Genomic DNA, 71,674 nt, shown 5'->3' with positions numbered 1-71,674 from the left:
CAACGAAAACAAAGAAAATGCTAAAGACAATTCCCAAAACTGGTGCAAAGAAGCCATCTGCACCAGCTGCAAAGTCACGCTTGAACACCCTTCTGCCCATCAGCGCCTTCCACACCAGCCATCCCTCACTTGGACCTGCACACCCATCAACATTAAAACAAATGCCAATCAACTCCAGTAGCATCCTTCCAGGCACCAAGCCAGCATCGACCATCGTGCATATCAGATTCCAGCACCATCCCCCAGGCCAGAACCACGCCTTCCTCACCACAACCCCACATTTGTACCTGCAACACATTAAAACTGTGCGAAAACAACTGCAAGTTAATCAAGTTAATCAACCTCAGAACCGGAAGTTCGGTAGGCCTAGTTAATCAAGTCGACACATAGCCTTAACCCGAGGAGGAGTCGAACCCCTGGTGTAGTATGATATCATCCCTGTCTGAGTGCCTATATCAGCAAGATAATCTACTGCCTTATTTCCCTCTCTGAAAATGTGCAAAATTTTCCACTCGCATCCTTCCAGCTCTCTCCTGACTCTAGCCAGGTCGATGCAAACCTCAGCCGGTCCCCACAAATCGGAAGAGAGCCACCGTACTACAACCTCTGCATCTGATTCAATCCAAATTCTACTCCCTTGCTGCTTTGCCTGAGCCACGCCTATCAGCAAGGCCGAGACTTCTGCCTCCAAGCTCGAGCCAGCCGCAAAACCTGCAGAAAAGAGAAGATTGCCTAAAAGCTCCATCCACGTTGAGTTTAATCCACAACGGATCCGGCGGTCTCCACTGGACCCTACCCACCTTCCTCCTACGCACCCCCGGAACCATGTTAATCATCACATCCAGCATCGGCCTGCATTTTCTCCACTGATCAAGACCTAACATTTTATCAAAAACCAGATGTCTCAGCTTTAGATTAATTCTCCGGATTATATTTTCCACCTCAAACTTCTTATCTCTGTGAACATTTTCATTTCAATCTGACCAAATAAACCAGAGAATCAAACACGGGAGGATCATCGCCAAATGCTGACTCGAACTAAGACCAAGGTGTCGTTGCCACCACCTAAATCTTAATTCTAAGTTTTCTCCATCCTCCCCAAACGTTGGCACCTGAGGAAACCATCTTGCAAAATGCTGCCAAACTCTCCTGGCTGCCTCTCCATTGACAAACAAATGGAGCCTCGACTCAACTTGTGGCTTCGCACAACACCTACATTTAGAAGCTAGGGCAATCCCCCTCCATTGCATCTTCATATCCACCGGGATTCTATTAGCAAAGAGGTGCCAGAGGAACAGGGAAATAGGCTGACCAATGCATTTGCCCCAAATCAGTTCATGAATCAAACGTTTTTCCCCTCTGTTTCTCACCAGATCCCAAGCAGATGCTAAAGAAAAATCCCCATTTCTAGTAAGCTTCCATCTTCCTTTATCTCTGCTCCCTCTATCAAAAGGAACTTGCAAAATTTTCTCCATGATCTCCTCCGGCAAACCCGTCCTTTCTGCTATTAGCCACAACTCTCTCTCATTCCACTGATCATTCAACCACAACTCATTGATCTTTAGCGACGGGCTGATCAAACCTGGATTGCACAGATCTACAAGGGGTGTATTTAGCACCCACGAGTCATGCCAAAAATTGATTTCCCCATTCCCAAGAACCCATCTAACCTGTTCCCAACAAATATTTCCTACTTTGAACATCCGTCTCCAGATCGGGCTGAACCGGTTTGAACGATAGCTACCAAAGGGAAGGAAATAGAGCAATACTTCTGAAGCATATAACGAGCCCAGAGGGACCCCTGCTCGCGAAATCTCCACCACATCTTAATACTAAACGCCTCTATCACGTCTGCCATGCCTCAAATCCCCACACCACCCTCTTCTATCGGTAGGCATACTCTCTGCCATTTAACCCAATGCGTTTTCCTTACTGTGTTGCAAGAGCCCCACAAAAAAAGGGCCATTACCTGTTCGATCTGCCTTAGAGCCCCCTTGGTAGGATCCAATACCTGAAAGATGTGGATAGGTAAGGCTCCGAGTACACTTTTAATCAGAGTGAGCCGCCCACCAAAAGAAAGGTGCCTGTGGCCCCAGCTATGGATCCTTGCTGAAATCTTATCCCTAAGAAACATAAATAAGCTTGTCTTCTTCGGACTCCTAAAAATAGGCACTCCAAGATATTGGAAGGGGAGGCCTCCTTGCTGGAATCCACTAGCTTCCTCAACATCTCTTGCCAACGACTGATGTTTTTTGTCAAGAAAAAAGCAACTCTTCCCTACAATTACCTTCTGTCCCGAGACCTTCATATAGTATTTGAGGCATTCCACCAGCTCTAGAACTGTCGAACTCTGAGCCTGCGGGAAGACAATAATGTCATCCGTGTAGGCCAAATGAGAGACCCCCATGGTGTACCTTGCAGTTCTGTACATCATCTCCTTACGCCCAAGAATGAGACGGTCCAGCAACCTTGAGAAGTAGTCTGCAGCAAGAATAAAAAGAGATGGAGAAATAGGGTCCCCTTGTCTGAGGCCCCTAGACGACTTGAAGAAACCAGCAACACTCCCATTAATTAAGATCGAGAACCAGCCTGGGGAGATGCACCCATTTATCGAAGAAACCCATTTTCCTCAAGACCCTAAGTAAAAAAGGCCACTGAACTCTATCATATGCTTTTTCCATATCCAATTTGAGGACCATATTTGGCGACGTCACTCCCTTCCAAAGTTCATGAAATAGCTCTTTCGCTAGGAGTACATTGCGCTTAACAAGCGGCCTCTAATAAAGCCACTTTGATTTAGGGTCGTAACCATTGGCAAGAAAGGGGCCAACCGGGAAGTAAGGAGCTTGGAGATAATCTTATTTATAACGTTGCACAGACTGATTGGCCTGAATTCAGCCCATCTTGTGGGGTTCTTCTTTTTCGGTATAAGCACAATAAGGGTGGCTGCAATGCCTCTCGGTATCTGCGAGCCTGCAAAGAAATCCCGCACTGCATCAACCACATCAGCCTTGATAATTTCCCAGCATTAATGTTAAACACAACCTGTTTTATCTCTTCCTCTGAGGGAATTTCCTCCAACATCTCCATATTCACATGTGCTGGTAGGGACTCAAGTATATCTGAATCTGGTTCCTCAATAGACTCAACATCGTCTGACATAAGGTTTTTGAAGAATTTTTCAGCCGAGTGTCTAATATCCACTTCTTCTGTGAGAGTCTGATCTCCATCTTCGATCATATGGATCCTTGATTTGATTCTCTTTTGCTTCACCCATCCGTGGAAAAACTTCGTGTTCCAACTTTTCCCAACTTTGATATGAACTGATTTCAAAATTGTAGCAACACTGCTGAAAGTGTCTTATGCAGAAAGGCTGCAGAATTAATCAAGAAAACAACATCTCTAGTTCGACTCTTTCGGATCTCACTAACTTGCAACAATTGGTTATGATCATCTCCACGGAGCTTGAAAGAACATAAGATAGATCATGAATATAGGGTGGAATCGAATTAAATCTCAAGTCTCATAGTAGGCTACCAAGGTCAAAGGAAGTTTTGAAAGAAAATCTAGTGGATTGAGTTTGTTAAGGCAAGGTACAAAATGTAGGCCTTAACTTTGTTTTGTAGAAAGAAAAGTTCTGATATGGAAATGATACTATAGTGGAACATAACCAAAGGAATTTCACTCTGTAAGAAAGAACTTTGACGCAGACATGGTTACAAAATGAAAGGCTGAAAAATTAGTTCGAAGAAGAATATCCCATAGAAAGCATGTCTGCGAAATGTGAACGTATTGAAGGGCATAACTGCAAGCAACCGTAGGGATGAAGTTTAATAGCAAAGGCTCACAAGGTCAAAATATTGTTCGTAAATAATAGGACAAGGATCCTTAGATTGGATGGTTATGATAAGCAATATTATTATACTAAAAATCAACATTATTAGCCGAGGTACATTTTTACACTAAAAATCTACATTATTAGCTGAGGTACATTATTAGACTGGAAATCTACATTATTAGACTAAAAGTCTACATTATTTGACTAAAATGTTACATTATTATCCTAGCTACATTATTAGGCTAAAAATCTACATTAGTGGATGACACGTGACATTAATCTAACTGTTAGATCACGAGATCCAATGGACGACAAGTGTTTTGTGTTTTCCAAATACTTAATGTAAGGATATGAATACATATAACCCAATTTTTTTCTATTTGATATTATACTACAATGAATAAGTAATTTTAATTTAATATGTAGAATAAAGTCCCAATTTGGTCCTTAACATATTGCGTTTTTTTTATTTTGGTCCAAAACATTATCTTTTGAATTATTCGGTCTCTCACATTTGAAATCGGATCACATTTGGTCCATTTTGGACGGTTCCGTCAAATTTTTTACGGTTTTAATTACCGGGTCACAAATCCGTCACTAACTGGGAGAAATTGATCCGTCGCTAATCCGTCACAAATCCTTCACTAATCCGTCACTAATTATCATTTTAGTCATTTACGTGTAAGTTACATAAATTAGGAGGAAATTGAGGCATGAAAGTACTATTATTAGAATAATGATAATATATTAACTAACTAAAATATAGAATATTAAGTGGTACCAAAAAGTAGTACTTCTACATTTTGTTGTTGAAAATCGACGGACACGTATTTACATGTTTCTATATGTAGCCTAATAAAATTTGGCTCTTTTTCTATAAGTACACAATTACATACACTTTCATTTAATTATAAAGTCTAATAAAGTAAATACCTATATTTATATACTTTACAAATACTAATTTTATGTATGTGTACGTATTGACGGATTAGTGACGGATTTGTGACCCGGTAATTAAAATCGTCAAAAATTTGACAGAACCGTCCAAAATGGACCAAATGTGATCCGATTTCAAATGTGAGGGACCGAATAATTCAAAAGATAATGTTTTGGACCAAAATCAAAAAAATGTAATATGTTAAGGACCAAATTGAGACTTTAGTCTAATATGTAATATACAAAAGCGTAATGTTTACCTTTGTTGCATAACTATCCTAATAGAGATAATAACAGAAGAATTTCATTTTGAACTGTAAGATATTTTGTGTAACCAACCTTTTATTCTATAAGAATAAATGGAAAAAATTGATGCATGAGAGACATAATTTTTGCTATGTTGAGTTAAGAGAAACATGAGCGCAAATAATTAAGTACCTAACAAAAAGAAAATGTTAGTGTAAAAAAGAAAGTAGGAGCACAAATTCTTAACGGGTTACCACTGGACTCCAATTTTTAATATAAACGAGCACTAAAAATAGTAATATTTTGTTTTTTTATACAGTCGTGTCCCTTTTCCCACTTGTATATGTCGTTCTTAGTTGAGGTTGCAAAAAATTGTTTTATTTTGTAAGAAAAATGTTTAAATACATACTTTATGTGATCATTATGCATAATCATTGCTCTAGTTTAGTCCATGTTATTGTCGTTTCTTTTTTATTTTGCACATTTATTTTCATTCTAATATCTTAAAAGTGTCTTCGCCATCATGTTTATGAGGGTTCATGTTGTGTGGATTCTTCTGCCTTTATAATTGCAATTTTAGTGACCTCTTCTACCTTTTCAATTGCAATTTTAGTGACGCCTCGAGCATCTGTCCTATCCACGGAGGATCAAATCGTAAAAAAATAATGTGCATAACTGAAGGAGGGAGTACTGAAATTAAAGGAAAAACAATAAGAGAAGTAATAAAGTTAAAACAGTTTGCAGTTGTGTCGCACAACTGCATGACACGCTCGTGTACCACGCTCACATTGTGAGCGCAAAAGCGTGATAACACTAATTTTGCATGTATTTAAATGTTGGAGTTCTGGCTTAGTTTTATTATTGTTATGCTATTTGAGCATATTTTTGTATATATTTATATCGATGGCTATAAAATAGTTTTAATTGATTTATACCTTATTGTTTGTAAACTACTGTCAAAAATTCTATTTCAACGATGAAAATCATTATTGTTTGTCCTCTAGTATTTACCGAGTCTCAGGTGATGCACTATTTTTTAGCACTAAATAAACTTGCAAATATACATAGTATGTATAGTATAGCTAAAGGTCAGTACCGAATATCGAACACAGGGAAAACTGACATAAATTGTCAACCTTCTACTAAGCTTCTTTTACTATTTGGAAAACCGAAAGATTTTGAGATTTTTGAAATAAAAACTTTAGAAAACAGATTTAAACAACTAATGCAAATAAAACACAGAGATTAAGCAGATGAGATAAGGGAATTCCAGATATGTGCTTTCACAGTTATGTTTATACAAAATCCAACTACACCACTCTAGCACAGTTCATACTTTGATAGAACAAGTCACAATAAGTTTTGCCCATGCAACACAAGCGTAGATTACATACACTAGGGGCATCAATCCTAGATTTGTAACTCCCTAAAGCTCCTAAGACCCTTGAAAAGTCCTCACTCTCAATGAACAGTGCCGTTTTATAGGAAACTAACTGTAGTGTCAACTAAGCTCTTCTAACTCGCCAACCTACTTTCACGATTATGTAGCAAGTCAATAGATCATCACAAAATGTCTCACTCAAACGTGAAGTAGTTATTCAACACTTAGAATAGAAACAATGTATGAATAAAACGAATATTAAATAAATAGGAATTGTATAACCAAAGTCGTTACTAACACATCCCTAGAATTCTTATGAGTTTAGTTACACATGATGGAATAATCTAAAAACATAGTTTGTAGGAAATCATAAAGAATATAAGAACTAAACCAAATAAAACCCAAAGGTTGAATCCTTGTAGCCTTGATCTTCTCGTGATTCCTTCTTCAAAACCCTTAAACAATAGAGAACTTTCATATTAGAGTTTGTATACTAGAAATCGTCTTTCGAGTGATTGAATACTGTAAAACTCTATATTCTATTTTCCAATGGATGCAACAGATTATTTTTGTCATAATGTTGTTATGTTTTACATTTAATGAATGTTTATTGCATATTTAAATGTATGAGCAACGTAACAAAGTCTAAGTCTTTGTTTTAGTAGACCGGTTGTGAGCGTCGTCCACTTTAAGGTAACACGGTCAGTTCTGAAAAAAGAAAAATAAGAATTTCACAACCTAGATAGGCCTAGACTACATATCGTGAAAGGTTGCAATGTCAGTCCGCATATTTCTAAGCCTTACTAAAATAAGATGACATTGGTGTGGTATAGCACTGAATTGGATCTAACAGCAAGATGAGTCTTTATGCTATCTACTGAAAGACGAGGTCTTAATAATTAATTTCTTAATCAATGTATGTTAGCATTAAGCATACGATATTGATTATGCACTACTTTGACTTACCAAATGGTGCGGATTTTTTGCAACCCAAGAATCCTGGTATATTGGGTAGTGGTGATTAATATCTAGCGGTGCTAGGATTGCTATTATATTGAATCGTGCGCGAGGTGAGTCTCGTTTGATAACGTCCACAAGAGGAGCTCTGATAAGGCTCATTTCATGCATCGGTTTAAGGGTAAAATGTACGTTGCTTGATCGGTTTATCGCGCAAAGCAAGTGTTAAATGTGCAGGAATGCCGCTTGACCAAGGCAGCAAGGCCAAACTGATCAAGCAAGTACAAAAGGCAATAAAAGGCCAAGAATCGGGGGAGTTGATCAAGGGGAGTGATCAAGCAGTTAGGCGGGGACCGTTGGCTTCTAGAAGAAGAACACGTGAGGAAATGAGCTGGATGTGGCGCACCATTCTGTTATCAAGGATGACGTTCTAGAAGGGGGCACGTGCTAGCTTATGAGACGCAAGGACGGAGCTGAGTCACGAATCTGTTACTCAAAAGCGTCGTCATTCTAGAAGAAAGGCACGTAGCAATCAATGAGTCGCTCATTCTCAGCATGAGTGAATATTCTCTGTCAAGATCGTTATCCAGCTGGAGGCCGAATCGAGCTTATAAATAGAGGGTGTGTCATCACAAGAAGGAATCCGATCTTTTACTTTCCGTCTAGTTTAGCTTAGTTTAGTTCTCTAGCTTAGTCCAGTTCTCCAGAATAGCTTAGCTTAGATAAAGTAATGCGTAGTTAGAAAGGGAAATTAAAGAAGCGCGGCAGAATACTTGTTATCTGTTGGCGTATTCCTAAATTACCCGCCGAGATTCTTCTCGGTTTTACTTGCTTTCTTATTTTCCGAAGTATTAGCTTAGTTTTAATTTCACGCTGTACTGCTCTCAGTTTAGTTTAATCAAAGTTATTATGTTTTCATCCTCGCATTTACTGTTACGTTTTCACTAGCAATTCACTTGACCCAATAGTTAAATTTACCTTGATCAAGTTAGCAAGTTTAATTCTGCCTAGAGTAAAAACAGTAGTTAAAAACTCCCAAGTTAAAGCGTGGCAGCAGCCAACCCTTGTTCACTACACACACTCTCGACACACCAACTTCTATGTGGGATCGACCCCGAACTTGCCGTTTTACTGTTAAAGTAGTGCAAAATTGGGAGTTTACAAATTACATTGGTAAGAAACGAGCGAGAGCGAGTTTGAATCAATCAAGTGGCAACGACATTTGCTAACTGATCCAATCGGCTCAGTTATTTTCAATATAACTTGGTCCGAATTCGCGCCCCTCTTGAGGCCTTCCAAAATGGCGCCGTTGCCGGGGAAGCATGGTGTTACTTTATGTTTGTGTGTAGTGCGTAGGTGTATATAGTCTTATTTCCTTGTTTTCTCATTTTGTTTTTCACTGTTGATGAGAAGGTACCAACGCGGTGGACACTGGAATCATCCATTTCTATACAGAGAGACTAACGCTCATTGGAGAGTCCAGGAAACGGCGTGGTCGCCACTCGTTACGGAGCAGCATTAGAAGCCGCGGCAGCCGCTGAACAGAACATACAACCACCACCAGCAGAGATGGCCCTTGTCGCTGACGACTCTGGGATTGGCTCTCTGCACGCTCATAATGAGATGGAGCCTACACATACCATTGCCGCTAATCCTGGGATGCGGACCATCGCGATCAAATCGGGAGTACTGGCCGTCTTATCCCACTTCTACAGTCTTTCGAAGGAGTGTCCGTACGCCTTCCTAGAGGAGTTCTGCCGGTACTGTGATATTCAGCCCGTGCCGGCTGGATCCACATCCGAAGATTACAGGCTCAAAGCTATTCCCTTCATTTTGAAGGCCGATGCCGGTGTCTGGCTGTCAAGGCTGCTAGAAGGATCCATCAGAACCTGGGTTGAATTCCGCATGATATTCCTAGATCACTTTTTCCCAGCATCGAAGACTAGTGCCCTGAAAAATGAGATTACAGAGGCTAGACAGGAGTACGATGAACCCCTTGGCCAGTACTGGGACAAATTCCAAGGTTTGCTTCAAGCATGCCCCTACCACAAGATGGTGTTAGGTTTAGTATACTGGAAAGCATGTTTCGAGCGAGTTCGCACGAATAGAATCTTGCTTGCGTACGGAATAACTCTACAATCCACTTTTGACCCGATTCAGTATCATTCGAGCAGTTTGCACGAATAGAATCAATATATTTTAACATTGTGTTTGCTTGTGTGTTTATAAGATGTTTTATAAATATTTAAATGCATAAGAAGTAAACAAGGCCTAAGTCTTTTACTTAGTAGACTGGTCGTGGGCTGCGCTCACTTTAAGGTACTACAGTCGGTTCTAAGCAATGCTTTACAAAAGAAAAGAAAATTTTCACAACCTAGATAGGCTTTGGCTACCTATCGTGAAAGGTTGCAATGTCAGTCTGATTATTTCTAAGTCTTATTGAAATAAGATGACGTTGGTGTGGTATAGCACTGAATGGATATAACAGCAAGATGAGTCTTTATGCTATCTACTGAAAGAGGAGGTCTTGATAATTAATTTCTTAATATACATACGTTAGCATTGAGCATACGACATTGAGTATCTACTACTTTGACTTACCAAAGGTGCGGGTTTTTCGTCACCCAACGATCTAGGTATATTGGGTAGTGGTGATCATTATCTAGCGGTGCTAGGATTGCTATTATGTTGAATCGCGCACGAGGTGAGTCTCGTTTGATAATGTCCTCAAGAGGAGCTTGAACAAGGTTTTATTATTCGGAAACTAGCCAGTTGGAGTTTTATTACTCTATGAATAATAAATAAGTGTTTCTTGCTAAGTCTACTCTTGGAATTAATAAGATGTTAATTAATAGCGGATTTTAATTAATTAATGGGCATTTATATCTTAAGCGCGGGAAATAAATAATAAACACAATGGAAACTCGGAATACTTATACTTTCAGATTTGAATGGGGAGTTCAACATTACTTCTGTAGTGGCTGCTCGTAATATTCCAATATAAGCTTGTATTAAATTGTGGGTTCAATTTAATTAGTAAAAAGCTAATTGGGGGAGCCCATATCCAAAACCTTCCATAGATCTCTGACTGGGCCCAATATGAACTATTATAAATAAGAGAATAAAAGAGACAGAAAACACAATTTTATTTGATGAAAATTTCGTCCCTCGCATATACAGTGTAGGGGACGAAAATTTCTCAGCTCCTCCTCCGTGAGAAAGTTCTGTCTTCTTTATTCGAGTCCTAGTGTTTCAATAAGATCAGCCCATCCTAATGTCGGAATACAGTTCGGGACACCAGTCAGAAGATCCGTGGTCTAGTATTGAAGATCATCGTGGAGAAGGCGCGAGCAATCGACGATTCTTTGGAGAATCAAATCGGTAACTCTAAACCGTAGAATTCATGTTTAGGATTTATATTCTATGAGCATTAATTATTTACGTTCTAGCATGCAATTCTATGTTAACATGTGAATAGATTAATCTCATAATCGGTCAAATAGATCCTACGTCTGATTTATTTGTTTTGTACAAGTCTTCCGCTGTGCAAGGGGCTCCAAAACCCCAACAATTGTTATCAGAGCCAATTTTTGGCTCTGATTATGTGGATTAATTTAACATGTGAATTGCTTGATTGCATATTGTTCTTCGTTAAATGTTTTAACTAAATATTAGTGCGAATGAACGAATCCTTTCACGACGAGGGAAAGGGCTGTGTGGAGAATTAATTCTCACCATGTACGTAATCAATTCCTGGCTACGTGAATGATGGAATACAATTTATGTTTGCATTCATGATAATGGTAATGATTACATATAAGAAATCTTTCGTAAGAGAGTATGGAGTTGGTAGCGTGATTTGTGGAATTCGCGGCTTGGGGAAGCAGCGCCCTTGCGAACCTTCGCGAGCTGGGCAGGCTGCTGCAGCGGATTTCGGGCAGCATCAGATCAACCAACAGAAGCGATTCCCGTTCGCCTTCGGGCAAGATATCAAGCAGCCCAAGCTCTCGAGCTGGGCACCTTGCGTAACGCAGCACAGCAGCCCCGACGCGGCAGTAACGCAGTAGCAGAAACTCCGGAGGAGCGACGTCGACGCAGCAGCGTCGGAGACGTCAGGCTCGCCGAGCTCGCGAGACGAGTGGGGTACGTGCAGCGGTGAAGAGGACGACGCAGCAGCGGCGAATTTCGAGTGGGAGTACGACGACGCAAGATTAGGGTTTCCCTATGCATGACGTCGTTTTGTCTCGTCTCGTGACTTCGCTTTCCAAATTTTGATTAGGTTTCCAAATCCTTGGATTCAATTTTGGAAATAATTCAAGATAAATATGAAAATAAGATTTGAATATATCTTTTGTGTATTTTATATATTATATGAGATTTAATTATGAATTAAATTATGGATTAATTAGATTCTTTCCTTATTTAATGGATTTATATGGATTTTATTCCTAGATAAATCCTAGTTATATTTGGAAAATATAATCTAATTTTTTATCTATATCTTATGGATTTATATGGATTTATTCCTAGACAAATCCTAGTTGGATTTAGATAATGATAATATTATTTTATTTTTATCCTATGAATTTATATGAATTTATTCATAGATAAATTCTAGATAGATTGGGATAGTGATAATATAATATTTTATTCTTTTCTTATAGATTTATATGGATTTGTTCCTAGATAAATCTCAGATAGATTTGAATAATTATAATATAATGTTATCTTATTCTATGGATTTGTATGGATTTACTCCAAGATAAATCCTAGATGAATTATGATAAAGATTTATATTAATTTATTTTATCCTATAAGTTTAAATAGATTTAATTCTATTAATACAAATCTTAGATGGATTAAAATAAACATTAATCCAAGGTATCCTTATATTTTAGATTTATATCCTTGCTAGATAAGGATAAAGATAATATATAAGAAAATCCTTATTTAATTAGATTTAGATAAGTTTATCGAAGAAATCCTAAGTAATGTATGATATATTCTAGATGTCTATTCTAAATAGAATTAAGATTTGTATAAATCTTGATTGATTGGATTTCATTTATCGTATGGATTTCGATGGAATCGTTTCTATCTAGTAATATCCTAGAACGATTTAAATAATGATAATCAAGTGTCAAGGTTATCTTGAATTGAAGGATTTGATTTTATTGTAATAAAATATAGAATGATCCTAATTGGATTTAGATAGTTAACACTATCTTGATAAATCCTAAATGAATTTGGATAATCATTATCCAAGATAAAATTTTATTATTTAATTAATTCTTCCTTGACTAGATTAAATAATTGTCATTAATTATCCAGTGTGTTTAAATGCCATGCATTAAATGGAATTATCTGTTTATTTGGTGTTAATCTATTTTAAGTGGATTATCTGCCTTATCTGCTTATGTGATAATTATGCAAAAACCATATAAATATCTAAGCGATAATTACAACAAGTGCGTTGTATATGGTCTCCATCAATTAGTCTGCAATTTATGAAGTTTTTTTCTAATATTATCGCCACCTGCTCTGTGGGGACAATAATCCTAAGAAATAACGAGTTCATGAGGGCGGACTTCTCAAAAATAAATAGTATGAATTAGAATGTGGTTTCCAATATTATCGCCACTTGCTCTGTGGGGACAATAATCCTAAGAAACTGCGAGATTCAGAAGTTCACACAGGATTTATGAGATAGTTTGATCTTGTTAGCAGCACATGAGCATTGTTATGGGAGTGTGTTGTAGAAATGAGACTCTGTAATGCTAAATTCGGTGGTCTTGCTTAGGCAACATTAGGCGGCCATGCCACACTTGTGGTCTCTGGACTATTCGTCGATGATTGTGACCAGTAAAAATGTAAGATTTTAATGAGTATTGACCTCCTCTGGAGGATACAAAATTTTAATTTTACAGTTGCAAGATACATAATTATTTTGTGGTTATTTGAGATTATGTATTGATCATAAGTATGTGATAATAAGTTTATTTGCCAAATCTTCATTATGTCATTCAGTATCTTGTCTGTGATCCTTAAAGAAATAAACTCGAATGCCAAAATTATGTAGACTGGAAACGTAAATGGATAAGATTCTCATCGCTAAAACTTGGAGTTTATACTCACTGATTCATGTCCTTCATTTCCTCGACATAATTCCACGAAGATTGATCGAGAACGCATCTTGCTTGTACTTGACAAGTTCTTTGAGGAATAAGGTTAAGGTATTTTCTTTTAAGTAGCACGACAAGTCTTGGTTAGTGACGATGAAAGATGGATGTCAATAGAATTTGTCAAGATGATTCGATTGGAATATCCTAGAGGGACAGAATGTTTTGAGGAATCTTTTGATCACTCAAATAGTTTTCTGACTCAAGTCATCGCCTAAAGTAATAAGAAATGACTATAAGAAGGTTTAACTGAAAAGTAGAAAACCTTCATAATATTAGTCATTATATTACTGTTAGAGGAAAGTAACATGATAGATGACGAATTCATGAAGGCTGCATTTTCCTAAGGCCTAGTTCATTTGAACAAAAGACTAGATATGGAAATGGGAAAGCCTGAATTGTCATCAAAGTTTGTCTGAAGCTAGTGAAGATGTTTTGTAAGTTGGTTTGACTCTTTTAAAGAAGGACAATGACTTACATGGAAATGCAACTTCTAAGTAAGAGATCTTGATCCAGTTAGGTTTTTGTTGCACTGGGAGCTATTTTTGCTCAATTATTGTTTTATGGTTGATGTTTAAGGCATCATAGTATTGAAACGATACAAATGCAACAAGATTGAGTATGAAACAACACATCAACTTCTTAAACAATGAATGATAAAGTATTTATGGCTCTTAGTCTTAAGGCCAAGAAAATACTTAGCTATTGTTGAGACTGATCCAGACCATCAAGAGTTTAATGATTTGTTTGTTAAATAACTTGAAAGTCGAGAATGTCTGTTTGATGCACTATAAGTGAGAATCATTTGATTCAGATCGCTTACAAAAGTGCAACATAGAAAGACTAGCAAGTCTCAATGGTTTACACCATAAGGAGACAAGCAATGGGTTATGATCAGTAGTGGGAGCCTAACCTCCATTGACGAATCCAAGCATTCTTCTGAAGAATGGGATAGTTATGTAAGAAGGAATCGAAGTCTTTCTAAGACAAGTTTGATTAAGTGATGAGTTGTACTCATGAAAATCTTATCATTGATGGGTTAAGCGTTAGATATAACGAGATACACCCTAAAGAAACTACCATCATCAGTACCTTCTACAAAACACGAGTTGTGGACTAGAGCGACCCTAGTCTAGCACATCTCAAGGTGTAATGTTGTTCCAATGCATGTTGGAAAGGTATCCAAGTAATTGGAGTTTAGTACTGATCAGGCATGTTTTAAGGTTGTCCCAAATGATGTAAGATTATAAGTTCTGTTATCTTCAAAGATAGAATTCTTGTATGAAGATAAAGAGAGGAACTAAAAGCCTAACAGCGTGATGACTCTCAGGAAAAAGACAGATATCGGATTTTCTATATTACCAAAGAGTTATACCATTAGAAACTTTTGCACTAATAAAATCAACTTCAACACCTAAGATTGTTAGAACGATGCCGTAGTGGGAGCGTTCCCAGGAACATGACAAGTTCATGGGTCTAAGAGTGTCGAAAGACTCGGTCTTAGATTAACTTGAACATAATCCCTTTAACTACAATGTAGAATTGGTTCATTTGGATATTCATCCTTGAAAAGGTGATAGATTCCAAACTACAATCTTAGATAGACAACATGTTTTACAAGACTTGCAATACTACCTACAAGCTGTGTCAGTCAGTGGGAGCTAGTACATTTGCAAGTGTAAATATGGATCTCAAACGGCTAGACAGTGACAATGGGCTATGCCCAAAGAGAAATATCATCTTCTCGCTGTCGTTGTGCCAAGATTTGTTCGATCATACTGTCTATCAGAAATTACATAAATTAGAATGTATGTATTATGATTGTCAGGACAGCTTTCTATTAATAGAAGTCTTGAGGAAATCATCTACATGGAACATTCTAATGGGTATGTAATAAAGGGCAAGAAACACATGATTGGAAGCTTATGAAGACCTTTGTGGTCTTAGGCAAGCATCTAAATCAGATATAAGTGTTTTGCTGAGATTGTCAAATGTTTCGAATTTGACATGTGCCCTTTAAGTGTGTTTGTAAGCACAAGGAAGTTGAGAGTGCATTGAATATGGTATTATTGGTACTCTACGATGATGAAATCTATAAAAGTTGCAAACAACTAAGATTGGCATCTAGCGTAGGAAACTGGTTGTCTACCCAGTTTAAGATAAAGGATTTAAGAGAAACTAATTACATTCTAAGCATCTAATTCTTTACGATTTCTAGAAAGAATGTTGAGATTCTCTTAGGAATCCTATATCTATACATAGCTTGGAACATTTTTGCATTGGAAATTCCATGAAAAGGTTGTTACCATTCAAGATGGAATTGTCTTGTCTCTAGTCAAGTGTCGTTTGACACTTAGTGAGAACAAGAATTATGAGACTAGTTCTGCAGATAGATGTCTCATTTATGCTATGATGTGTACTAAGTTTGATATTAGTTGTGCTTTTGCATAGCAAGTATATATCATTTTAACCATGGCAAGGGACTTTGATTGAGGTAATGGATATACCATAGTACTTGAGAAAGACTAATCACTATATTCTAGTTTACCAGTCATTCATGTAATGTCCTTGGGGTTACACTGACTAAGTCTCATGACTAATCAGTGATCGAGTAAGTCATCCTCATTATATGTGTTTACATTAGGAGTATACTCCTAGTAGCTTTGATCGTAAGTTTGAGTATGCCTATGAGTAATTTTACTCTAGCAAAGGCTAACTCAAGGGACAAACAAGATCATAAGCTAAGAATTCACATAGAGAGATGAAATTAATTAAAGATCTAGTAGACAGCAAAGACATAGTAGTGGAAAAGATATTATTAGAGAACAACCAAGCAGATTTTTCACAGAAAATGCCTTTGTGGCAACATGTTTCAAACATGATATGAAATGAATGGTAGATCGATATATCAAGCTCCAAGACCTGCTTTGTGTATAAGTGGGAGAGTTTTTGGCAGTGGGTATACTCGAAAGCATGTTTTGGGTACAAGTGGGAGATTGTTAGGTTTAGTATACTGGAAAGCATGTTTCGAGCGAGTTCGCACGAATAGAATCTTGCTTGTGTACGGAAAAACTCTACAATCCACTTTTGACCCGATTCAGTATCATTCGAGCAGTTTGCACGAATAGAATCAATATATTATTACATTGTGTTTGCTTGTGTTTTTATAAGATGTTTTATAAACATTTAAATGCATAAGAAGTAAACAAACATTAAGTCTTTTGCTTAGTAGACTGGTCGTGGACTGCGCACACTTTAAGGTACTACAGTCGGTTCTAAGCAATGCTTTGCAAAAGAAAAGAAGAATTTCACAACATAGATAGGCTTTAGCTACCTATCGTGAAAGGTTGCAATGTTAGTCCGAATATTTCTAAGCCTTATTGAAATAAGATGACGTTGGTGTGGTATAGCACTGAATGGATCTAACAGCAAGACGAGTCTTTATGCTATCTACTGAAAGACGAGGTCTTGATAATTAATTTCTTAATCTACATACGTTAGCATTGAGCATACGACATTGAGTATCTACTACTTTGACTTACTAAAGGTGCGGGTTTTTCGTCACCCAACGATCCAGGTATATTAGGTAGTGGTGATCATTATCTAGCGGTGCTAGGATTGCTATTATGTTGAATCACGCACGTGGTGAGTCTCGTTTGATAATGTCCTCAAGAAGAGCTTGAACAAGGTTTTATTATTCGAAAACTGGCCAGTTGGAGTTTTATTACTCTATGAATAATAAATAAGTGTTTCTAGCTAAGTCTACTCTTGGAATTAATAAGATGTTAATTAATTAAGTCCTTAGCAGACTTTAATTAATTAATGGGCATTTATATCTTAAGCGCGGTAAATAAATAATAAACAAAATGGAAACCCGGAATACTTATAATTTAGGATTTGGATGGGGAGTTCAATATTACTTCTGTAGTGGCTGCTCGTAATATTCCAATATAAGCTTGTATTAAATTGTGGGTTCAATTTAATTAGTAAAAAGCTAATTGGGGGAGCCCATATCCAAAACCTTCCATAGATCCCTGACTGGGCCCAATATGAACTATTATAAATAGGAGAATAAAAGAGATAGAAAACACAATTTTTTTTGATGAAAATTTCGTCCCTCACATATATAGTGTAGGGGACGAAAATTTCTCAGCTCCTCCTCCGTGAGAATGTTCTGTCTTCTTTATTCGAGTCCTAGTGTTTCGATAAGATCAGCCCACCCTGATGTCGGAATACAGTTCGGGACACCAGTCACAAGATCCGTGGTCTAGTATTGAAGATCATCGTGGAGAAGGCGCGAGCAATCGACGATTCTTTGGAGAATCAAATCGGTAACTCTAAACCATAGAATTCATGTTTAGGATTTATATTCTATGAGCATGAATTATTTGCGTTCTAGCTTGCAATTCTGTGTTAACATGTGAATAGATTAATCCTGTAATCGGTCAAATAGATCCCACGTCTGATTTATTAGTTTTGTACAAGTTTTCCGCTGTGCAAGGGGCTCCAAAACCCCAACAGATGGAGGAGAAGGAAATCTACTCTGTTTTCTACAGTGGACTCACTGTGGATAGCAAGAAGGACCTCAACCTCGCAGCTCAAGGGGACTTCTCGAAAACCATATTTAGCCAAGCCAGAAATATCCTGGAGAGGCTTATTGAGGCCAAGAAGTCGTATAAGACATCCCGAGGGCAGTATAGGAGAGGGGCAGTGCAGTAGCAGAGGCGCGTAACGATAAAAAGTTGGAGGCTCGATTTGAGCAGATGGAAAAGAAACTGCTAGAGGCAGTAGAGAAAGCCAGGCCACCTCCACCACCTGCACCAAAAGAAACGCAGTATGTGCCGCAACCGTCCCCACCAGAAGAGCATCACTACTACTATTGCGAGTTCCCCCCTGAGGCAGAACCGCAGGCCCAAGTAAACACCGTCGGCCACTGGACCGCAAATGGCAACTGGATCCAGGGGAAGCAGAGAGATGCTCCATGGAGGGATCACCCAAATTTCAGGTGGACTGATCAGAATCAGAGCCAACCATCGCAACCTTCTGGAGGGCAACCCAACTGGCCAGCTCGAATCCAGAAAAGGCCAAACACTGGAGGGAACATAATGCAGGGAGGTCAGGTAGTATGGTCAAATGGACCTCAAGGGAACTGGTCAAGTGGAGAACAGTCTAACTGGTCAAGTCGACAACAGGAAGGAGAATGGGTGTACCAACACCAAGGCCCTCAGTTTAGGAACCAAGGAAGACAGTTAAATAATCAACTTGTGAACTATGTCCCGCAGTACCAAAGAGGGAACCAATAGAATCATCCCCCCCAGAACCAGCCAGAGCAGTATGGACCTTCCGGTTACAATCAGCAAGGCTATGGAGGAGGTCGATTTAATCAGAGATATAACAAACAGCATTTTGAAGGTCCAGGAGATGTGATGATCTCGCATCTGCCCCAAGATGCAATGCGAGAAATACAAGAGACTCAGAAAGAGCAGAGGGATGCACTCGAGATGCTTACAAAGCAGTTATCTCAGGTAGCCATGTCTTTGGGCGAGCTGAGAGGGAATGAAGGAAAGCTTCCGGCCACAGTGCAGCAACCTACAGGACGAGAGATTGTCAATACAGTCTCTCTGAAATCAGAAACAGTTTGTCAAAGTTCATCTGCGAGTTTTCCAGCACCTAGACTCAATCATAACGGAAGTTTTGAGCCCATCGCCTTTAATCAAGTCGTAAAAGAAGAAGAGTCTAGCACCCGTGAAAAGGTTGCTGAGAAGGGGAGGATGGTCGAAGCAGAAAATGAGACCGGTCTAGAGATCTTCCACCCAAGAAACCTGACCCAGGGGTGTTTATGCTTCCAATCTCCATCAGAGACGTTCTAATGGAGCAAGCATTGTACGACCTAGGGGCTTCCATCAATATTATGCCGTATTCTATAGACGAGAAGCTGGAAGACGCTAAGCTTATCAAAACTGATATGGAGATACAGCTAGCAGACAGGTCTTGCATCTACCCCGAGGCAGTTCTGGAAGATGAAATTGTCAAAGTGAACAAATTCATGTACCCCGCCGACTTCATCCTCATAAAGACGACAGAGTCGGGAGCGGAGGAGTCTGTTGGCATCCTTTTGGGAAGGTCATACTTATCCACAGCCAGCACAGTCATCGACGTCCGCCATGGGACGATGAATCTATAGTTTAATGGAGAACGACTTACAGTTGACATTAATGAAGCTGCAAAGAAGCCACGGGACAGCAGAAGCATACAATCGATAGATACCGTCAGGCCTTTGGAACAAACGAATCTGGAAACTGAACTCTTCAATAAACCATCCTCTTATTCCATTGATAATGAAAGGCTTAAGGATGAAGCAGCTGACTGGTTCGAAGCAACGATGACTGGGAAAATAGATGACAAAGCCATTGGAAAAGCAAATATGGATTTTTGCAAGCCAACACGACCAGCCAAGACAGAAGAAATCACTCAACCAGGAAGAGTCGAAAAACCACCTGACCAAGCCATCCCACTGAGAAGAAAGTTGAAAGCGAGTCCCTCGCCTACGCAGCAACTATTGCCTTTACCTGGGTCGCCAGTTATCCTCAAGGATTTGTCCAATCAGATATATCACAAGCCAGATCTGCAAGAACATGGAGGACAATTGATGGAAAAACTGAACCGAGTGAAGAAGGAATCAAGTGTAAAACAGCAGACCTGATGGAGATGAACCCAATTCGGTGCATGCATCCAGCCACGATGGAGAAGGGAGTGACCGACCTCTCCTCGAGGAAGGAAGAGCCCATCGGTGAATAGGAAGGGTTACCATCCCAGTGTCAAAACAAACTGATATCCAGGAAGCGGAAATCGGAATGGGTGAACCCTAATACCACCATGGCGACATACACACTGGAGGCAAACATGCACAAAGGAGACCCCCCCAATTCACTCTCCTTCGTAGGAAAGGGTCATCAGGTTTAACCCTACAGAGACAAAGCCGAAGCAGGCATGGTGGAAGAAGTTCCACTAGCCCTGCCCAATCTCAGCCAGTGACCAGGTAGAAGGAGTGATCGGGTACTCCTGCGTAGTCCGCTTGATCAAGCAACAAATTCTAAAACTATTAAACCGATCAAGAGACGTCCTAGGGGAACCCGGTCAAATCCTTGTAGTTAGTGTAAATAGTTTTTCGAAGAGTTAGTTCTTTTTTTATATCTTAGAAAATTAAAAGTCGGAAGTAAAGGCATGAAACTGATCAAGTGGAACTATTGAGTTTGCATCTGGATTTAACTCACCACTTGATCAGTGCAACGAAGGCTAACCAATGGCCACAGTGATTTAATTGATCAGGGACAGGTGGTGATAGGACGTATACAGTCATTGGGAAGGTGTCAGGCTGCGCCAACTGTCGCAACGAAGGAACATCCCATGGAGAAGGAGAAAGCGTATCAGAGAAGCTAGGCAAGCTGGCACTCTGAAAAGGCGCGCCAATACGTGAACAGTCGCAGGAATCGTGAATTCAGTATAATAGGCAGATTTCAAAGCCGTATTTCACTTTCAACCAAAAGCGACTACAGTGCATTCCTTTTACTCTCTCCATACCACTCCAAGTTCCTAACCCTTGCCTATAATAATTCTCTCTACCAGCACTCATCACCATTACCCGCACGAATGTTAATCAAACAAATTCCAACTTCATCCTCGTCCTCAGATGTCGGTGCCGACGGAGGCAACCGGGAAACATCATCCCAAGCCCATAAAGAAAGCCCCAGCCATCCTACCCCAACAGCCACTCCACCATAAACTAGCACCGCCGCTCCATCTCTGGTGGTGGACGCAGAAACTCTGCGGCGCCTCGATAAAATCCTCCGAAGTATACCCTCCGAGCTGGATGAAAAACCGCCTACACCGTACTCAAGGCTAGATTTGGGATTTCTGGGTCCAAGGATCTTGCTTCGTCCTCTAAAAAGATCCCACCTAGCTCTCCTATACCACCTTCATCCCCCATCCAGCCAATGCAAACCAGCGAGGACACCTCTGACGACGAAGGTGGGGGGAAGATTATGGGCAGCCTTTTGCTATTCCATCGCCAAGAAGCAATGGCACCTCCACTTCGATCCATGAGCCGCATTTGACTGAGGGCGGCGAAATCAACGAGGCAGAAGTGGAAGAATTCCACCCATTATTCGACTACGGGGAGGCTGAGAAAAAGGAGGAGCCGTCACGCCGCCAGACGCGCTGTATGACAACAGACCGGCTCCTGGAGGAAGCTGAAACACTGAAAACCTGAGGAGAGGAGGAAACGGTAGTACAAAGGCCCCGCACAGTACGGTGGCTAGTTGATGAAGACGAGCCGGAGGAGCCAGAGAGCCAAGAGGCCATTGAGGAGAAGGAGGTTGAGGAGGGTAGCCGACAGAGGGAAGAGAGGAAGAGGAAAGGAAAGGAAAGGGAAGTGTTTTTCCCCTCCAAAGAAGGGGCGTCCCGTCAACGTGGGGGTCGTCATTACAAATGCCTTTGAACCTGCCTTCCCACTGCCAAGAGAGAAAGATGAGGGCAGCGCTTTGGAGGAACAGGAGTTATGCTAGACCCAAACATCCAGGAGGCAACAAGGAAGGCCGGCAACATCTCTTTCCGCCACCTACTCCCCTCAACATGTTGTTTTAATCCCAGCTCTTCTCCAACAAATGTTGGAATTCGACGATCCCAAACTACAGGAGGAAGTTCACCAAAGGGTGACCTCCCAGAAACACTTGAAGGCGGGAAAGATGTTGCACCAGCCGTCCCTGGAGAAGGTTGAGATGAAATAGAGGTTTGCAGCCTACATTGCCGGCGTCGGATTCGAGTGGCTGCTAGAAGTCGATGAGACCCCTGTGCCGGAGAACCTGGCCAAGGAGTTTTTTACATCCTTCCGATTCACCGGAAGCTCAGATCTGAATGACAAAAGTGTCTCATTTAGAGTTTTTGGCCAGGACCAACTGATGAGCCTGAATGAATTCTCCATCGACAGGTGGCTGACGGGGCTTGGGTTGGGCGCGACATCGGTCTCCCTCAAAAGAAACCCGAATTCGACCAGCAGGCCACTTGGAAGGCCATATGCAACGGGAGTGCCCATACCTTTACAGCCTCTGAATCCAGAGGTCATCGCATTGCCGATCCTGCCCTCCGCCTTGCCCAGATATACCTAGCCTCCTCGGACAATGCAATACGCTGTCAATCATTACCATGTCCGAACTCTACTTTATGTGGAGTATGAGGGAGCAGAGAAAGGTCCATTTGGGATTCTGGTTAGCCTACTCCATTAATCAAGTTGTTACCCGCGTTGCCCGCCATCTCAACGTCTGCCACCTCTTCGGAGCTTATTTGAGGAGAAACTGGATTGTGGAGTGTGCCGGACGTCATGTCCTTTGCCCCATTCCTGAGATATTTGACCTTGAATTCTTTGTTAGAACTCAGGTACTAGAGAAGAAGCAAGGAGGGCCCTTCAATTTTATGCAGTTGGCCAGTTGGAGCAACAAAGGAGTCGATCCAGTAGGAAGACGAAGTTGGAGGAGACCGCAACAATCCCTGCCGAAGGAGAGGAGGAGGATGCACATCAGGCACCCACTCCGAGGATGGAGCAAGAGGAGGTTGCAAGTGCTGACAACGCATGGAAGCTCCGCATGGAGCAAACACTGACGCAGCTGGTGGAGAATTCAAATACTCAACTAGTCCTGCTGGCCAGGTTGTTGGGAACCACCTATGACCAGACCCCTGCAAGGCAACCACCACCTCCCTCTACAAGCTCTCCTCCATCTCGACGACCGTCATCCTCCAGGCATACCTCAGCATCTCCCAGTCAACCCCCAGGAAACCCTAGTAAAGCCCCCCATCTCAGCTCACGTTAATTTCAAAAATAATTTTAGTTTTAATTTGTTTTTGGTATGTATAACTGTCATCCTATTCCGCATCACACGTAGACCTGTTTTGGGTCTAAGTGTGAGAAGTATGCATGCTCGTTTTTGCTCTATATGTTGTTTGCCTGCCTTAGGTGCCTATGTGTTATGTTTTTCAATATTTGTTATCATGCGTTGATCGCTGGCACTGTCTCACACTTAGCCCAGTGTCTGGTCTAAGTGTGAGAAGTTTCCCTTGTTTGTTGTTGTGCCGTTGCGTGTGCCTAACCCTTTTTTCCACTGCTTCCAGTCCCTCGAGGACGAGTTCATGTGCAGTGGGGAGGGGGGATGGGTTAGTTACAGTAGAATGAAACATGCTAAAAATTTTTACAAAAAATAACAAATTCCAGTTAGTAATAAAATAGGCAATATGCATGAAATTGGATAATTGGAAGATTTTATTACTTTTTGGAAGAGTTAGAAAAAGGATTCAGTATGCTCACGTGTAAAAACTTGATTGCAAAAACTTGATCAATTTGAACGACGCAAGTATGATGGAAACGCTCCATTTCTAAACCAACTGTGAAGCCTCTCTATATGTGAGTTATAAGCCAAAAGTAGAACACTTTCTACTATTTTTACAAAAGAAAATTTTATGAGAGGCTTACTTTTAATATTGAGATGAAAATTGCACAAGTAGTAAGGACTAAAGGCACTAGGACTTAGCCTTTTGAGCCGTTTTTCTTCCTTCGTTCCGCAAACCCCTCCTCATTAATCAAGGCACCCCTTAGTTAACCACTTTTGAGCCCATACACTCTTACCCATTCTTTGAAGCCTTAAAACCAAATTCAAAGTTTCATATCACATGAGGTAAGAGGGTCAAAGAGATGAAGTTTGTCAAGGGAAACAAAAGGGGATAGCAATAGAATGGTCGAAATAAATAGTAGCCGGGTTGATCAAGTTAGACAATCGGGTTGATCATATTAATATATATATATATAGAGGTGCGTTATAATGATAACCCCAATTTCCGTAATAACCCTATAACTAAATCTGGAACACACATTTTTATAATCACGCGGTCTAGATTCAAACTTAGATTTACTTCATAAAAAAAAGCACGGGGATAAATATGTCATTTTGCTCATGATAAAATTTGCGTATACAAATTTCGCTCATTTAATTTCTGAATTTTGCTCATTTTATCATTTTATCAGTCAAAACTATCATTCTATGAATTAAACCCATCATTTTATCACAAAGCACTAAACGTATCATTTTATCAACTCAGAGTATCATTTTTATAAGCTAACTGTCATTTTATCCGCTTATATTATCATTTTATAAGGTAAAAGTATCATTTTATTAAACCAAAATGTCATTTTATACACCAAAAATACCTATCATTCTATCGGCTGAAAGTATCATTCTATATGGCAAAAGTATCATTTTATCAGTTTTATGTCATTTTGTCACGTTAAAGTATCATTTTATCAGCTTATATACAATTTCTCCAGCTAAACTATCATTTGTATAAGCTAACTATCATTTTATCCGCTTCGATTATCATTTTATAAGGTAAAAGTATCATTTTATTAAACAAAAATGTCATTTTATACACCAAAAATACCTATCATTCTATCGGCTGAAAGTATCATTCTATCCGGCAAAACTATCATTCTATCGGCTGAAAGAATCATTCTATCCGGCAAAACTATCATTTTATCAGTTTAATGTCATTTTGTCACGTTAAAGTATCATTTTATCAGCTTATATGCAATTTCTCCAGCTAAACTATCATTTTTATAAGCTAACTGTCATTTTATCCGCTTAGATTATCATTTTATAAGGTAAAAGTATCATTTTATTAAACAAAAATGTCATTTTATACACCAAAAATACTTATCATTCTATCGGCTGAAAGTATCATTCTATATGGCAAAACTATCATTTTATCAGTTTTATGTCATTTTGTCACGTTAAAGTATAATTTTATCAGCTTATATGCAATTTCTCCAGCTAAACTATCATTTTTATAAGCTTACTGTCATTTTATCCGATAACATTATCATTTTATAAGGTAAAAATATCATTTTATTAAACAAAAATGTCATTTTATACGCAAAAAATAGCTAGCATTCTACCCGGCAAAACTATCATTCTATAGGCTTAAAGTATCATTCTATCGGGCAAAGTTATCATTTTATCAGTTTTATGTCATTTTGTCACGTTAAAGTATCATTTTATCAGCTTATATGTAATTTCTACACCTAAACTATCATTTTTATAAGCTTACTGTCATTTTATCCGCTTAGATTATCATTTTATAAGGTAAAAGTATCATTTTATTAAAAAAAATGTCATTTTATACACCAAAAATACCTATCATTCTATCGGCTGATAGTATCATTCTATCGGCTGAAAGTATCATTCTATAGGCTGAAAGTATCATTCTATCGGGCAAAAGTATCAATTTATCAGTTTTATGTCATTTTGTCACGTTAAAGTATCATTTTATCAGCTTATATGCAATTTCTCCAGCTAAACTATCATTTTTATAAGCTAAATGTCATTTTATCCGCTTAGATTATCAGTTTATAAGGTAAAAGTATCATTTTATTAAACAAAAATGTCATTTTATACACCAAAAATACCTATCATTCTATCGGATGAAAGTATCATTCTATCGGCTGAAAGTATCATTCTATAGGCTGAAAGTATCATTCTATCGGGCAAAAGTAACATTTTATCAGTTTTATGTCATTTTGTCACGTTAAAGTATCATTTTATCAACTTATATGCAATTTCTCCAGCTAAACTATCATTTTTATAAGCTAAATGTCATTTTATCCGCTTAGATTATCATTTTATAAGGTAAAAGTATTATTTTATTGAACAAAAATGTCATTTTATACACCAAAAATACATATCATTCTACCCGACAAAAGTATCATTCTATAGGCTGAAAGTATCATTCTATCGGGTAAAAGTATCATTTTATCAGTTTTATGTCATTTTGTCACGTTAAAGTATCATTTTATCAGCTTATATGCAATTTCTCCAGCTAAACTATCATTTTTATAAGCTAACTGTCATTTTATCCGCTTAGATTATCATTTTTTAAGGAAAAAGTATCATTTTATTAAACAAAAATGTCATTTTATACACCAAAAATACCTATCATTCTATCGGATGAAAGTATCATTCCATCGGCTGAAAGTATCATTCTATAGGCTGAAAGTATCATTCTATCGGGCAAAAGTAACATTTTATCAGTTTTATGTCATTTTGTCACGTTAAAGTATCATTTTATCAACTTATATGCAATTTCTCCAGCTAAACAATCATTTTTATAAGCTAACTGTCATTTTATCCGCTTAGATTATCAGTTTATAAGGTAAAAGTATCATTTTATTAAACAAAAATGTCATTTTATACACCAAAAATATCTATCATTCTATCGGCTGAAAGTATCATTCTATCGGCTGAAAGTATCATTCTATAGGCTGAAAGTATCATTCTATCGGGCAAAAGTATCATTTTATCAGTTTTATGTCATTTTGTCACGTTAAAGTATCATTTTATCAGCTTATATGCAATTTCTTCAGCTAAACTATCATTTTTATAAGCTAACTGTCATTTTATCCGCTTAGATTATCATTTTATAAGGTAAAAGTATTATTTTATTGAACAAAAATGTCATTTTATACACCAAAAATACATATCATTCTACCCGACAAAAGTATCATTCTATAGGCTGAAAGTATCATTCTATCGGGCAAAAGTATCATTTTATCAGTTTTATGTCATTTTGTCACGTTAAAGTATCATTTTATCAACTTATATGCAATTTCTCCAGCTAAACAATCATTTTTATAAGCTAACTGTCATTTTATCCGCTTAGATTATCAGTTTATAAGGTAAAAGTATCATTTTATTAATCAAAAATGTCATTTTATACACCAAAAATATCTATCATTCTATCGGCTGAAAGTATCATTCTATCGGCTGAAAGTATCATTCTATCGGGCAAAAGTAACATTTTATCAGTTTTATGTCATTTTGTCACGTTAAAGTATCATTTTATCAACTTATATGCAATTTCTCCAGCTAAACTATCATTTTTATAAGCTAAATGTCATTTTATCCGCTTAGATTATCATTTTATAAGGTAAAAGTATTATTTTATTGAACAAAAATGTCATTTTATACACCAAAAATACATATCATTCTACCCGACAAAAGTATCATTCTATAGGCTGAAAGTATCATTCTATCTGGTAAAAGTATCATTTTATCAGCTTATATGCAATTTCTCCAGCTAAACTATCATTTTTATAAGCTAACTGTCATTTTATCCGCTTAGATTATCATTTTTTAAAGAAAAAGTATCATTTTATTAAACAAAAATGTCATTTTATACACCAAAAATACCTATCATTCTATCGGATGAAAGTATCATTCCATCGGCTGAAAGTATCATTCTATCGGGCAAAAGTAACATTTTATCAGTTTTATGTCATTTTGTCACGTTAAAGTATCATTTTATCAACTTATATGCAATTTCTCCAGCTAAACAATCATTTTTATAAGCTAACTGTCATTTTATCCGCTTAGATTATCAGTTTATAAGGTAAAAGTATCATTTTATTAAACAAAAATGTCATTTTATACACCAAAAATATCTATCATTCTATCGGCTGAAAGTATCATTCTATCGGCTGAAAGTATCATTCTATAGGCTGAAAGTATCATTCTATCGGGCAAAAGTATCATTTTATCAGTTTTATGTCATTTTGTCACGTTAAAGTATCATTTTATCAGCTTATATGCAATTTCACCAGCTAAACTATCATTTTTATAAGCTAACTGTCATTTTATCCGCTTAGATTATCATTTTATAAGTTAAAAGTATTATTTTATTGAACAAAAATGTCATTTTATACACCAAAAATACATATCATTCTACCCGACAAAAGTATCATTCTATAGGCTGAAAGTATCATTCTATCGGGCAAAAGTATCATTTTATCAGTTTTATGTCATTTTGTCACGTTAAAGTATCATTTTATCAACTTGTATGCAATTTCTCCAGCTAAACTATCATTTTTATAAGCTAACTGTCATTTTATACGCTTAGATTATCATTTTTTAAAGAAAAAGTATCATTTTATTAAACAAAAATGTCATTTTATACACCAAAAATACCTATCATTCTATTGGGTGAAAGTATTATTCTAACCGTCAAAACTATCATTCTATAGTCTGAAAGTATCATTCTATCTGTTGAAAGTATCATTTTATACACCAAAAACTATCAACTTAGAATATCATTGTATCCGCCAAAACTATCATTTTATGATGCAAACCTAAAATTTATAAGCCAAAACTATCATCTTAACACAAAAACGGCAAAATATAATTTAATTAAATAAGAATTTCAGTACATCAGAAACATAAACCAATCGGCAGATAATATTCATCAAAAATCAAATTCAATACATGAATCAAAACAATCAATAAAATAAAATGATTGTTACCTTCGTTATTTGCTACGTTCTCCATCGAAGCAAATTCTGACAGCTATTGAACAGATAATGAATAAAAATCTGGAGATTATTGAATAATGAACCAAATCGGAAGGGAATCTCTGTTGAAATAATCGGAAGGAAATCTCTATTGAAATAATCGGAAGGAAATCTGGAATCTATGGAAATAATCAGAAGGAAATCTGGAGATTATGGAAATCTGGAGATTATGGAAATCTGAAACCAAATCGTGGAGAATAGGAAAGAATCGAACTGAGAGAGAGAAAGAAAGGAGCGAAATTCAGAAATTTAAATGAGCGAAATGACATAATTACCCCCGCGCCTTTTTTTATGAAGTAAATCTAAGTTTGAATCTAGACCGCGTGATTTTAAAAACGTGTGGTCCAGATTTGGTTATAGGGTTATTACGTGATTTAGGGGTTATCATATGATCACAACTCTATATATATATATATAAAGGTTTGAGAAAAAGAAAGGGCAGGAAATCCAAAGTCAGAAAATAAGCCGAAAAGTTATAAGGCTAAAGGTCGAAATTTGACCGAGAAGGAGCATCAAGCAGAGGAAGAAATAAATATACCAAATCTGATCCAGCGAGTTTAGTCAAATCTTTGGCTTTTTTACTCTTGTGATTTTTCTTTTTATAATTTAAAGTTTTTATTTTGAACTTAGAACCCCTAGGACCCTACCCTAATACGTTACTACCCTTAAGCCCCGTTACAACCTAAAACAAAGACCTTAAGGAACTATCTTGTGCAGTCCGATTCATGATATTAAATTTGTGGCAATACCGAGTGAACAGTCCTAACATCTCTGGTGAGAAATGAGTGACTGAGTGAATCCAACAGTGGTTTTTAAATTGAGCAATCTTGACAAGCTGACACCTTGATCAAGCAAAAGCGAAAGAGAAGGTACACAAGCTACTGGAAAATGGATTGACCTCGACCTCGGGTATGATTGTTGGAAAATTATTCGGTCTAATGCATACATGTGAATATGTGTTTTTGTTTCGAGTCCTGTTTTTCCTTTTCGTCTAAAAACTTATGAAATAAGTAAACCATGCCTGAAATTTGCCTTATCTTTTTCTTTTCTGTTTTCTTATACTTTCTGTTTTCTTATACTTGAGGACAAGTAGGTTCTAAGTGTGAGCAGTTTGATAAGGCTCATTTCATGCATCGGTTTAAGGGTAAAACGTATGCTGCTTGATCGGTTTATCGCGCAAAATAAGTGTTAAATGTGCAGGAATGCCGCTTGACCAAGGCAGCAAGGCCGAACTGATCAAGCAAGTACAAAAGGCGATAAAAGGCCAAGAATCGGGGGAGTTGATCAAGGGGGAGTGATCAAGCAGTTAGGCGGGGACCGCTGACTTCTAGAAGAAGAACACGTGAGGAAATGAGCTGGATGTGGTGCACCATTCTGTTATCAAGGACGACGTTCTAGAAGGGGACACGTGCTAGCTTATGAGACGCAAGAACGGAGCTGAGTCACGAATCTGTTACTCAAAAGCGTCGTCATTCTAGAAGAAGGGCACGTAGCAATCAATGAGTCGCTCATTCTCAGCATGAGTGAATATTCCCTGTCAAGATCGTTATCCAGCTGGAGGCCGAATCGAGCTTATAAATAGAGGGTGTGTCATCACAAGAAGGAATCCGATCTTTTACTTTCCGTCTAGTTTAGCTTAGTTTAGTTCTCTAGCTTAGTCCAGTTCTCTAGAATAGCTTAGCTTAGATAAAGTAATGTGTATATAGAAAGGGGAATTAAAGAAGCGCGGCAGAATACTTGTTATCTTTCGGCGTATTCCTAAATTAACCGTCGAGTTCTTCTCGGTTTTACTTGCTTTCTTATTTTCCGAAGTATTAGCTTAGTTTCAATTTCACGTTGTACTGCTCTCAGTTTAGTTTAATCAAAGTTATTACGTTTTCTTCCTCGCACTTACTGTTACGTTTTCACATGCAATTCACTTGACCCAGTAGTTAAATTTACCTTGATCAAGTTAGCAAGTTTAATTCTGCCTAGAGTAAAAACAGTAGTTAAAAACTCCCAAGTTAAAGCGTGGCAGCAGCCAACCCCCTGTTCACTACACACACTCTCGACACACCAACTTCTCTGTGGAATCGACCCCGAACTTGCCGTTTTACTGTTAAAGTAGTGCAAAATTGAGAGTTTACAAATTACATTGGTAGGAAACGAGCGAGAGCGAGTTTGAATCGATCAAGTGGCAACGACATTTGCTAACTGGTCCAATCGGCTTAGTTATTTTCAATATAACTTGGTCTAAATTCGCGCCCCTCTCGAGGCCTTCCAAGCTCGAAACAAGGTTTCATTATTCGGAACCTAGCTAGTTGGAGTTTGATTACTTTATGAATAATGAATAAGCGTTTCTTGCTAAGTCCACTCTTGGAGTTAATAATATGTTAATTAATTAAGTAGATAGCAGGCATTAATTACTTAATGAATGTTTCTATCTTAAGGGCAGGAAATTGATGACAAACAAATGGAAACCCGGAATATTAGTAATTTCGGATTTGGATGGGCAGTGCAATATTACTTCTGTAGTGGCTGCTCGTAATATTCCAATATAAGCTTATATTAAATTATGGGTTCAATTTAATTAGTAAGAAGCTAATTGGGGGAGGTCATATCCAAATTCTTCTATAGATCCCTGACTTGGCCCAATATGTGACTTAATATGAATAGGAGAATAAAGGAGACAGATAATACACATTATTTTCATCAAAATTTTCGTCCCCCTCTCTGTCTTGAAGAGGGACGATTTTCAGCTCCCTCCGTGAGCAGTTTTCATCTTCTTTATTTAAGTCCTAGTATTCTGGTGCAAAAAGAAGATCCTTAATGATGAAGCTTGAGGGGTATATATAGCTGCAAATTCGTCCTCCTTAATTAAGGAAAAAGGCAGCAAAGTATGGTAAATCTTGGGAGGAAAGTAGGTCAAATCTGTGCGTCGCGTTTTCCCAGCGGGCCGCTGCACAATCTTCAGCGGTCGCTGCGAGTGATCCGTAGCTTCTGTCTCTTGATCAGCGGTCATTGCACTTAGGTTTAGCGGTCGCTGGCAATCATCCCGTAGCTACTGGAACTTTTGGAGTGGTCGCTGGGAGTGTTCTTCTTTCCAGCACAACTTTCCCAGAGCGGACCGCTATCTGTTCAGCGGTCAATGTCGGGACATTCAACACGGACCAAATAATGGCCTTAAAATAGTGTAAAATCCGAGCGTATCAACTACCCCAAACTTAAATTTTTGTTTGTCCTCAAACAAAACATAAAAGAAACAATAATAGATGCACAGAATTCACAAGGACTAGACGTCATAATTGCCTCAAAGTACGGAAAAGATGGATCAAGAATGAATTAATGCAATCAAATCAAGCAAGGCTTATTAGTGCACTTTCATTACTAACCCGTATATCACATTGAATTCATGCACTCACAAGTGGGCAAACTTCCAAAGATAGGAAGTGTATTTATCTCTCACTCTCAAAATGTATAAGGCAATGTATATAAGCACTCAAATCATGTATCATGCAAAGTGTACCATATGCTTGCTCAAAGTCTAATCCCTCCTCTACTAGATGTGATTAAGCATCAAAAGTCCGAAAGGTCTTTATTTTTTTTATAATGTAGACTCTTTGGTAGGTGAGTAATGTGTGGTTAAAAAGTAACTAAAAATAAAATCCCATGTAGAGTAAAATAAACTCCAAACTTTTCTTTCAAACCCAAGACACTTTTGACAATTATTCATCCTTCAACTCACTTTCCAATCCTTTGATTTTCATTCTTTTTCCACACAACCTTTCTTTCTTTTCTTTTCTCTTTTTTTTCTTTCTTTTTTATAACATAGGCATCCTTTGTAGATCAAGCACACTTTGAATTTTCTATTTCACAACATGCACTTTTTCATTTAAGCACACTACTTTTCCTCTTTAGATAATTTCCCCTTATCTCTCCAATTCCTTTACAAAAGATAAAAAATAACTATGCTAGCCCAAGGAATTGTCCCCATTATTTTGGCTTCCAAAGAATAGGCTTAAAGGCTCAAAATTGGCTACAAAAAGGATAAAAAAGATATAAAATTTTAAGAGGGGTTCTAAATCTAAGATATAAAAGTAGGTTGAAAAGATTGCCTAACATCCTCTTCAATCAACTTAACACTATGTAGCTTAAAACTCACAAGGTATAAGCATGATTCAAGACGAACAAACAATTCACTAATTGTGCACCTTTTTACCAAACCATCAAATCAAAACGTCACGCCAAGCTTAATCAAAGATAAAAAGAACGTCGCATCATAGGAAACTCTGTCTAATGTGTCCCTATACATGCATGTTTCTAAGTTCTTCATGCTATGTTTATGACATATTATTCACCTTCGGGTTTTTCAAAATAAAAAGAAAACAAAAACAACCTAAACTCACGGTCCACCACGTCATCCCCCCAAACTTATTTACAACAAAGTGTAAAATAAGTTTGTAAAGTCGGTAGGGACGTGAGTAAACTAAGAAAGCGATAAAGATACCTTGAAATTTCGTGCTGAGGCCGGACGGGACAAAAATTCAAAAAATACGAAAAATTGCGGCTGGAAAACTGTAGACGGCCAGCGGTCGCTGGGGAAGAGTCTGAATGTTCCAGTGAGTCGCTAGCGCGCCGCTACGCAAGTGCCAGCGGTCGCTGGGGAATGTCCATAAGCTGCAAAAATTTCAACCAACACAAAAACGAAATTAAAACAAAAATTACTTCAAAAACTTAAAGGAAAAGTATCCAAGCATAAAAATAAAAATAGTCTTCAACAAAACAAAAAAAATAATGATACAATGCTCATTTAAAGTCATGAGTCTTGATCTTCATTCTTGAGGAGGAGGGAAGCGGGTGTTAAGCTCATCGAAGGCACCAATAAAGTAGTTGATGTCGTCACTCATGGTTTGGCATTCCGCTCGTGCCTGGACGACCATCCTTTGGAGCTCCGCGATTTGTTGTCGTTGTTGGACGTCTTGAAGCCGTTGGACTTCTATAAAATTAAGATATTCAGGTACCGGATATGATATTTTTATATAATTTTTTTCTTATACTTTGTGTCTTAAATGATATTTTTCACTTCACTTTTTAAATTACTTTATGTCATATCTTCTTTCTCTCTTTCTTTAAAACTCTTAGAAAGAAAAAATAAATAAAATAAGAAATACCTATGAAACTCTTAAATATATTAATTATAAAAATTAAAATTATAAATTTAACTATCAAAATAATTTGAAGTTAAATTTAATTTTGACTGTGATTCGATTATATTTAGTATTAAAAACAAAAAATTTAAGAATAAATAAAACAAATCTTGGGTTAATTAATTTTTTTCTATTTCTAATATTAAAAAATAATCAACTCACAATTAAAATTAAATTTAGCTACAACATATTTTGATAGTTAAACTTTTAACTTTAATCTTTATTATTAATAGTAATATTTAAGAATTTCAAAGTATTTTATATTTTAATCTTTTTTTACTTTATAGTCCCCCGATCCAATAAAAATATGTGCACTTTCCATTTTCGTCGATCCCTAAAAATATGGTCATTTCCATTTATGGAAAGTTGTCCCCAACACATTGTTGATATACATTAATTTATTTACAACTTATATCACTATAAGCCATCATTACAACTCATCAAATACTAATAATAATATAGGTCCTACATCCACTAACACTACTTGAACCACACTTCTCCTCCCCTCTCTTACTTTACTAATTGTGCATTAATTTCCGCGTCGTTTCAAATGCTCATATTTTTTTGGGACGGAAGGAATAATAGTCTAGAGAAAGAGAAAGAAAAATGATTTGACATAAAATGATTGAAAACAAAAGAAGTAAAAAATACCATTTAAGGCACTCAAACTATAAGAAAATATCATATCCAATACTAGAGAGAGATAGAGAAGATATTATATTCAATACCTAGATATCAATGTCCAAAATGCTCCATGCCTTGGTGTATTTGTTGTGCAAAATTGTGATGAATAGAGAAAAAGTACCATGAATGTGATTACACCTTAATCCAGGGACTACCCATAATATTATTATAATTCAAGGACAGTTTGCGTGCGAAACACATTGTTCAAGGACTAATTGACTGATAAATGGTACTCCCTCCGGATCATTACAAATGAAGCGTGTTCCTTTTTAGACTGCCCCACTATAAGTGAGACATTTCCTTTTATTACAAAGAAACAACACTTTATCATTTCTCCAACTTAATCATCCCTCCAATTTTATTCTCTCTTTATTTAACAAAAACACCACTGCCTAGAAACATGTATCCAAAAGGAATGCGTCATATGTAATGTGAAGGAGGGAGTACTGAAATTAAAGGAAAAACAAGAAAGTCTCTGGTGGGGTGGGCTGCAATCTTGCTAGGGGTGTTTTCTCTAATGTCTTTCTTGGTTATGGGAGCTTTGGCCGTTCCCAAACTCAAGCCTTCTCGGTGGCTGGTGCTTGGTTTGAGCAATGTGGATTGGGGCTTGTATTTGAACACTCACACTCTGTTTTGGAATTTGAACTATTGGGATTCGATTAGTACTCTAGCTGGGGAGGTGGATAACGGCACTTTTCTACGGCCATATCATGGTGGTGTTCTCCCCCTTGTGATTGGGACGGGGGCGACCCCCCTCCACCGCGAATATTGGCAACATTCTTGGTGGGGTGCAGGAGGCTTCTGCTGTGTCGAATATGGGGATGTTTGTCGCTGAAATGAGTAGCGACTCGTTCCAGCTTCTTGGCATGGCAGAAAGCCAAGAGGTCGAGGTATGGAACGCCCCTCGTTGGGATTATGTTCCTCAGCTTTCGTGGAGATTGTTGCTGCTGAAAACTTTCTCTACTGTTTTGGGATCGATCAACCAAGCGCCCCCGGTAAAGTTCCACTCGGGACATTTGGAGTGATCATCACGTGTGTGCCTCCAGATTTGCTCATGTTGTTCTGTTCTGTTCTAATATGGCTCATTCTACAGCCTTGCTTGAAGTACACCGGGAGGAAGCCTAAAACCTTGAAGATTATGTTCTGTTCCACTGATATAGAGCGAAAGACGATGATGCAGAAAGTTGGTTTTCTGATACATGAAGTGTCATCAGGCATTGCCACAACAAGACCTTCTCGTTCGCGTCTTGTCATATGTACTTCACATCTTTCTCCATTGAATTCGCCAATATTTGTAAATTCATCTTATCCGATGTGAAAATATGACTTTGAGCTTCAATCCACCTTTGATGCCTGCCAATGTCTTAGTCCATGTCAAAGAAACCTTAAATAAAATATATGATCATTCCTATGCCACAAATAAGAAAGCTTTTCTTTGTAGTATTTTCGGATTCTCCAATACTTTTGCACATATGTAATATCGATGCTGCTGTCTCTATTTGTTATGTGTTATGTTATTTTTCAGGCGAAGCATCAAACGCTATCTTCTCCGTCTCCGCCAGATAGAGAAGAGGAGAATGGGCGCTCACCGGAATAGCCCAAAGTCGAAGAAGATGAAAGCAAACACTCTGAAATCTCTTCTTGAACTTGATTCCATGTACAGACGTAGAAGCTCAGAGCATTACGGGATTCTCTCTTTAATTTCACACTGCTCTTACACATCCACTTTCGTCGATCCATCAGAATCGCCCTCGTTGCAATGCCTGAAGCGCGATAAGCTCATCAAGCTTCTCTCTCTGCTAAAGCCAATGAGAGACGGTCCATGCCTGCCCGATGAAGTCCTCTCGCCCCTCTTCTCTATGATACAGGACCACCTCTTCCGGCGCCTCCCGCCTCCCAGCACCTCCATCTTGCTAGACGAAGACGACCTCATTGCCACCCCGGCTGCCACCTGGCCCCACCTCCAGCCGGTCTACGACATCCTCCTCTGCCTAGTCACCAACATGGAGCCTAAAACGCTAGGGGAGTATATCAAGGACTCCTTCATTCTCAACCTGCTAGCGCTCTTCAAGTCCGATGACGTGAGGGAACGAGAGAGCTTGAAGAAATTGTACCACCAGATATACTCCAAGTTCCATGGCTCGAGATCTTTCATGAGGAAAGCGATGAACGATGTTTTCTTGCATTATACGTTCGAGGGTGATGAGAAGCATGCGGGGATTGGGGATTTGCTGGAGATATTGGGGACGATCATTAATGGGTTTAGCGTCCCGTTGAAGGAGGAGCATAGGCTTTTGTTGATGAGGGTTCTGATGCCGCTGCACCGGCCTAAAGGGATGCAGGCGTATCACAAGCAGTTGGCTTACTGTGTGCATCAGTTTGTGGAGAAGGAGCCGGTGCTCGGGGTGGCTGTGGTTAGTGGGATTCTGCGATATTGGCCGACGACCAACTGCCACAAAGAAATTGTGCTGATAGGAGAGTTGGGAGATTTGGTTGAGAACATGGAGACTGAGGAGTATAAGGCTATTGCTTTGCCTTTGTGCAAACGGATAACAAAGTGCTTCAACAGTCAAAACTCGCAGGTATCTTCACTTATTATCTAGACTCTGTTTTGTGTATGTATTAGCAATTCCTTCGAAATCAATTTCTTATCAATTACTTCATTTTATCAAACAAAGGATTTTGAATCGAATTCTCCAAACATTTCATAAAATTCTATTTCAATGTACCGAAACAGATTCTTATGGATTATAGCTTAGTTGAGTATTTTTATCTTGGAGGCTTTGGAAAATTCCATCGATAGTAGTTTGCTAATTTCATCTATCTTGGCTAACTCTCACGTTGCAGGTTGCAGAACGAGCGCTCTACATGTGGAACAACGAGCGGTTTGTGAAGATGGCGTTGCAAGCCGAAGCAGTAGAGGAGGTGTTGTCCGTGGTAGTGGAAGGAATGGAGGAGAACGTGAGAGGGCATTGGAGCAAAAGCGTGCGGCAGCTGACACACAGTGTGAAGGAGATGCTGGTGGAGATGGAGCCTGTGCTCTACGCCCGGTGCCTAGTGCAGCTCGATCACAGACACTTGGAGGCGGAGGCGGAGGCGGAGACGAAGCGGAAACAGAGGTGGGAGAGAGTGGAAATGGCAGCGAAACTCAACCAATTCATCCTAGAGTCTCTCAGATCAGGCCTTCCCGATTAAATAAATAGACTCGATGGTGTGTGTTTTTGTATGATAGATTGCATCACTTATATATAATTGGAAGCCTATCTTAACCGAGTTCTCTCATTATTATTATGCGCTTGATAGAAGAGCTAAACAATTTTTGGAAATATGTGAAATCGTTGGTCATAACATATGGCTTTAATGAATGTCAAACATAGGCACATTAAATAAGTTGATAAATAAAGGAAAGCTTAAGAAATTGCACTGCTTATAGTTATAGATGAACGAAAGCATATTCCCACTTATTTATGATGATGATGATGATGATGATGATGATGATGATGATGATGATGATGATGATGATGATGATGATGATGATGATGATGATGATGATGATGATGATGATGATGATGATGATGATGATGATGATGATGATGATGATGATGATGATGATGATGATGATGATGATGATGATGATGATGATGATGATGATGATGATGATGATGATGATGATGATGATGATGATGATGATGATGATGATGATGATGATGATGATGATGATGATGATGATGATGATGATGATGATGATGATGATGATGATGGAGATCAAATTGTCAGTAGCATTTGAAAGTTGAAAGGAAGCCGCCCTTACTTGAGAAAACAATGCAAGCAATTTCTCGAATTTGAAATATAAAAGCAGGCAAATGCTCTTCATTACCGGATCTAACTGCTTCTCTTTACCAATGAATGTAAGTCTTTCGCCTGCCGGAGAGAGTTCGCTTCCGTGGGCCGTCGTCAATGCTTATTCGGAAGGAGCTAGAGGAGGATATAAAACCACCCAACATAATATACACCAAACAATAGATGACAAAGTGTTGGCAGAAACTAAGATTCCAATTTTTCCTCTCTTCCCTCTCAGTTGGACGCATCCCTGCTGTAGTATTGGTCAAGCGTCTTTGCTGGGATACGATGGAGCAGTTCTCGGGGGAAGATCCGGAGAAGTGTCCATGCCAGATCGAGCGACTGAAAGATATTGCGGGTGTCATATGCTCCCTGAGCAACAAACTTCTTCTCGAATTTATCGAGGAACTCCAGATATAGCTGCATGTTTACACAATTTTGGTAAGTGTATTTGTTTTAACTTGTGTTGCTGTGATTGTTTTATGTATAAACGTGGAAATGACAGACCAGATCTTCTGAGGAAAGCGCTTCTTCTCCGACCACGGCTTTCATTGCTTGAACATCCTTTCCGATGGCATAGTTTGCATAGAGCTAAGCATATAAAAATTAAGATTTTTAGCCAGATACAAAAGAAAAAGGTAAATTGCTTGAGCAAATCGTTTTAGCAACCATTAATATTTTATGATGAAATAGAAATCCAACCTGGTTAGACACGTCGGAGTGATCCCTACGAGTCATACCCTCACCAATAGCACTCTGCAAAAGTAATGGAGCGGCATTGTAAAACATGAAAACACTATCTTTCTCCAGCAATAACAAAACCAAATAAACTGCATTTTATTTTTATCAGCTAACCTTCATTAGACGAGACAGTGATGGCAGGACATTGATTGGAGGGTATATCTGACAGATGAGAAAATTTATTCAGCCAAGAAATGCTTTCCTTTGTATCATAAGTAGCCCACTGACTACACATGTTAACAAAGTATAGCATTTTGAGAAGAGTCTGATCATTTAGAAAGTGACAAATTACACAGTAATTCACTAGATTATGCTGACCAACTTTATGAACAAAAAGAATCTCCACAAATTTGAACTAACCCTAAAGTTCAGACTTGAGCAAATTGTGGTGTAATTGCTTGCATATGATCAACCAGAGAAAGACTATCTCCTTGTATTTACCTGCCTATTGTAAAGTTGTCTGTCAATGTATATCTGCCCCTCGGTAATATAACCTGTAAGATCTGGAGTTGGATGTGTAATATCTGAACAATTTCAATGAGCAAATGATCAGGACAAGGTTAACCTGAAAATATACTAATGCTGATAATAAATACACACACATGTATATGTATAAAGAAGATCATCAGGTAGCTAATGTTAAATGTTGGCATATGTGTTACCGTCATTGGGCATGGTCAAAATAGGAATTTGGGTGATGGATCCTTTGCGCCCTTCAATACGTCCAGCTCGTTCATAGATGGTTGCCAGATCAGTGTACATGTAACCGGGATATCCACGTCTTCCAGGCACTTCCTCTCGAGCAGCAGACACCTAAAAAGGGATAATTAATCACTTAATCTGTCACTCATTATTTTTACAAAAACATAAAATTGACATAAATATCAAGTCCAAGCTAGATATAACAGAAATGAGAACAGTTGCACGGCAGCTACCTAATTAGAAATGTTTAAATATAACAGAGACGTGTTAAACTTCAAATCAGCAGTTAAAAATAAGGACAATCACCATTTTTAAAAAAAAAAACATTTTTTCATGAGATGTATCAAAAAATAATGTAATTAAATATTTGAATTTAGATTCTTTTAATCAGATTACAAAAATCAAAATCGGAAAAACATAGGTAAGATTTCTCCTAATCTATCAGATAGACGGAACTGTTGTAACTATTTATAGTTAGTTATAGATATTTTATATCTACTATACTATAACTATGAGACTTGATCATGCATACAAATCTGGCTGTTTTTTTCAGGAGTTACCTCACGAAGAGCATCAGCATAGGAGCTCATATCTGTCAATATGACAAGAACATGCTTTCCGCATTCATATGCTAAATATTCTGCAGTTGTCAGGGCAATACGGGGTGTAATTATGCGTTCTATAGTTGGATCGTTGGCCTGCAGAAACGGTAATATTAGGAAAATATATAAAGAATCTTCATCAAGGATTTTCCTAAAAAACTAACCAATTCCAACCAAGGAGGTCACATTACTCACCAAGTTCAGGAAAAGAGTCACTCTCTCCATAGATCCATTTTCCTCGAAATCACGTTTGAAGAACTGAGCTGTCTCCATGTTCACTCCCATAGCAGCAAAGACAATGGCAAAATTGTCCTCCTCGCCACCCTGCATGACAGAGTAGATCATGAGAACAATGCTGTAACAAAGGAATCACCTGGCGCTTTTTTAATTTTAACAAAGTTAATTATGTTGTAATTTTCTCCAAAGTACGTACCTCAAGAAGATTATCAGATTTCTCCAATCGTTTGACAAGACCAGCCTGGCGACAGATCTGGGCAGCAATTTCATTGTGGGGGAGACCAGCAGCAGAAAAAAGAGGAATTTTCTGTCCACGAGCAATTGAGTTCATGACATCAATAGTGGAAATTCCAGTCTGAATCATTTCTTCAGGATAAGTTCTCTCACTAGGATTGATTGAACTCCCTGCAGTAACAATTTAAAAAATTCATAAACGTATGAGTTATGGCCACCTGGCATATATGCATAGTGGTAACTAGTATTCGATGCACACTTGCCAGATATATCCAAGTAAGCCTCAGGAAGAATAGGAGGGCCATTGTCAATGGGTTTCCCGGAACCATTAAAGATACGTCCAAGCATGTCCAGCGAGACTGGTGTCTTTAGAACCTGCAAATAAGATATAGTAGAGTTTTTATGATACCTGAGTTTAAAACGTCAAAGAAATAAATAATTTAAGGAGTTGGGATTTTTGCACTCTTCGGCCAGAAAAATGACAGGATGCTAATAATTCAAGAAAGGAGACAATAAAAGGCTTTCTGAGAGAGAGTTTTAATAAAAATTGAGAATGACTGTACCTCGCCGGTAAACTGGACTGTTGTATATTTGTTATCAATTCCAGAAGTTCCTTCAAAAACCTAATGAACAAGAAACAAAATAGTATGTGATGAGTGCCTCCTCAAAGGTCAACAACTATAGTGTAAGTATTGATGTTTGTGAACTATAAATGCTAGCAATTCGAATGCAGCTCTTTTAGAAGGAACCATTTTTCATTAATTTATAACACTAAGAAGAAGCCAAAAAGAGAATTTTTTTTCCATAATGAAGCACAAAGTTCAAATATACAGAACTTGTATAGATATAAAAAATATACTATTAATCATCAAATCAAAGAACGAAACCCTAAATTATCGGAACTAGAGGCTATGATCACCTGAACAACAGCCTTCTCTCCATCAACCTCTAACACTTGCCCACGTCGAGTTGTTCCATCTCCTAGGCGAATGTTAACAATTTCCTGGTACTTGGGTCCCTGGCATGGTTTCAGAAAGACATATAAATAAATCCTGTTCCATGACCTAAAATTTTCGACCAAGAGACGCATATGAAAATGATGCCTTATGAGGAAGAAATATGACAAGGAAACACAACATTTACCTTCACTTTGTCGAGGATGACAAGAGGTCCAGCAACTCCAGATACAGTTCTGTATTCTGCACACATGTCGAAAACAGATCCAACAGAACCAAATATCAATGAACTTAAATCTAATAGTTGTAAGGCAAGCTTCCCAAGGTGAACATAACTTGGGTGTATTGAGAAGATTCAGACGGGTGGGTTTGCTAAGAAACCCCAATTATTTCATAAAGAAAATAGTTCAATACTTTGATAGTTGGAAAACTAAAATCTTTCTATCAGCAATGTTTCTTTAGAGTAAGAGATCAAGGAAATCATAGAGATAATGGTCTTAGTGACGATTTGATTCAATACATTCTTATGTCACATATATAAATAAAAAATAAGAAACCAATAAAATGGTGGAAAGCTGAAATTGAAGGAAGGACCACATGAGCATCTTCACATTCATGTGAACAAAGAGAAGTAAGGTAAGTTGCATGACAATATACCCATTCCAATCTCCAGAGTTCCCTCCTCCATGTCAACATTATTTTCAGCACCCATACTTAACCTGAAAAATCCACAATATTGCCAACCAAATAAGAATATGTTATCAGCTACAGACTGAAGCAACTGCATTCAGTAGCAGTAAGCTGTGGATTCTAAACTTTAACTTTCATACACAATTACACATTACACAAGTGATAATATACAAGCTATGCCTCCCTAACAGCTTATCAACTGCAGAATACCAGCTAGTGACACTTCATTCAATCTATACCACACATCAAAGTCTGCAGTCTCCTTTAATTTCTTCCCAATCAGTAAATTGATCACATCTTTCCATCGGTTCATAACCAACCAAGGTCACTCGATACAATGAAACGAAATTTCTGTTTCTAAGAAGCTGAGGCAAGCTCCTTTCCACTCCACAAGTCTGACACGGGCCCTAGAATCTAATCGCTTGCCAACTAGAGGCTCTAGCAACCACAATCTAATCTAGATCATCACAGTAGATCCTCGCTTATCCAAAGAGCTTATTAAAAATAAAATCAACCGCTAACTGCCATTAATTCAGAGTGTTAAAATTGGATCACCACGTACAAAACTGAATCAACTCAACCAAAATTCAAACACATCGTAACACAAACACAAACTAGTGACATTCAAAACGATTAACTACTCCAACAACTAAGCCGTATCAATGACATGAACAATTTAAGCAGATGTGATGCGCAAAAAACATCAAAATACGAAATGAAACAACGAATATTACATAATCTTCGCGATTGAAATGTAAAGAATATGGAATTGGATCTGGAAAGTTACGTACCGATTTTTCCAATCGATGAGAGCGCGAGGAGCGGTTGGAGAGAGATGAGATGGATTTGCTGCAATCAGCTGAAAGGAAACTGAGATCTGATGGCTGTGATGCTATATATATCATGTCCATATTTGAAATATTTCATTTTTAACGAGGGGACGGGGAGTATAAAGTTTTGGAACGATATAGGATTTAATACACAATAAAGTAAGAAAGAATAAAAAAATAAGTAATAATAGTGGACAGCCGATCTTTACCTCATCTCCACTTTCCTTCAGCCACATCAGCAGTCCATCTTAAGTTCGTCCTCAGCTATCTCAATTTCACTTATCTCTAATTCGTTTTAATTGTTAGTATTTATCGAATATAAGAAAAATGAATTAAATTGAAGAAAAAATCATAGTTTATTAGAATAAAAAAAATTCTATAAAAAAAATTCTACAAACTCGTTCCATTACTCGTTTGCATCAGCCCCAGCATTCGGCATCCCCAAATCACACTTTAGCTCTCGGATAAGTGACACATATTTCCTCTTCATGCTCGGAGGTTTCAGCGCCTGGGCTTTTAACATGTCGAACAGCGTTCTCCTCTATTGGATCCAGATGTTTTTCGACAAATCTTGTGCCCCCATCATTGATAGGGCATCTAAGGACCCGCTGGCCGCTGCCTTCCCATTCCACTTAGCTGCTTTAACGCCCATTGGACGCCTCTGGGTAAGAGGCGAAGGTAACGGATCAGTATCTTCGGTAATGTCGATGAAGTTATCGCCGATGCTGCTGTTGTAGCTTCCGAAGACCCCGAGCCTAGTCCGCTTCGGGGCATTCGACTCCAACCCTATTTGGATTTTGAGGACTCCTTCAAGAGGTTGGTGCCGTGATCCATACTCTGGCCGCTGGTCATCTCCGGAGGGTGTTCTCGTAGATGTCGTGGAGTTGGTCCCCGTTGTGCGTTTTTGCCCTTTATGTTTCACTATGGCGTATCTATCTGCGATACGCCCCAGAACCCTCCTAGTGTCTGCATGTTCGACACAATGGGATCCTCCAACATGTCGACCCAACTACTCGCAAATAGCAAGCAACTCAGGCACACTTCATCATCTTGGACTGACCCTCGGGCTAAGACGGCTCGTCTAAAGTTGCCTTCCCCTCCCTCCCCCTCAGGATCCTCCCCGTACGGAGAAATATCTAAGTCCAACAGCGAGAATGACTCGTTATTGAAGATAGGATTGGCCGTCGGGACAGGATCATCCAATCAATCGGCGATTCCGTCCATATTGGGTCGATAGACATTATCCCCGTACTGCGAGGAGGGGTTCAATGGTCTACCGGTACCGGCGTAGCCCCCTTGGCACATAGCATAGCCGCCTTGGTACAGAGGGTACCCACCTTGGAATGGAGCATAGCCACCGGGGAACAGAGGGTAGCCATCACGGAATCGGTTTCCGTCAGGGAATTGGGACACGTCGGGACACTGGGACTCGTTGGTGTTTGGGGAATCACTATCGGGATTCATTATCGGGATTCATTTTATTGCTAGAGAGAAAAAAATTGTAGTGGAGAGAATAAGAGGTGTGAATGAAATGGAGAGCAATGAGGTGTATATATAGGGGTGGGAAAAAAATCAAAAAATAGAGATCGGCACTCCGAGCGGCGTGCAATAAGCGTCGATCTTGCGCCGACCATGCTCGTCAATACCCAAGGGGCATCATCCGCCAATCAACGCTGCTCGGCATCCTAACGGCAGTAGGCGTCGATGGAATGGTGGCTAATCGGCGCCCTATTGTGAGTGCTCAAAGAGAAAAAAAAAAAAGAGAGAAAAAAAGTAGTTGAAATAGTATTAGTGGATTGTGGGATCCACTTTTCTAAAATAGAAAATTTAAAATTTTTAATTTTTATGGGCCATACTAAAATAGAAATAGTATTTATTTTTAAAGGATAGATGTAGTACTATATATTAATAATTCTATCTTGTATCATACTTAATAAATAAATGTGACAATTATATGCACTTAAGGGCATGTTTGATACTCCTTTGGTATCAGTTAAGATGATCCCTTTCTTTTTTGTACGTGTTTTGAAAAAATGGTAATAAATAGTTACAGTTGAGAGAAAATAAAGTAAGAGAGAGAATAATATACAAGAGAGTCTCTTCTATAGTATTCTCTCTTATTTTAATTTCTCTTCACTTTAACTATTTATTGTTATTCTTTTAAACAAGTGCGAAAAAGAAATGAGTCGTAGTAACTAGGACAGAGAGAGTACTTTTATGTGAAAAATGTTTCTCAAGAAATATTTGGGAATATACTCTTAATTTTTCAGAAAAGCTCTTCTTTTCTCCGTGTTTGATAAGTTTAATCTTGCACCATGATAGATAGTGAACTTCCATTTTTACCCCTCACCAAATGTTTGTTTTACATTAGTTTGCCATTGATTAAAATTATCAAAATTACTAATAAGAACAAAATTGGACCAACAAAAACTCGGAACAAGCACATCTGGATTACTTTTTTTGTCATCAGTGCCTCAATTTTAAACATAAGCACAAGAACTCCAATAAGCACATCAAAAATATCTAAGAATAAAGAGGGCAGCAATTCTTGAAACTTTGTCGAACTCCCCTTTCTTCGGTGACTCAATTCACAAAAAATTGCACAAGCACTCCAACACCCAGAATAGATTCCTTAGCTTTTGGGCGGAAAAGCTAACTAATGAATGCCAGAAAATATATACGGGCCTAGTGCATATTGGTGGGCATGAAGTTAAAATTTAATTAGTATCGAACAATGTAAAAGCCTGGAAAAGAGGGCCTTTTCATACCTTTTCAGACCCATCAAACGAGCCCAAAACATGCCTCATACTGCCGCTACCGCTACAGCCGCTGCCGCTCCAGTAGTTTTCAATTTTTAAGAAATATAATGGAAAGTGAGTTGAAAAAGTTAGTGGATTATGGGTCCTACTTTTTATATTAGTTTTATAATAAAATGTGAGTAGAAATGAGTCAGTAGAATATGGGGTCTACTACCAAAAATGGTAAAAAGTGAAATGAGACAAATTTTGGGGGACGGACGAAAATTGAAAAATGAGAAAAATTTTCAGGGACGGAGGTAGTAAATTATATAAGGATTAATTTCTAGGGTTTAATTTATTTAATTTTTAAAATTTAGGATTTCAATTATATAATTTTAATTTTTAGGATTTAAATTATCTAAGTTTTACCCCTCGGTCTACAAATAAATATCTCATTTTTTACCAGCTCGGGTTTAAGAAATTGATCAACTTTATAAAAGAAAGTGATAGAAAAAATTATTGGAAGATGAGTCATATTTTTTTATATTGGTTTTATAAAAAAACGTGTGTAAAGTGAGTTAATGTAATATGAGATCCACCTCCCAAAAAAGGTAAAAGTGAAATGAGACATCTATTGGCGGACGGGTGTAAAAAGAAAAATGTAACATTTAATGGCAGATGAAGGTAGTATTTTAGGAATTTGTAATGTAAATTTTGGATTTTTGTTAATGAAATTTTATGATCAATAAAACGTATTATTAATTGGATTCATGAATAGTTAATGGATGCGATTGAAGTCAGTTAAAAATCAAATAAAAGATAGATTAAAACTGATATATTATAACACACTCGTTTCAACCCACGTGCGATGCACGACGAAATATTTTTTTATCATACGATTTTAAGTTGTTAATTGATTAACACAAGATCAAGTTTTGATTCCGAAAACAAATTGGTAGTATTGCAAGTTTTAAAATTGGACGATAGCTTTTCAAACCTCAAAACGGTTTTAAAATTGCATTTTGAAGTATAAAAGCGCCGACACAGAATAATATTGTCACAAAATTGTGTGTAATCTTTTTTGTATTCTGTATCCATTTAAATTAGTACTATACTTTATCATAGTCGAGCTTCGTTACATTGCAATATAGTGACCCTAATACGGTAAAGAGATTTTGCTTTGTTCCATACCAAGAGTCTATTTGATTCAATGACTCTTCACTCTTCTTATTCCTATGGTAATTCATATGTTCATGAGTATTGATGGTAGAATTAAAAGAAAATTAAGTAGTATTATGTTAATTGTCAGTAACGGCAGAATGAAGAGAGACAAATAATCTACTCTAGCTGTTATTCTAATTTTAACGGCATAAAGGGAATTAAATATAACAATGAATTGTTAATGAATGCCTTTCTAGTTACCAAATTACCATGTATTTATAGTTGATATAAAAATATGAGGAACCTATTTCAAAACCTTTTCGTTTTACCCACCTTTCAAAATCTTTTCAGTTTCTAAATTTATTATAAGGGCTCTACGAAACTTTTCATTTCCTTGAATTTATAACACATCTATCGATTTTTTATATGCATATTATAATGAATCATATACAATTGATGTCCTTTGAATTAAATTGTCAACGTATGGGATGAGTTATGAGAATTTATTTATTTAATTGTATTGCACCAAAGTTGCCAAGGCTTATAAGGTGAACAAAATTTGTAAACGTATAAGAACCAAAATTTTTAATTCCCAAAATGCCCCCAAAACTCAACTTTTATATATTTATAGATAGATAATTAAAGAAGAGCAAATGCCAAAATTGGTCCTGAACATATGCCCGTTTTATGATTTTGGTCCTATACTTTATATTTTGAATTTTTGCATCCCGAACATTTCAACTCGAATCACAATTGGTCTTACACTAACAGTTCCGTCAATTTTTAAACGGTCAACGGTTTTAGTCCGATTTTGACCGATTAAAATATTTTCAACTAACTCATTATATCATTAATTATTATTTGAGTATAAGCGATGAAGATGCAGAGAAGGAAGTCAGGAGGCGACTGAATCTGAGAGGGCGATAGAGCGAGCTTTCAAAGAGGACGAGGCGCGGCGGAACGCTCCTCTGACGGCGGAGAACACCGGCAGGGTTATGGATGCAATGCGCCAGATCTCCTTCGGCGGCGGCGGCGCTCCCGACTGGGCAGGCCAGATCCCCGAGGATCAGTGGATTGACAGCCTTCGGAGGTTGCGGCCGCCGTCCTCCTCCGCCTCTGCACCGATTGATCACTTATTTTATCGATATTTGAGATAGTGTATATTGTTTGCTAAAAATTGAAGCCACTGATTGATCAATTTTCATTTACCGTTTTTTTTTATGAAATTGAATGTCTTTGTTAGACCATTCTAATGTAGAATTCGTGATCGGTTGATCGTGTTTGCAATTGCAGGAATTCTGATTTGAAAGTGAAAAGGATAGATTCATAATTATCAGTTTTAATCGGTCAAAATCGAGTTAAAACCGTTGACCGTTTAAAAATTGACGTAACGGCTAGTGTAAGACTAATTGTGAACAGAGTTCAAATCATCAAAATGCAAAAATATTAAAAAATATTTAAAAAAATATAGGACAAAAATCGTGAAATAGAGATATATTCAACACCACCAATATTATATGACTAACATTGGGTCTGTTGCTCTTATATTTTCACTCACATAAAAATAATGTTTGCCAAAGTTCAGAAGAAAAAAAAAGAAGTTGGAAAGCAGCGCACAACACAAATCCAAAAGAACGCCACGTCATCTCCTTCCCTTCCGCACTACTACTCTCCACAAAGAAAATCCAAATTGCGCCTCAGCCGTAACTCAATTCTTCTCTCACACACACTACCACCACATGGCCACAGCTTTATCCGTACGGCCCTACCGCGCTATCTCCGGATCGACCTCCTTCCACCGGACCGGGCGGCGACCGGTCTCAAATGCGCTCAGCCCGGCCCGCCGTCGTCCCTGGGGCTCTATGTTCTCCCGTCGCATGTTAGCTGCTGCGCCTCTTCTCGCCTCGCGAGCGGACGATTCCGCGCCCTCAGAGATGTCGGTCGAGAATGCTCTCAAATTGCTCGGTGTCTCCGAAGGTGCGTCGTTCGATGATATTCTCCGCGCGAAGAATTCGATCCTCGCGGCTTGTAAAGATGACCAGGAAGCAATTTTACAGGTTATTCCTCCTTTTCACGAATTGTGTGGTTAGAATTAGCTCGAATAATTGGAGAATTCGAAGCCAATTGAGGTTTTGGATTGCTGTTGCTTGCATTCTGTTGTTGCGGTGCGATTATAGATTGTTTTGTTGATCAGTTGTTGCGAGATTGGATTTTTATTTTATCGCTACTGTGCTTAATTGAGCCTTTACTGCTGTTTGTTATGCTTTTTGACTTGAGGCGTTGAATTGAATTCTTGCTTTTATTGGCTAGGTTTCGTGTGAATTGGGGATTCATTGGTTATTCTGTTTTTTGTGTGTTTGAAAGGCTTACTTTAGCTTCGGATAGTTTTCCTGAGCTGCAAAATTTGGGGTTGTAGATTAACAAAATCTCTTATGGAAGTAGAACTAACTATGAATGTGCTGGAGTCAAAATCAGAATGAGGCACTGGGAAAGGACGTTTTCTTTTCTTTCTGGATCTATACTATGCTGTAAAATGAAATTACCAGATTAGGCGATGCTCCAGTTCGTTCTAGTGTTGTCTTTTAACAAAATTCACATTTAGGAATGAAAGCAAATACTCAACGAAGTTTATGGATTGCAATCGATGGAAGGGTATCTCTTTTGGCAGTCGTACCTGAATTAGCATGTAGTTATGTTTTAACAATGATGGGGATATTTTCATCAAACAAAGATAGAAATTAAAAAAGCTTGGAACACTTTTAAGTGTTCAATTTTTTATGTGATTTTATTTCCTGATCCACTGGAACTCCGATATCGATCTGTGTGCTGTGGATTATTTTCGGGGCATCCATAGCTCAGCTATCTTTCTCTTGCCTTGTCATTGCTTACTTACATTAGAATGGCTTATCATCGTGCACAGGTGGAAGCTGCATATGACATGCTGCTAATGCAAAGCTTATCGCAACGAAGAGCAGGGAAAGTGGTGAGCAGTAGCATCCGTTACGCTGATGTTAAGGCAGTAAGTGCTCCCAAAATGGAATCAATGCCAAAATGGCTGCAGAATTCTGTCAAAAGCTCACCCGTCTCTGTGGAAGCACCATCCACTAGCGAGTTAGGAGTGCAAGCTGGAGTCTACGGAGCTCTAATGGTTTTGACATATGTAAATGGCGCTTCGTCACCTTCCACAGCACCATATGCTGGAGCTGATGTTCCTGGCCTCATTTTAGCCACCAGCTTCGGTGCAACCTTATACTTCATGACCAAGAAGAATGTCAAACTAGGTATAAAAAATGGCCCAGTTTTTTTTTTTTATAACGATTCGGGTTTTTGGGTTTCGATTTACAAATTGAATGAACAACTATTGCTGACCAAAACCGGGTCTTACTACTGCAGGAAAGGCTACTGTGATAACTATTGGGGGGCTCGTGGCTGGTGCAGTGGTGGGCTCCGCAGTGGAGAGCTGGTTGCAGGTGGACATCGTCCCGCTTATGGGAATACAGTCTCCTGCTACCATTGTGAGCGAATTTGTAGTCTTCTCGCAATTTTTAATCTCCTTATACTTGAGATAAATAGATTGAGGCTGAGAAGTACTCTCCCAAGCCTGGGATTACACCCCCAAAAAATCTAGCAATGCATATTTAGGGTGTATTTTTAACACATGTTGTACAAAATGTAATGCTTTAGAACCTATCGCATTAAATATAATTCTGCTGCAAAATGTCCATCCCCAGATTCAGCATTTGCTTATTCTTTAGGGAATAGGAATATATATGATTTTGTGACTTTTATGTAGATTTTTGTTCTTTGTCTTGTTTGTTAATAATGACATATACTCCCTCCGTCCGTGATTAAATATCTCATATTTGATTAGTACGGGTTTTAAGAAATTGTTTGACTTTATGTAGTAAAGTGGATAGAAAAGTTAGTGGAATGTGAGACCTACTTTTATATATTAGTTTTATAATAAAATGTGAGTGGAATGAGTTAGTGGATTGTAGAGTCCACTTATAGTAAAAGTGAAATAAGACATTTATTAGCAGACGGACGAAGAAGGAAAAATGAGACATTTATTGGCGGACGGAGGAGGTATATCTTTACAGGCGAGCCAAGATATCGCCACTACAATATATCCTGAGAAAAATGCACCCAACAAGAAATAAGATTATACATATCCTTTTATCCTGAGAAAAATGCACCCAACAAGAAATAAGATTATACATATCCTTTAATCACAAATAATCATGGCAATCGATCATGCCCTAAATAAAGCAGTTGAAATACAATATGAAACACCAATGTTGACCAAGACAAATCAAGAAACCATTGAAATACGAGATGAAACAGCGTGTGGGAAACATTTGTCAAGACAAAAAAATCATGAAGGAACAATGTCTCAGCGAGTTGCTTCGACAGAATCTTCAAATATGCAAACCTACAAGCAAACAACAACAATACGCATCTAACCAAGCACTGATGTTTTTTTTCTTCTTTTTCATGTCATCTACATACAACTGTCTCCCAACTTCTCACCTTTCTTCTCTACCTCCATCAACTCATTATACATTTCCAATGCAGCCCTCGAGAATTCCGTCATACTCTCAAAAACCCTACAAAAACCTGTCTGAAAACCATTCAATGTCATCCTCTCAGTCTCTTGCATGAGCTTCTGGTGCTTCTCCTTCTCCAAATCCACCCGTCTCCGAAGGCTGTCCAGTGTGTCCTTGCCCTCGATGAGCGGGCCCGCCTCTGCTGCACTAGCGTTGCTCAACTGAAGCTCGAGCATCCGGTTCTCGGCCTTATGGAAGGCTGAGGTCTTCCTATCCAACTCCTTGGATAGACTATCCACTTTCCTCTTCTGCTGCAGCTCTTCCCCTTGCTGAAGCCACAGAGCTCTGACATCCTTCGAGCAGCCCCGGATCGCGACAGAGACAGCCTTCTCTGGCAGATGGTTCATTGACTCTAGCCAATCGTGGGATAGCACCAGCAGTGGGGGGCCGTTCAGCTGGCACGGCACCGCGGATGCTCGGCCCCTTGAGTAGAACTCGACTTCGGGGGCGACGAACTTGGATAGCCACCCAAAGAGGGCCTCTACGTAACTCTTCTGGGCGGATACGTACTCCGTGAAGCACGTGCGCCAGTTCCGGAGCTCGGCCTCGAGCTTGAGCGTCGCGAGCCGGTGAGTCTCGTTGCAGAACTTCCCATACGAGGGGCACGAAAAGGTGGTCACTTCAAATATGATCTTGCGCTGGATTTCATGGGAATCCAACATGATTTTCCATGTTGCTGTCATACTGCATTGAACAGAGGAATGAGTTATGAGAGGATTTTCCATGGTGTGTTTTTTCTAATGTAGAACGTGACCGATTCTTCCTACCCTTGAAGTAGCTCTCGTATCTGGGGCTCGAGCTCTTCCTCTATCAGCTTCTCGATCTGTTTAGATATCGTTTCAGCACTACGTATTGCCACCAGGATCCTGCTGTAGAGATATTTGACTGCTGCTCTGCTCTTGTAGACTGTGAACCCCTCGTCTCCTCTAACGTCTTGATTTTGAAGCTGGTTGCACTTCTTCTCGTAGATTTTGCGTATGCTGTCTCCATTCTGGAATGATGATGAGAAAGAATCATAGAAACAAATCAATTGGTGTAGCGCTCTAGTGTTGAAGAGTCGATGTTCTCACCGATCACATCTTAAAATGACTATAGCATAATCTACATCAACAAATTTCTCTAGTAGCATTCCACAAGTTCTTGAATAGTTATAATGTAGTATACTAAAATTTGGTAGCTAATGAAGCGAGGGAAGGGATTGTTATACCTTAACTTCGTTGTATAGTTTCTTTTCCCAGGCATAGAGCCTTCCTAAGGTAAGCGAGTGGCTTCCCGAAGTCATGCCTCCATATTCATCAAAGAGATCGTTGCTGAACTCTGTCCATGTCAAGGAACTCTTGGAACTAGACTCGACCAAACTCTTGCAAGATGATGAGCGTGAAGAAGCAGACCTCCATGAGATGGCTTGGATCAACTTTGTTGAGTTTTCTGCATCAACATGTCTGTTTGAGTGTGATAGCTGCAGAGTGACAGAATAAACTAAAACTACACAAGGATCACTAAAAAATGATAAATCACCGAAGAAGCTGCAATAGAGAGACACCGAAACTAGTGGCAAAATCGCATTTCATCAATCATAAATCATGAAAGAGTGAGGCTGTCATCGTTCAAACTCTGATTGTCGCTGTGGAAAAGTGGGGATGCGAAGTGCATTTCAAGGGACATTATGGTCTGATTCCAAATAAGAGACGAAAAGGCGAAGAGAAACTAACAGGAGCATCAACTGTTTCTTATAATGTAAATTGTGCAGTGCAAGAGAGCTTTTCCTTAACAAAAGGCAAAAAAGATTAGAAGAAGATTAGAGTGTATGAAAGTTAAAGAAGATTAAAAGAAAACATTAGGAAAATTTTGAATTGGAGATTCATAGGAACAACATTTGTTGATCATTCAAGTGCAGATTCATCATAAAAGTTGGTTAATTTAAAGACAACTGTAGTTATAAATCACAGAAACCTCCACATATTGAACTAGATAACTTAATGTAGCACTTCTCTCTGCAAAGGTGATGATAAGATGTAAACATTTTCTGCAAACTATACACGAAAACAGCAAGAAGAAGCTCTGATTATTGAAGGAAAAAAAATCACCTTTTATCTCGTCAATATTAGATTGCAAATGCACCCTGTTGCACTCCAGCATTCTAGAAACATCCTTACCAGAATCATAAGCCACAATGAAATGATCTTCAATATCATTCAAAGCTTCCAACAGCTCTCTCCCTTCAACTGGTTTGTGATTATCCACAACACTCATCCCATTCTCCCTCTCTCTCTCCACACCCTTAACAGCCTCAATTTCACCCCCCTTCTCTTTCACACTGGCTGTTTCCCCTCCTCTCTCTCCATCTTCATCCTCAAGTTCAGGGATTCCTTCTTGCTCCCTCACAGCCCTCACCTCCTCCTCAGACATCCTGTTGTAGACATTAATCATTTCTGGCCTTGCCACATTGTTGAAAGGGTTGAAGAAATCCCACCCAAAATCGGTCTGTGGTGAAGCCATTGTTGTTTGAAGCTGGTGTTGAGGGGGATGAGGCATGTCCATGTAGAAGTAGCCACAGATGTTCCCTTCTTCTTGTTTCTCTCTCATTCCCTCTCTCTCTTCCTCACAAGAAACAGAGCTGATTGAGGAACTGCAAGACTCACATGCAATGGTCTCCTTTGTGGGCTCAGAGGGTTTTTGCTGGAGAAATAGAGGGTTTGAAACCACCTTTTTCTCTTTTGTGGGAGAGTGAGGAGGGAATGTGATATAGTAAGGTGCATTTGGTGAAGAATGGCGTGTGACAAAGAGATTTATGGCTGCTGAGACACCAGAGAGTGATTGGCAGTATCTGTAGTGAGCATCTGCTAGAGCATACCTTCTCTCTACAGCCAGCTTGAGCTGCTTCTTTCTCTCTCTACAAATTGAGACTACCTCCTCTTCCTCTTGTAGTCTTGATGCTACACATCCCATTTTATTGTCTCTCTCTTCCCTAAACAAGCTTGCCACATACAGAAAAAAGGTTGCTTCTTGGAAATGAAAAAATTGAAAAAAAGTGGTGGGGCTGGCAAGATTGGTTTTTTATGAACTTTTGCTGGGATTTAAGACATTTAAACAACACCCATTTTTTTGTCTCTCTCTCACTCTCTCCCCTAAACAAAGGGCTTGCTACATACAGAAAAAAGGTTGTTTCTTGAAGTGAAAAAACTGAAAAAAATGGTGGGGCTGGCAAGATTGGTTTTTTATGGACTTTTGCTGGGATTTAAGACATTTGAACCACAGCCATCTTTGTATTTGGAGATTTAAAAAGAGGGATTTTGTCTGAAGAAAAAAAGATAACTTTCAAGAATGCGACCCATGTAGCCTATCTCCTTTCCACTTTCATGACTTCAAGAATGTAGTAAAAGTGGGCACATCTGGTAAAAGAAAGGAGATAGCTTCTTCTTCCCCTCTCTCTCTCCCTTAACTTCTGGTAAAAGAGGGGGGAAACTATGAAAATGAAGAAAATGATGCTTTGTTTTGGTGTTTTTCGTGCACAGAACAGAAAACGAAAATGCAGGTAATCCTGGCCTAGTTACTTTACCCTCCTAGCCTAAAATGGAGAGAGAGATTGGTTGGGGCTCGAGGAAGAGATGATTCTACTATTTCTCTGGCTTTGGTAATGTAAGTTATTGTACGATTGGTTTTTGGTCCATACTGTATTTAATAAGGAAAAAAGGGAGTGTGGAATCCAACCTATCAGATGAGAGAGCATCAGAGAAATGTCACAAGGAGACAGATGGCGCTGACTAGTGAGAGAAAAGAGGAGTCAAATTTGTTCCTAAAAAGGCTAGTCAAGATTGTACTGATAGATTATGTCCCCGCATGCATATACTCTTAGAGCATATGTAACACCATGGGCCGGGCCGCAAATCGCGAGTCCCTGCCCGTCCCATGCATTACACGGAAGGGCGGCACGGCTCAGGCCCGTCCCGGGGCAGTGTTCCCTGCCTGGGGACGGGGTTGCACGGTGACGGGCCGCATGTCCCGTGTCCCGGCCTAGCGTTACACACTCTTCGGGCCGGGCCACAAATCCAATTTTTTTTTTAATTCAATGTCTATAAATACGAGCATGCGTTCCATCCATTTCAATCTCGCGTTCCATTTCAATACTCTATTATACCCTTTGTTTCGGCGCCAATGGATTGGTTCAACAACGATCAACGTGAGATGGAAGAGTTCTTTAACTCGAACAATTGGTACATACCGTCGTCGCAACCATCGCAGACACATCCTAGTCCGGGAGTCGGTCGCCCATCGCCGCGCCTATAGTGTGCCGGCGATCGGCGCGCCGGTCGCCCCCTTCAAAAAAAATTTTCAAAAATTAACCCTATAAATACCACTTCTCCACCATCCATTTACACCATTTTCACACACTCTCCATTCATTCACTATCTACACTTTCACTCTCTAAAAATGCATGGTGGAGACGACGAACCACCCGGCTCGCACGAATCGGGATATGGCGGCAATCCTTCCTAGCCGTCGGGATATGGCGGCTATCCTTCTCAGCCGTCGGGATATGATGGCTATTCTTCTCAGCCGTCGGGATATGGCGGCTCTCCTTCCCAGCCATGGAGTTGGAGTCAATCTCCCCCGCCGTGGGCATTGAGTCCAACTCCTCCTCCGTCTCAGCCGTGGAGGTCTTCTCCCACGCCCCAACCTTTGCAGAGGAATCTTAGTCGCTCGGCGTTTGGAGATTACAGACCCAACCTCGACACCCTTAACCATCCGCGTCCGGAGACCCCTTTCCAATCCAGCCACTCTCCTTTCACTGACGCAGATCAAGACTCATTGGATACGATGATGGGTCTGCTCAGTTTCGGCTTACCGGATACGCCGCCAGCACGCGTGGATACGCCCGTTGCGACGAGACTCGGCGGGTCCGAAGGGGCGGGCTCAGGCAGCGGCGGTGGTGGCGGTGGAAGAGGCGGCGGCCGCGGTGGAGGCTCGGGTAGTGGCAGCGGCAGCGGTGGTGGCGGCGACGGCAACGGCTCAGTGGAAGCCAGACATAAACGGGATGTCCACTACACCAAAGCGGAGTCCATTGCTCTGGCGAGGGCGTGGGATGCCGTCACATCGGACCCCATAGTGGGCACCGATCAGACCGATGGGAGCTTTTGGAAGCGCGTCCTATGGGCATACAACAAGTTCAAACCTCGCGGTGCCAGACCGCGTGACACAGAACAGCTCCGCAAAAAATGGTCTAGGATTCTGCCGTCCACCAAGCGGTTCGCGGGCATATACCAGAACAACCTGCTCAATGCTGAGAGTGGCCGAAGCGAAGCTAACGTGAAGGCACTGTCGATGGGCCAATACAACACGGAGGGCTGGCCGAAGTTCACAATGTGGGAGGAGTATCTAGTTCTCGAGGACTGTCCGAAATTCAAGGCCATCAGTGCGCAAGAGCAGGCCGGAGCTCCTTGGCCGAAGCGTACTAGACACAACATTGTCGGGGACTACAGCAGCGGCAGCGGCTCGCGATCATTCGACCTGAACGACGAGTAAGCGGAAGAGCCCTCCGCTACACACTCTAGGCGCGCACGCCCTCCGGGACAATAGGCCTCTATCCGACGTGCTAGAGAAGCTGGAATTTCCTCCCGCCGATGGTCGGCCGCGTCTGGATCGCGCACCCCTAGCCCGCCCCTATACCGCCGCACAGGGTCCCTATTGCCACCGAGGTCTTGAGGGAGAACCTAGATGTGCAGTTGATGCAACAACTGCATGAAGTCTGCAGTAAATACGAGGCCGCAACCGACCCGTTCATCAAGGATATATACTTGAACCTCATACGTCGGATCCAGTGCCGTCTATGCTTGGCTGATGAGGCTCCTGGGGCAGCGGCGGCCGGTGGCAGCAAGGGAGACAGAGAAGAAGAGGAGGAATCCGACTCCGCCACCGATTAGACGGTGGCTGCGTTTTTATTTGTATTTTCTTTTAAATGTTCGTTGTATAATTTTACTGTTGCCAATACAACGAATATTCGGTCCCAATTACCTCGTTTTATAATTATTTAAATTCCCATGATTTTCAAACTAAAGGAAAAAATTAAAATGAAAATTGGTTATAAAATTTCGGGGCTATTGGAAGTGTCCGCCTATAGTGGCGGAAACCTTTTTTTTGGGCGCGAATAAAAAAACTGGGGCTGTGGACAAAAAAGGGGGCGGGGCTATTGGGGACGTCCACCTTATAGTGGACACTCTAATGCCAGTTTCTTGCCACTGTCAGTTTTCAGTTTATACTTAGGGCTTTTGTGCTGCCATTAAACAAATGGGGGTGTCATTACTAAGTCCAGAACACGGTTATGCATCTATAGCCTATGGTGTACTCTATCTGTCTCACTCTAAGTAGAATATTTTTATATGGTGCACATAATTTTATACAGTTTTATTTAGTGAGTTAAACGTGGAGACATTGATGTTTCCAAATTAAGAAATGTATCAATCAAAATAGAAAACACAAAAAAGGAATATACTATAACTTAAAGTAGGACAGAAGGTGTATATATGTCGGAATAGATATATCTGGCTAGGGGTGTATTGTTTTCACCAGACAACAACAGGGACGAAACTGGAACCAGGATTTCGCGGTTAAATCGAAACTAGCCTATCGGTTTAAACGGGCAGGTATCGGCCGAGCAAAAATTGAAACTGTAATCAGTGGTTCATGACTGCTGATTCCACCAAATTTCGTTGGGTGCAAGGCTAGAGATGTGGAGTGCAGAAAAGCTACAAATGTCGGTTGCATCTAGTAGAAAACCAACTGTTTACATTGATTTGTTTTTACTCCATTCATTTCCTAAAAATAGAAACTCTTTCTATTTTGGTCCATATCCTAAAAATAGAAACTTTTCATTTTAGAAAACTTCTTTCTTTTCATGAGCTGAGACTCATTTTTTACTAACACATTTTTTTCTTTCCATCACTCTTATTTTATCAAATCTTTATTAAACTCGGACCGTTTCAAAAATTTCTACTTTTTTCCACCAATTTTTATCTATAAATACTTTTATCCATTATTCTTAAATTCAATACATCTTAATAATCTTTAATCTCTTCTCTAACTACTTAGAGATCGTAATCTGAATTCGTTTTCAAATTACTATCATATTTTACTACTCTAAATTGCTTCCAAAGAATTATGCACCATTATGAGTATGAGACCTGTGCCGTTAACTATTCATAGTTTAGTTAATAGCGTAGGTAAAATTGATAAAAATACGAGAGAGATAAAAATGAAAAAATAACTAAATATTATAGTTGAATGTAGATAAAACGAAAGTGAAAAAAATACAAAAATGTGCATAATGGGTGTGTTATAAATTTAATTATTTTTAATTTGCTAACTCATTTGCAAACTCATCTATACTAAATATATCAATACGATCATATTAAAATATCAACATAAATTTGTGTTGACGTTTTAAATACCAAGACAACTCTCATCAAAGTAAGAATCTAATGGCTCCACAAAACTAGCAACACAAGAACTAGAATTACATAAATTTACATTTAATCTAAGCCCGACAATAGATTAAAATTGTAATAGCCGAGACTTAGATTCTCGAGATTTTTGAATTAAATACAAAAAGTTTGATAAAGAATGAAGGAGTATTTTATTTATTAAATAAGAGTATAAATGTACAATTTCAGAATTTCAAAACCAAGAAATTTCAATTACTAGAAAGAAATATACACCAACTTTTATCGAATTTTTCGTACATGTTGGGAAGCAAGTTAAGTCAAACTACACTATTACATGGCTGAAGCCCTAGCGACCATGACGATTTTCATCGATAGGCCGTCTCGGCCCAGATTCCAGAGAGCCCGATGGGGCGAAGTCACGAAGTAGAACAGCTTGGCAGCTAGCCGTGGGACGCTGTCCAATCCTAACAAAATGGGCTGGAACCAGCTGAGGAAAAGAAGCAGCACTCCTTAGTTGGAGAAGACCGAAACCTCACCAAAGGGGGTAGATGTGAATGCAACCAAAATCTGCACAAGTCTGCAGGGATCTGCCTGTACCTAAGGCTGCACCGAGGCAGCCCAGCCAAACCACCGCAGCAGCCACCTGCACTCCAGCTGATACCTGCGAAAGGGGTACACAATTCAGTGAGTGTGTAGTTACAATTGGGAACAAAAACATCCTACAAACGGAGAGAAAAGAGGCTGCAATGCAAATAAATGCACGAGTACACCCCTGCAAACTTCTGCAAAGCACAGCCACCCCTATATGCCGCCAAAAATCAGTTAGAAAAGAGGCCAAAGGACCCAGAGTATACAACCTGCAAGCTACAGGGAGGCCAACCAGCATAGGCCAGCCTTAAGGCTCTTTTTTCCAGCCACACAACAAACTTAGCAGCGTTCAGTTACAAGCTATGCATAAATATGCCTTTTACCCTCAGTTCCCTCCTCCATCACATAACAAAATACTCACTGAACCGAGCAGCAAGTAGAGGAGTGAGGGAGATCAAGGCTAGCAGTGGAGAAACAGCAAAGCATTGGGAGGAGAAGGTAACCTCACTCAGTCCCAGCTCGTTTTGTTTACCATGTCATCATATAGGAAATCGAAGCATGCTAGAATGACCTTTTAGGACAGCATGATACCATAGAAAGAGGCAGTAAGAATTTCCACACGCCCCTGCCCGCCTAGTTCATGAACAACATAGGGAGTAAAGGCTCAATACATGAACACCATAATAGAACCATCAGATATCACCTTGGCTCAAAATCAGCAAGGAGAGAATGGGTAATCGGTCAACCACAAACAATTCCTCAAAATCAGAACCCAAATGCTATTAAAACCTGAATAGAATGAAATTTAGAACTAGAATGAAGAGATAAACGAAGACTTAGCTTCAGGTAGAAGGAAGCGGCAGATGGAGTCATCGGCAGGGGTTAAACCAGCTTCGCCCGGCACTGACGGAGGAAGAACCGGCCGGAAAAGCCGTGCCGTCGATAGGAGCCCAGCGACGAACACGGACCACACCGTCCTAGCCGGGTCGCCACGAGCCGCGGTGAGACGAAGAGCAGAAGGTGACGATGTCGTCTGACGGAACTCGATGGAGAGCGGAGCTCGGCGGTGGCGAACGGTGGTGGTGAGTAAGCAAAGCCGCCGAAGAAGGGAGGCATTAGACCGCCGATTTTGTGAGGAAAGGAACCTAGCGTTTCCTGAATTGGGAGAAAATTTAGAAGATGGAATGGGAGAGAGAAGCCGACAGTGGAGAGAAAGAAAATTGGGCCCTTCCAATTTCTAAAGCATTTGGGCCCAAATAAGTGAACTGTTGGGGTTGGGCTAGTAAATTAAGCTGGGCCACTTTTCGTTAAAAATGCAGATTTGGGCCACCGCCCATAACAGAATTTAATCCGGGATTTAAAGAAAATTTCCTAAGCCACGAAAGAAAGGAAATATTAAGCCGTGTGAAATAGTATTCGATAAATAATGACCTTATTAGTCACATAAAGTTTTTTTAAATACTTAAGATAATGCGGGAAATGTTAATACCCGAACAGTTCGGCCAGTTCCGGATAAATTAAATCACCGATTTAATTAAAGAATTTAGATCTCTAAGATTTAGAAATAAAGAGATAAAATAAAAGAGCACACGCTTTGGCATGCATTCATACAAGATAAACAATTATTTAAAGCTTAATTTAAGCAATTGAGGTGGCCCTTTCTCTTCTTTCTTTTAAAGCGTGTTTTATGTGAAAACATGATTATTTGAATGAGTTGTAATGCCATGTTTTGTTTTATGATTGCCTATCTGTTGGCTATGCAACCCAATTAAATCGAATTCGGGTCCCAGTAGGTCAGTAAATCCTACTCGGACTAGTGTACACATAGGGACCGTGAGCTAGCGCCAGGTTGGCCGGTCCAGGGGTCGTGAGCTAGCGCCAGGTTGGCCGGCCCAGTGATCATGGAATGTGGCCACATTCCCGATTCACACAGTTTGATATAGCATATCATCAGAAGTTTAAAAGACTGTAGTCTATTTCAGAAAGAAATAACAGATTTTAGTGACCGGGACTTGTTTTCAGAAAAACCCCGCGTTCACTCAGCTTGGCTGACAACTAAAAGAAAACAGTTTTCGGCATAAGCCCACTGAGTATATCAAGTACTCAGCCCTGCATATTGTTTTCCTTAATGTGCAGGTTGATCGGTCGAGGCAGAGGAGGTGTTGGGACAGAAGACTAACTCAGTAGAAGGATAGCTGGTGTAGTATGTCTTCATACATATTACATCTGTCTTGGTACTCTTCCGTTGCGTAAACTTAGACTTGTTTTTGTAAAGACAATGTCCCAGAATTCACTCTGATTCAGTACTATGTTATCATTAGCACATTCAGACAATGTTTCCTTGAATTAAGTTATATTCATGATAAGTCGAGACAGTTCAGTATGTTTAGTCGCGAAATAGCTACACTTTCTTTGACTAGGGAGTTGTGGTCGTGACAAAAATACTTCCATAAGGGATTTTGGATAAAATCTTCAAAGATGAAGATGGATGCTCAAAATGATTCTTTGGAGTGTTTACAATCTTCAAAATCTTCCTAAGCACAAACCCTAGTGTAGTATTTATACTAGGGTGGGAAAATAGTTCAAAAAAACTAAAAATATATGCTAAAACACGTCATAGAACAAGCCAGGTTGGTATGGGTGCGAAGCTGGCGACTTGCTGGCAAACTGCTTCAAAAATCCCATAGGGAGCTGGCATTAGTGATGAGACTTATAAGCTAGATTCGCCACTTATAGACATCATGGGGCATAAGCATTTCCCCGAAGGCCCAAGCATTCTCACGATGAACTGCCTCTTCCTCCCCAGTGGTATAGTCGTTCTTTATGTTGAAAGTCTTGCGGATTTCCTCAGGAGTCTTTCCCTTGATCACATCCGCTACAGTTTGGCACGTGAGCTCGAGAAGGATCTTGATCTCTAGGTAGTTCGCAGCCTACAAATTATAGAGGAAGATATATCAACACAACTTCAAGAATTGCCCTACACCTGCTGAACCAACAACTCTACCTAATTTCAAAAAAAGAATCTACTAATGTAGCTAAGAAACTAAACTAGTATGAGGACTATCAGCAGCTATAGCACATTTTTTTAAGGAGTAAAGGTGATAACAAAGAATTCAAGTGGAGATCTCAAATAAAGAACAGAATAGATAAAAGGAATTGATAAACAATACAACCTTCATTCCTAAAATAAAAGTAAACTTTTCCGTAGGCCCCACATTCCACTAACTAGTATGAGGACTATCGGCAGCTATAGCACATTTTTTTAAGGAGTAAAGGTGATAACAAAGAATTCAAGTGGAGATCTCAAATAAAGAGTAGAATAGATAAAAAGAATTGATAAACAATACAACCTTCATTCCTAAAATAAAAGTAAACTTTTCCGTAGGCCCCACATTCCACTAACTCACTCATTTCATTATAAAATTAAGACTAAATGTCAAATGTGGTCCTAAACATATAGTGATTTTACGATTTTTGTCATAAACATTATGTTTTGAATTATTGCATCCCACACATTTAAACTCGGGCCAAACTCAGTCCAAAGTCATAGAACAAGTCGGGTTGGTATGGGTGCGAACCTGGCGACTTGCTGGAAAACTGCTTCAAAAATCCCGTAGGGAGCTGGCAGGTCACCAGGTTCTCATGCCTTGCTAACCTGACGGGTCACTAGGTTTGCATTATTCCGGGCAGCCTGTTACAGTTTGTATACTAGAAATCACCTTTCGAGTGATTGAATACTGTAAAACTCTATATGTTATTTTCCAAAGGAATGAAACAGATTAGTTTTGTCATAATGTTGTTATGTTTTACATTTAATGGATGTTTATTGCATATTTAAATGTATAAACAACGTAACAAAGTCTAAGTCTTTGTTTTAGTAAACCGGTTGTGGCCGTCGTCCACTTTAAGGTAACACGGTCAGTTTTGAATAAAGAAAAATAAGAATTTCACAACTTAGATAGGCCTAGACTACCTATCGTGAAATGTTGCAATGTCAGTCCGCATATTTCTAAGCCTTACTGAAATAAGATGACATTTGTGTGGTATAGCACTGAATTGGATCTAGCAACAAGACGAGTCTTTATGCTATCTACTGAAAGACGAAGTCTTGATAATGAATTTCTTAATCAATGTACGTTAGCATTGAGCATACGATATTGATTATGCACTACTTTGACTTACCAAAAGGTGCGAGTTTTTCGCAACCCAAGAATCCTGGTATATTGGGTAGTGGTGATTAATATATAGCGGTGCTAGGATTGCTATTATATTGAATTGTGCGCGGGGTGAGTCTCGTTTGATAACGTCCACAAGAGGAGTTCGAAACAAGATTTTATTATTCGGAACCTAGCTAGTTGGAGTTTGATTACTCTATGAATAATAAATAAGTGTTTCTTGCTAATTCCAGTATTGGAGATAATAATATGTTAATTAATTAAGTCCATAGCAGAAATTGATTAATTAATGGACGTTTCTATCTTAAGCGCGGGAAATTGATGACAAACAAATGGAAACCCGAAATACTTGTAATTTCGGATTTGGATGGACAGTGCAATATTACTTCTGTAGTGGCTACTCGTAATATTCCAATATAAGCTTATACTCCCTCCGTCCCGGGCTACTCGCCCCTTTCCTTTTCGGCACGGAGATTAAGAAATGCGTGTATAGGAAAGTAAAAAATGACGGCTGTAGGTAAATTTTTTTACTAAAAATGGAAATAGTGCAAGTAACATGGGACGCCCAAAAAGGAAATAAGTGCGAGTAGCTTGGGACGGAGGGAGTATTAAATTGTGGGTTCAATTTAATTAGTAAAAAGCTAATTGGGGGAGGTCATATCCAAATTCTTCCATAGATCCCTGACTGGGCCTAATATGTGACCTAATATAAATAGAAGAATAAAGGAGACAGAAAAAACAACACAATATTTTCATCTGAATTTTCGTCCCCCTCTCCTTTAAGCAGAGGGACGATTTTCAGCTCCCTCCGTGAGCAGTTTTCGTCTTCTTTATTTGAGTCCAAGTATTCTGGTGAGATCAGCCCATACTGATATCAGTTTACAGTCCGTGAACCAGTCAGAAGATCTGTGGTTTAGTACTCAAGATCTTCACGTGGAGAAGGCGCTAGCTATCTTCGATTCTTTGGAGAATCAACGACGTAAATTGGCTAACTCCGTAGTAAGCATGTTTTGGGTGTTAATTGCGTAAAGCATGTTTGAATTCAAGTTATGAGCATGATACATGTGAGAATTACGCGAATAGAATTTGTCTAAATAATTTCGAAACGAACCATAATTTCTTCATTCGGGCTCCTATTGAGGTGTACAAGGTACCAAGCGAAGCTATTTCGAAAAAACAAGATAATGGTGGTAAGATAATAGAATGTGGATATCGTCTTGATTGGAAACGAACGGTTTGAATCATACCCCAACTCAGGTTTGGCTCATGGTATGCCTTCACTCTCCTATTGGTTTGGCGCTTCCCGAATTCACATCATCCTCTCATTTTTGAAAGGATTTGTCCTCAAATTCGATTCTTTGATTCTTCTTTAGGACACCCGGATTCACATCACATCATCATTGCTCAACCTGCACATTTTTTTAAAAAGATTTACATGGTTGAGTGCTTGATATATTCAGTGAACACATACCAAAAAATAATTTTTGTAAAAACTGGTTTTGTCAAGCCATTATCGAGTATGCTCCAGGTTTTATCTTAAAAGGCCTGAGTACAATAAACATTTCCTCTGTAAAATTTGACTGGCCAGCCTATTTTCCTATAGCATCTACCAATTCTGAACCTGTGTGAACCGGGATTGTAGCCACATTCCAAGTCATTAGACCGGCCAACTCGAAGGATGACTCTCGATCCCCTGATGTGCACTAATCCAAGTACAATAGCTCTTTTCTCCCTAGGAAAGGCTAACAATACAGATGTGGTATAGCACTGGACGGATACAACAAGAGAGAGTATTCCTTATTGCTATCAACTGAAAGATACGATCTCAGGAGTTTAGAATTTCTTAGTCTTTGTACATAATATTGTATATGTGTTCATTTGATTATCATCACTTTGACTTATCAATATGCAATGATTTTTTTGTAATTCAAAGCATGCTTAAGTGAAAATAATAAAATTTCTAGAATATATCAAGAATATTATTGCATTGAATTTGCGTGCCGATGGTAGTATGATTTTATCCCAAGAGTTGTTTGGAAAATGATTTTATTATTTAGTAAAACTGGCTGGTTGAAATTTATTCCTTGAATAATAAATAAAGTTTCAAACTAGAAAAATTATTCGGAAAATATATTAATTTATTTCCAAGTCCATTGCAGACAAAAAATTAGATAAATGGATAAAGAAAATTATAGAACGGGGGAAATATTGTAAATCATAATGGAACCCAAATTACTCGTAGTTATGGGATTGGACGTGAGTTCAATATTATTTGACATGGTGACACAAAATAATATTCCATTGGAAATATTACTACCTCCATATTTGAAAAATAGAACATTTGAAACGACACGAGTTTTAATGCACAATGGGTAAAATAAGAGAGAGGGGGAGAAAAATGAGTAAAGTAAGAGAGATGAAGAGTAAAAGTAGTGGAAATAGAGTTAGTGGATTGTGCGGTCCATTTCCTAAATAGAAAGTTTTGAAAGTTTCTATTTTTAAGAGATGGCGCAAAATGGAAATAGTTTCTATTTTTAAAATACGGAGGAAGTAAATTATGGATTTAATTAATTTAATTAAGATATATCCAATATGTTAGCCCAAATCCAACCTTCATAGATCCCTAACCTAGCCCACTAAACAACTCATTATATAAGGTAATGGAAACGAGACAAGAAAACCTAATCTACTGTCCTAACCCTAGCCACCATATTTTCGCCCACTATGTGAGAGAGAGGAGAAAAGAATTCTTTTCTAGATCTCTCATAATTCACAGGTTTGGATCTAGATCTAATTCTTGAGTTCTTCATGGTGTAGGGTTTTGTCTCTAGATCTATCAATCATTATTGTCTCTCGAGAAATTTGCCCACATGAATTGAGAAATCGAGTTTGGGAATAGGTTAGAAGTTTCGTGGTAGAATACGAAGTTTGCAAGCAATTTCGATTCTTTAGAGAATCGAAAGGTACACGTTCATATCACATATTTGCTTTGTGTGAATTTATGTGATATTTGCATAGGTCTATGTTTATTACACGAAAACGGATTTAATCACACAATCACCTAAATAGATCCGTAAGGGTCCGTTTTTTTTGCGCTCCTCCGCTGCGCTAACCCCAACACTTCCTCCGTTCCATGTTAACAGAGGCATATCTTTTCGGCATAAAAATTAAGAAATAAATATTCAATAGGTGAAGTGGAGAGAATAAAGCATGAGATGATATAAAGTTAGAGAGAGTGTGTAAATACGACTCTATGAACTGGAATAGAAGGAGTACTTTTTAGGCTTATTGTTCCTAATTTCAAGTTTTTTGCTTATTGTATATTGCTTTATTAGTTATTGATTCAAAGTTTTAATGGAAAATAAGATGTTCTATGTAAGCGAACAAACAAATAAAATAAAATTTCAAGCGACAATTTCATATGGACCGAATCCATTGTCAAAGTTTTCCTAGAACAATTAGCAATTTACTAAAGGATGTTATCTGGCGGCATAATTCTTCGGCAACCACGATGGGGTTGTCCAACATTAGCTATTGGAGTAATGGTGAATTGGTGATTGGGACTTCCAATGACGATTTTCGTTGGCAAAACCGTCGATGATATTTCTGACTTCTTATGTCTGTCAGTAAATGACTTTTGCGACAAGATCGAAGGTAACAACTTGTATTTGTCGATAATTGTGTTCACCAACTTATTGCAGTGGTTATTTGTCAGTATTTTTGGTAGTTAAATCCTATATTTTTTGTAATACATATGTAAATATAAAAGCATAATATTTGACAGAATAAAACCCAATATTAATACAAAAAATTTAACAAAATATACTCCCTTCGTTCCACAAGAATATACACTCTTTATTTTTTAGTCTGTCTCACAAGAATATGTATTTTCTAATTTTGAAAAGTCTTTTTTCTCAATGAGTCGGACTTCCATCACGTGGGTGAATATGTACTTTCTAATTTTGAAAAGTCTTTTTTCTCAATGAGTCGGACTTCCATCACGTGGGTAGGCAAGAGAATCTTTATTTTTTAGTCTGTCTCACAAGAATATGTACTTTCTAATTTTGAAAAGTCTTTTTTCTCAATGAGTCGGACTTCCATCACGTGGGTGAATATGTACTTTCTAATTTTGAAAAGTCTTTTTTCTCAATGAGTCGGACTTCCATCACATGGGTAGGCAAGAGAAGAGATAAAGCGATATAATCCATCATCGACTTGGTCCCGCTCTGATACCATATTAGAAATGAGTCACTCACCCCTTAAAAGGCCTTATAAGGGGGAGGGTTATCAACATTTATATAGGTGAGCTAGGATCGTTACCAAGTCGATGTGGGATAAGAATTATAAATTTTAACATTATTTTTTCTCTCTACCTTTCTTACTTTACCAATTTTACATTAAAAATCGTGCCTAATCCAAAGTATATATTCTTTGGTGACGGAGGGGGTATAATTTAACAATTAATAATCGGGCTTTCCAATACTGGACGTCTTTTAGGAACATTAACATATTAAAAAACGGCCCTATAACTTGAAGCCCAATTAAACAACTCTTTATATCCGCCTTTTGCGATAAAATTCCCCATCATTTTGTTACCCTCTGTTCGAATCACTGACTGAATCTCCTGGTAAATCTATTTTCTGATTTTTACCTTTTTATTTCCTTTTACCAATTGTGCTCAATTTTTATTTTTGTTGCGTGAAATGGATATTTGTGTCAGTTAATTTCATGACTTATGTTCATTCAGTATAAATAGGCGTGCACAAACCGAACCGGCCCGACGGTTAACCGCCGGTTCGGGCCAGCCGGTTCATGAACCGGAACCGGGACCGGCGGTTTGAACCGTCCGGCGGTTTGCCGGTTCCAACGGGTCGGTTAAGGGTCAAAGGTTTCGTGAACCGTGAACCGGCGGTTTTCCGGTTTGAACCGGCGGTTCAACGGTTCAAACGGTAATTTTCCGGCATAGGGTTTGTAGGGTTTTAGGCACGGTTCAGAAAAATGGCGGTTTTCGTCACAAACCGCCGGTTTCCGCCGGTTCCGGCTACTTTTCAGGCATAGGCTGCAGTGCGTAGGCCTGCAAAACCGGTCAGAAACCGGCGATTTTCTGTGCAAAACCTGTGGACCGAACCGCCTGTTTAGGCGGTAAACCTCCGGTTCGGGCCGAATTCAAAATTTGAATTTTTTTTTCTTCCTATTTTACTCCTATAAATACTCCACTTCCCCCTCATTTCTACTCACCCAATTCTTGTGTTAACAAGGATTTCCTTCTCTCAATCTCCATTTCTCTATTCTCTCCTCATTCTCTCTAATTGCTCAAGTTGTTTACTAGTTTCTACATTCTAATGCGCACTAGTCTCGCTCGACACACTGCACCCGAAATTGCTTATTTGATTATACAAGTTTTAAATGAGTTTCAATTATACAATAAGATATTTTCTATCGGTTTTGATAATGCAACTGCCAACGCCGCAAGTATTGGCGATTTGATTGCGGCTTGTACACCGGTAATTGGAGGTAAGTATTTTCATCAACGATGCATTTGTCATATTTTAAATTTATGTGTACAAGATGTGCTTGAATTATGGCAAAAGCATGTTTCTCCTATTAGAACTGCAGTTAGATTAATCCATCAAAAGCCAGCTATGGCAAAGCATGGAAGAAATATTGCCATCAAAAGAATGTCAGGTATACGAATATTACTATGGATGTGTCTCATAGATGGAATTCGACATATGATTGTCTGAATTCTACTTTGACACATAAAGATGCTTTATGTGATTTTTATAGAACCTATCCCATTCATGATTTATATCTTTCGCATAGTTGTTGGGAACACAGTGTGGCTTTATTTAAATTGCTTAAAATTTTTAAAAATGTCACTGTTGAATTGTCGTGTGTTTATTACTGCACTGCTGTTCTTGTTTTAGAGCATTGCATGTACATATCCCTTGGTTTTAAAACTGCAATGAAAAATGCTTCCTCTTCCCCTGAGCTAATGTGTGTCTTATATTACATGATTGAAAAATGACTCAAGTATTTCAGTGAGGTTCCAACCGTGTTTTGATTGCAAAGGTATTGGATCCAAAATGTAAATTAGTAGGTACCTCTAGGATTTTGGAGTTTTATTATAACAATTTGAGTTCAATTGATCTTGGCCCCCTTCAAGCAATCCAATCCGATACCAGTGACGAATTTGGAGTAGACCTCTCAGAAACCTTTCAAATAACCCTCCCGAACCGGTCCATTGTCCAACAAACCTTCGAGTATAACTTGCGCGCTCTCTACACCGAATATGAAACCAAGTATAACGACACCCACCAAATCAGAAGACCCCCCTCCTCCACAACATAACTATGGCTTTGCATTTCAAGCCGATTATGATGACCCCGATGCTGCGTCCCAACTAGCCGACCTATACAGCTACAGCACCGGCGAAAGGAGCTCAGGTATGGTAAGTGAATTGGATTTATATTTCGATACACTCTTTTCATTTGGTAATGAAGGTCCTACTCCTCCCGCCCAAATCGACGTCCTCGATGGGTGGGGAACCTACGAGAAAGATTTTCCCATCCCTGCGTCAATGGCCAAGGAGATTTTCTCTGTTCCGGCTTCCACTGTCGCGCGTCGAGTCAGCTTTTAGTGTTGGCTCGCGTGTGTTGGATGAATCAAGAAGTAAGCTCTCGGCGAAAAATATGGAAGCCGTAATGTTACTTGATGATTGGGCCAAAGCCGACGTCAGAGAACAAGAAAATGATTGGGATGATCGTTAGGAGGGATCACAAGATGAATTCACCGGGGATGAATCGTAGGCCAACCATAAACCGCCGCCGGCCAAGCCAAATAGGTAAGTAATGTAAGAGAACTACATGGACTTTGATTCCCTAATGCAAATGAGCATTGGGGATACGTAGGCATCTCAACTTAAATTTAAAATTTAAGTTGCGTTCAAGTCCTTTTTCCTTTATTTCTTTTTTTTCCCATTTGTTTCTCTTTAAAAAATATGCAAATACAATTACATAATTGTATTTGTATATACTCTAGTCGATGAAGTAGATTTCTCTATACGGCTAAATCCGGGAAACTTTCGACAATTCTACTATAATTGTTGATTGTTAGACTAAACTCAACATTTAAAGTTGAATTGCTAAAGGTGTCCTTAATTTAGTTATGTAGAAATATCTCCTTCGCCGATTAGGAGTATATATACTTATAATTTTTTTAATAAGAACTTCTAAGTCTTTTTTATCATTTTTAATTAGCTTCGTTGTTGACTAGTAGTCTCGATTTA

The 71,674-nt window shown here is 38.9% G+C and overlaps 5 protein-coding genes across 5 annotated transcripts; 3 read left to right on the top strand and 2 right to left on the bottom strand.

Annotated features, from left to right (window-relative positions):
• Nucleotides 1-19,406: 19,406 nt before the first annotated feature.
• LOC121809006 lies at nucleotides 19,407-20,240 on the top strand. Its single transcript, XM_042209556.1, has 2 exons — nucleotides 19,407-19,660; nucleotides 19,883-20,240. The coding sequence occupies exons 1-2, from the start codon at nucleotides 19,407-19,409 to the stop codon at nucleotides 20,238-20,240; spliced, it is 612 nt and encodes a 203-aa protein (XP_042065490.1).
• Nucleotides 20,241-35,575: 15,335 nt separating this feature from the next.
• Nucleotides 35,576-38,434, top strand: LOC121807476 (serine/threonine protein phosphatase 2A 57 kDa regulatory subunit B' alpha isoform-like). The gene is made up of 2 exons (XM_042207712.1): nucleotides 35,576-37,428; nucleotides 37,694-38,434. The coding sequence occupies exons 1-2, from the start codon at nucleotides 36,358-36,360 to the stop codon at nucleotides 38,039-38,041; spliced, it is 1,419 nt and encodes a 472-aa protein (XP_042063646.1). The 5' UTR covers nucleotides 35,576-36,357; the 3' UTR covers nucleotides 38,042-38,434.
• A 171-nt stretch (nucleotides 38,435-38,605) lies between these two features.
• LOC121808242 (V-type proton ATPase subunit B 2) lies at nucleotides 38,606-43,786 on the bottom strand. The gene is made up of 15 exons (XM_042208634.1): nucleotides 43,640-43,786; nucleotides 42,816-42,877; nucleotides 42,346-42,401; nucleotides 42,122-42,220; nucleotides 41,766-41,825; nucleotides 41,466-41,577; nucleotides 41,165-41,373; nucleotides 40,927-41,055; nucleotides 40,690-40,827; nucleotides 40,090-40,240; nucleotides 39,869-39,951; nucleotides 39,542-39,589; nucleotides 39,389-39,442; nucleotides 39,194-39,277; nucleotides 38,606-39,106 (listed from the first exon to the last, which is right to left on the bottom strand). Exons 2-15 carry the CDS (start codon nucleotides 42,868-42,870, stop codon nucleotides 38,921-38,923), a joined length of 1,464 nt encoding a protein of 487 aa, XP_042064568.1. The 5' UTR covers nucleotides 42,871-42,877; nucleotides 43,640-43,786; the 3' UTR covers nucleotides 38,606-38,920.
• Nucleotides 43,787-49,144: 5,358 nt separating this feature from the next.
• On the top strand, nucleotides 49,145-51,369 carry LOC121810067 (protein CHAPERONE-LIKE PROTEIN OF POR1, chloroplastic-like). The gene is made up of 3 exons (XM_042210965.1): nucleotides 49,145-49,634; nucleotides 50,498-50,858; nucleotides 50,971-51,369. Exons 1-3 carry the CDS (start codon nucleotides 49,317-49,319, stop codon nucleotides 51,144-51,146), a joined length of 855 nt encoding a protein of 284 aa, XP_042066899.1. The 5' UTR covers nucleotides 49,145-49,316; the 3' UTR covers nucleotides 51,147-51,369.
• Nucleotides 51,370-51,887: 518 nt separating this feature from the next.
• Nucleotides 51,888-55,824, bottom strand: LOC121806506 (protein ALTERED PHOSPHATE STARVATION RESPONSE 1-like). Its single transcript, XM_042206565.1, has 4 exons — nucleotides 54,272-55,824; nucleotides 53,392-53,612; nucleotides 52,952-53,175; nucleotides 51,888-52,868 (listed from the first exon to the last, which is right to left on the bottom strand). The coding sequence occupies exons 1-4, from the start codon at nucleotides 55,131-55,133 to the stop codon at nucleotides 52,079-52,081; spliced, it is 2,097 nt and encodes a 698-aa protein (XP_042062499.1). The 5' UTR covers nucleotides 55,134-55,824; the 3' UTR covers nucleotides 51,888-52,078.
• Between the last annotated feature and the right edge of the window lie 15,850 nt (nucleotides 55,825-71,674).

This window comes from Salvia splendens, chromosome 6, assembly GCF_004379255.2.
Source record: "Salvia splendens isolate huo1 chromosome 6, SspV2, whole genome shotgun sequence".
In the NCBI taxonomy this organism is placed as follows: Eukaryota; Viridiplantae; Streptophyta; class Magnoliopsida; order Lamiales; family Lamiaceae; genus Salvia; species Salvia splendens.
The sequence above is the reverse complement of the archived record's forward strand: the minus strand, read 5'-3'. Positions and strand labels throughout refer to the sequence as shown.

What these genes read in the sequence shown, in the direction of transcription:
- LOC121809006 (XM_042209556.1), top strand. Translation starts at nt 19,407, where the DNA reads ATGGAGCAAGCATTGTACGACCTAGGGGCTTCCATCAATATTATGCCG. An exon ending in GTTGGCATCCTTTTGGGAAG is followed by an intron (nt 19,661 to 19,882) that starts GTCATACTTATC and finishes TGATAATGAAAG; the next exon opens with GCTTAAGGATGAAGCAGCTG.
- LOC121807476 (XM_042207712.1), top strand. Translation starts at nt 36,358, where the DNA reads ATGTTATTTTTCAGGCGAAGCATCAAACGCTATCTTCTCCGTCTCCGC. An exon ending in TCAACAGTCAAAACTCGCAG is followed by an intron (nt 37,429 to 37,693) that starts GTATCTTCACTT and finishes CTCACGTTGCAG; the next exon opens with GTTGCAGAACGAGCGCTCTA.
- LOC121808242 (XM_042208634.1), bottom strand. Translation starts at nt 42,870, where the DNA reads ATGGGTGCTGAAAATAATGTTGACATGGAGGAGGGAACTCTGGAGATT. An exon ending in ATGCTGATGCTCTTCGTGAG is followed by an intron (nt 40,241 to 40,689) that starts GTAACTCCTGAA and finishes ATCCCTTTTTAG; the next exon opens with GTGTCTGCTGCTCGAGAGGA. An exon ending in CACTGTCTCGTCTAATGAAG is followed by an intron (nt 39,443 to 39,541) that starts GTTAGCTGATAA and finishes TTACTTTTGCAG; the next exon opens with AGTGCTATTGGTGAGGGTAT.
- LOC121810067 (XM_042210965.1), top strand. Translation starts at nt 49,317, where the DNA reads ATGGCCACAGCTTTATCCGTACGGCCCTACCGCGCTATCTCCGGATCG. An exon ending in ACCAGGAAGCAATTTTACAG is followed by an intron (nt 49,635 to 50,497) that starts GTTATTCCTCCT and finishes CATCGTGCACAG; the next exon opens with GTGGAAGCTGCATATGACAT. An exon ending in CAAGAAGAATGTCAAACTAG is followed by an intron (nt 50,859 to 50,970) that starts GTATAAAAAATG and finishes TTACTACTGCAG; the next exon opens with GAAAGGCTACTGTGATAACT.
- LOC121806506 (XM_042206565.1), bottom strand. Translation starts at nt 55,133, where the DNA reads ATGGGATGTGTAGCATCAAGACTACAAGAGGAAGAGGAGGTAGTCTCA. An exon ending in TAATATTGACGAGATAAAAG is followed by an intron (nt 53,613 to 54,271) that starts GTGATTTTTTTT and finishes ATGTTGATGCAG; the next exon opens with AAAACTCAACAAAGTTGATC. An exon ending in AACTATACAACGAAGTTAAG is followed by an intron (nt 53,176 to 53,391) that starts GTATAACAATCC and finishes TCATCATTCCAG; the next exon opens with AATGGAGACAGCATACGCAA.